The sequence below is a fragment of the Hyla sarda genome (genome assembly GCF_029499605.1).
Source record: "Hyla sarda isolate aHylSar1 chromosome 1 unlocalized genomic scaffold, aHylSar1.hap1 SUPER_1_unloc_21, whole genome shotgun sequence".
Classification (NCBI taxonomy): domain Eukaryota; kingdom Metazoa; phylum Chordata; class Amphibia; order Anura; family Hylidae; genus Hyla; species Hyla sarda.
In genome coordinates, this window is record NW_026607583.1 from 423108 (window position 1) to 477468 (window position 54361).

The window sequence follows — 54361 nt, forward strand, 5'->3', positions numbered from 1 at the left end:
GGTATAATCCATGGGGAGCTGCTGGGACTGGATATTCCCCACCGGCCATGATTGACAGATCGCTCTTTGTTCACATATGTTACATATTATGGGATATTTCTCAATACGTGTTCTCATTATCAAGGTTACAGGTTATCACTGAGATACACTGTACAGTGCTGGATGTATATATATAGAATCTAATGACATAGGACAATACTATTTCAGTACAGTGGGAGGATATACCATATATACACATGAAGTGTCCAATAAGAAAACACCCACCACCTAATGTATACCATGCCGGTGCAGTGCCGTAGATTGTGATTTGCCATAGATTGTGATGGAGTGACTCAGCAGTTTTCCCTGCTCGAGCGCTCCGCCTCCATCACATTCTATAGGCTGACACTCGCACATCCCCCCCCCCCCCAACCATTGGTTACTGCGGGGGCTGGGGGGGGTGTGCGAGTGTCACGTGAAATATTTAATACTCACACATCACAGCTCACGGATCTCTCCCTGTAATAGCCCAAAGCTGCACGGAGCTCTCATGGCCTCTGTGGCCCAATTCCGAGAGCGTTATTGGGCCACAGAAGCTAATACTTTTACTGTTTTATTGTCACCCACCAGCGCGCTTGTTCGCCACCGCTATCGGGATCCCTATGCCCGATAGAGCTGACAACCTCTTGCCTCCCCGCCCACTGCTCTGCTCCCCGTCCCCTGTTAACTCTCAGGGAACAGAAAGTAGAGCAGCGGGCGCCGCTAAAGTAGTACTGCACATGCGCAGCACTACACAAATAGCGTAGGTAGGTAGCGTAGCCGTACATTAGTGTAGGTTGTAATTTAGCATAGTTTAGCATTAATAGTGAAAGGGGGTTAGGCACCACAACTCCCAGCATGCCCAGACAGCTAAAGGCTGCCCAGGCATGCTGGGAGTTGTAGTTTAGCTTAGATTAGACAGCGAAGGGACCACAACTCCCAGCATGCCCAGACAGCTGAAGGCTGCCCGGATATGCTGGGAGTTGTAGTGCAGTAATGGGACCACAAATCCCAGCATGCCCAGACAGCTGAAGGCTGCCCGGGCATGCTGGGAGTTGTAGTGCAGTGATGGGACCACAAATCCCAGCATGCCCAGACAGCTGAAGGCTGCCTAGGCATGCTAGGAGTTGTAGTGCAGTGAAGTCACCACAACTTCCAGCATGCGTAGACAGCTAAAGGCTGCCCAGGCATGCTGGGAGTTGTAGTTTTACACAGGTATAAAGTAGTTAGCATAGCGTTAGCTCAATTTTAGCGTAGCTTTAGTTTAGTGTTAGCGCAGTTTTAGTTTTTAGCGTAGCATAGTGTTAGCGCAGTTGTAGCGTAGCTTAGTGCTAGCGTACTTTTATAGTATTTTGCATAGTGTAGTGTTAGTGCACTTTTAGTGTAGTGTTAGAGCAGTTTTAATGTATTCAGTGTAGTGTAGCATTAGCATAGTTTTAGTATATTTAGTGTAGCGTATTGTTAGCGTAGTCTTAGAGTAGTGAGCGCAGCGTAGTCTTAGATTAGTTAGCGTAGTGCAGTGTTAGTCCAGTTCTAGCATAGTTGGTGTAGTTGTACACGGGTGTAGTGTAGCTAACTTAGTTTTACAGGCAGATGAAGTGTAGTTTAGAGAGTTTAGCATGGGGTGTAGCTTAGCTTAGTCATAAAGTGAAGGGGCTACAACTCCCAGCATGCCCAGAGAGCCAAAGGCCGTCCGGGCAGGATGGAAGTTGTAGTTTTGCAAAAGCAGCAGAGGCAGTTGCGCTCTGCTACGTTAATGCAGTATACAGTCACATGTATAGATGGCTGGATACGGTGATCACAAGGCCACTTACCCACCTCCGTTTCCTGCTCCGTCACTGGACATGTGGCAATGCAGGAAAATGACGGAGCTGGAACGGGGGTGGTAAGTTAGGCTCTCCAGGTAATAACCCATTTTTTTTGTGTTTGTCTTCTCGTTTCAGATACGTGAATGCGGAGGACTACATGGGAATCGGTGGACTACGACGATGACCTGCATTTTTTTCTTTTCTTTTAATAAAATGGTTAACGAGGGCTGTGGGGGAGTGTTTTTCCTAATAAAAATGTTTTAACTTGTGTGTGCTTTTTTTTCTTTGTTATTACTTTACAGGCTTAGTAGTGGAAGCCCTCTTGTAGACGGAGTCCATTACTAAGTCGGGGCTTAGCGTTAGCCCCAAAAACAGCTAGCACTAACCCCCAATTATTACTCCGGTACCCACCGCCACAGGGGTACCGGGAAGAGCCGATACCAACAGGCCTAGAGCGCCAAATATGGCGCTCTTGGGCCTAGGCGGTAACAGGCTGGTGTTATTTAGGCTGGGGAGGGCCAGTAATGATGGTCCTCGCCCACCCTGGTAACATCAGGCTGTTGCTGTTTGGTTGGTATTTGGCTGAAAATGAAGACTGGGAACCACACACGTTTTTTTTTTTTTTATAAACAAAAAAAAAAAAAACGTGTGTGGTTCCCCGTCTTTTCATTTCCAGCCAAATACCAACCAAACAGCAACAGCCTGATGTTACCAGGGTGGGTGAGGACCATCGTTACTGGCCCTCCCCAGCCTAAATAATGCCAGCCTGTTACCGCCCAGGCCGAAGAGCGCCATATTTGGCACTCTGGGCCTGTTGGTATCGGCTCTTCCCTGTACCCCTGTGGCGTTGGATACCGGAGTAATAATTGGGGGTTAGTGCTAGCTGTTTTTGGGGCTATCGCTAAGCCCCGGCTTAGTAATGGACTCCGTCTACAAGAGGGCTTCCACTACTAAGCCTGTAAAGTAATAACAAAGAAAAAAAAGCACACACAAGTTAAAACATTTTTATTAGGAAAAACACTCCCCCACAGCCCTCGTTAACCATTTTATTAAAAGAAAAAAATGCAGGTCATCGTCGTAGTCCACCGATTCCGATGTAGTCCTCCGCATTCACGTATCTGAAACGAGAAGACAAACACAAAAAAAAATGGGTTATTACCTGGAGAGCCTAACTTACCACCCCCGTTCCAGCTCAGTCATCTTCCTGCATTGCTACATGTCCAGTGACGGAGCAGGAAACGTAGGTGGGTAAGTGGCCTTGTGATCACCGTATCCAGCCATCTATACATGTGACTGTATACTGCATTAACGTAGCAGAGCGCAACTGCCTCTGCTACTTTTGCAAAACTACAACTTCCATCCTGCCCGGACGGCCTTTGGCTCTCTGGGCATGCTGGGAGTTGTAGCCCCTTCACTTTATGACTAAGCCAAGCTACACCCCACACTAAACTCTCTAAACTACACTTCATCTGCCTGTAAAACTAAGTTAGCTACACTACGCCCGTGTACAACTACACCAACTATGCTAGAACTGGACTAACACTACACTACGCTAACTACTCTAAGACTACGCTGCGCTCACTACTCTAAGACTACGCTAACAATACACTACGCTAAATATACTAAAAGTATGCTAACACTACACAAAGTGCACTAACACTACACTACGCTAAAAGTACGCTAGCACTAAGCTACGCTACAATTGCGCTAACACTACGCTATGCTAAATAAGCTACAACTGCGCTAACACTAAACTAAAGCTACGCTAAAATTGAGCTAACGCTACGCTAACTACTTTATACCTGTGTAAAACTACAACTCCCAGCATGCCTGGGCAGCCTTTAGCTGTCTACGCATGCTGGGAGTTGTGGTGACTTCACTGCACTACAACTCCTAGCATGCCCGGGCAGCCTTCAGCTGTCTGGGCATGCTGGGAGTTGTGGTTCCTTTGCTGTCTAATCTAAGCTAAACTACAACTCCCAGCATGCCCGGGCAGACTTTAGCTGTCTGGGCATGCTGTGAGTTGTGGTCCCTTCGCTGTCTAATCTAAGCTAAACTACCACTCCCAGCATGCCTGGGCAGCCTTTAGCTGTCTGGGCATGCTGGGAGTTGGGGTGCCTAACCTCCTTTCACTATTAATGCTAAACTATGCTAAATTACAACCTACACTAATGTACGGCTACGCTACCAACCTACGCTATTTGTGTAGTGCTGCGCATGCGCAGTACTACTTTAGCATTTGCGTAGTGCTACTTTAGTGGTGCCCACTGCTCTGCTTTCTGTTCCCTGTTCCCTGAGAGTTAACAGGGGACGGGGAGCAGAGCCGCGGGGGGGAGGCAAGCGGATGTCAGCTCTATCGGGCATAGGGATCCTGATAGCACTGTCGAGCGATCACGCTGGCGGGTGACAAGCTGATAACGCCGCTATCAGGCATAGGGATCCCGATAGCGGTGACGAACCAGTGCGCTGGCGGGTGACAATAAAACAGTAAATGGATTGGCTTCTGTGGCCCAATACCGCTCCCGGAATCGGGCCACAATGGCCATGAGAGCTCCGTACAGCTTCGGGCTATTACAGGGAGATATCCTGTCCCTGTGATAGCCCAAGTGAGACTGCTGTGAGGTTAAATATGTCACGTGACACTCGCACCCCCCCCAGCCCCCGCAGTAACCGATGGTTGGGGGGTGTGCGAGTGTCAGCCTATAGAATGTGATGGAGGCGGAGCGCTCGAGCAGGGAAAACTGCTGAGTCACTCCATCACAATCTATGGCAAATCACAATCTACAGCACTGCACCGGCCCACAAGGGAGGAGGATTAGACTCGTAATGAACCAGATATATATATATTAGGATAAACCCCCCTCATGGGGCAGCACGGGGGCTCAGGTGTTTGCACTGTTACCTTGCAGCACAGAAGACAACATCTGCAAAGAGTTTGTATGTTCTCCAATGTTTGTGAGGGTTTCCTCCGGTTTCCTCTTACACTTCAAAAACATGTGACCCCAATAGGGACAGGGACCAATATGAGTGTACAGCGCTGCGGAATCTGTGGGCGCTATATAAATAAGGAATTATTATAAAGGAGTCACCCTCAATTATAATAGACAACCCCAATTATATTAGACACCCCCCAATTATAATAGACAACCCCAATTATATTAGACACACCCCCAATTATAATAGACACATCCTCAATTATAATAGATACACCCTGAATTATAATAGACGCCCCCTCAATTATAATAGACACATCCCCATTTATAAAGGAGACACCCTAAATTATAATAGACACATCCCCATTTATAATAGACGCCCCCTCAATTATAATAGACACATCCCCATTTATAATAGACGCCCCCTCAATTATAATAGACACATCCCCATTTATAATAGACGCCCCTTCAATTATAATAGACACATCCCCATTTATAATAGACGCCCCCCCAATTATAATAGACACATCCCCATTTATAAAGGAGACACCCTAAATTATAATAGACACATCCCCATTTATAATAGACGCCCCCTCAATTATAATAGACACATCCCCATTTATAATAGACGCCCCCTCAATTATAATAGACACATCCCCATTTATAAAGGAGACACCCTAAATTATAATAGACACATCCCCATTTATAATAGACGCCCCCTCAATTATAATAGACACATCCCCATTTATAAAGGAGACACCCTAAATTATAACAGACACATCCCCATTTATAATAGACACATCCCCATTTATAATAGACGCCCCCTCAATTATAATAGACACATCCCCATTTATAAAGGAGACACCCCCAATTATAATAGACACATCACCATTTATAATAGACGCCCCCTCAATTATAATAGACACATCCCCATTTATAATAGACGCCCCCTCAATTATAATAGACACATCCCCATTTATAACGGAGACACCCTAAATTATAATAGACAGACCCAAAAAATAATACACACCCTCAATTATAATAGACATATCCTCAATTATCATAGACACCCCCCCCCAAATATAATAGACATACCCATGACTATTAGTATGAGTTAAAGGGGTACTCTGCTGGAGAACATTTTTGTGCCAGAAAGTTAAACAAAACAAAAATCTTAATACTTCCAGTACTTATCAGCTGCTGTATGCTCCACAGGAAGTTCTTTTCTTGTTTAATTTCCTTTCTGTCTGACCACAGTGCTCTCTGCTGACACCTCTGTCCATGTCAGGAACTGTCCAGAGCAGGAGCAAATCCCCATAGCAAACCTATCCTGCACTAGACAGTTCCTAAAACGGACAAAGGTGTCAGCAGAGAGCAGTGTGGTCAGACAGAAAAGAACTTCCTGTGGAGCATACAGCAGCTGATAAGTACTGGAAGGATTAAGATTTTCAATTTACAAATCTGTTTAACTTTCTGGCACCAGTTGATTTAAAGAAAAAAAATTGATTGCAGTGTTTAAAATAGGAAAATAGCATTTCCAGCTAGCTGAGGGCGCTGATCAGGACCGTCACAACAAAACTGCGGGGTACCAAGGACACAAGAGGAGGGTCCCTCACCTGCCTCCGGTGCATCCGATCGATGATTGATTGCTCCAAGCCTGAAATCCAGGCTTGAGCAATCGACCACCGATAACACTGATCAATGCAATGCTAAGGCATAGCATTGATCAGTGCTGGCAATCAATGTACTGTATATTATAGTCTCCTAATGGGGGCAATAACATTGCAAAAAAAAAGTGTTAATAAATGTGATTTAACCCCTTCCCTAATAAAAGTTCAAATCACCCCTTTTTCCCATTAAAAAAAATAAAATAAATAAATATAAACATATGTGGTATCGTGCGTAAATGTCTGAACTATAAAAATATATCGTTAATTAAACAGCTCTGTCAGTGGCGTACACGTAAAAAAATTCCAAAGTCCAAAATAGTGTATTTTTGGTCACTTTTTATACCATAAAAAAATTATTAAAAATCGATCAAAAAGTCCGATCAAAACAAAAATGGTACAGAGAAAAACTTCAGATCACGGCGCAAAAAATGAGCCCTCATACCGCCCCGTACGTGGAAAATTACAGTTATAGGGGTCAGAAGATGAGAATTTTAAACATAAATTTTCCTGCTTGTAGTTATGATTTTTTCCAGAAGTGCGACAATATCCATCCTATATAAGTAGGGGATCATTTTAATCGTATGGACCTACAGAATAAAGAGAAGGGGTCATTTTTACCGGAAAATGTACTGTGTAGAAATGGAAGCCCATAAAAGTTTGAAAATTTTATTTTTAATTTTGTCGCACAATGATTATTATTTTTTTTTTTTGTTTCGCTGTAGATTTCTGGGTAAAATGACAGATGTCATTACAAAATAGAATTGGTGGTGCAAAAAAAAAAAAAAAAAAGCCATCATATGGATCTGTAGGTGCAAAATTGAAAGGGTTATGATTTTTAAAAAGTGAGTAGGAAAAACGAAAGTGCAAAAATGGAAAAACCCTAAGTCCTCAAGGAGTTAAAGGAGTATTCCAGTTAAAAACTATTTTTTCACATCAACTGGCTCCAGAAAGTTAAACAGATTTGTAAATTACTTCTATTAAAAAAAAAATCTTAAGCCTTCCAGTACTTATCAGCTGCTGAAGTTGAGTTGTTCTTTTCTGTCTGACCACAGTGCTCTCTGCTGACACCTCTGTCTGTCTCAGGAACTGTCCAGAGTAGGAGCAAATCCCCATAGCAAACCTCTCCTGCTCTGGACAGTTCCTGACATAGACAGAGGTGTCAGCAGAGAGCACTGTGCTCAGACAAAAAGAACAACTCAACTTTAGCAGCTGATATGAAAAAATAGTTTTTAACTGGAATGCCCCTTTAAGCTTGTAATAAGAGATCCTGCTGAAATCCTTCAGTGATAGAAACTTAGGCAATGACTCTTCTTGTCGGGTGAATATTATGTCATCTGCATAGAGGGAGATTGTCTGGTTCCTTCTCCTATTGAGACCCCAGAAATACCAGGATCTTGTGGAACTGCTTGAGCTATAGGTTCTATGCAGAGGATAAAAGGGGACGGGGGGACGGGGGGGGGGGGGGACCTTGTCGGGTCCTGTTACTAATCATAAATTCTTGTGATAATTCTCTGTATGTAAAGACCCCAGCATATGGGGCTTTATATAGAGCTTTTACTGCATCCAAAAAGTCCCCCCCATCCCCCTCTGCTGGATGGTGAGAAGGTAAACCACCGGTTTATACGGTCCAATCCCTTCTCAGCATCCAGCGACCGAAACAGTAGACTCCTCCTCCAGCGCCACATCATGGAATAGGTTCAAGATTCTCCCGGTGTTGTCACATGTTTGGCGACCTTTAATAAACCAACTGAGGCATCCACATGGAAAGACGGCCTGACAGAATTTTAGTGTGTATTTTTAAATCCATATTTAACCCCTTAAGGACCACGGACATAAATGTTTGTCCTGGTGCTGAGGTGTCGATGTTTTCTTCTGGTTAGGCCTTAAATTGTGAGTGACGGCCGCTGTATACTGCTGAGGGCCGACACAAGAAATAAACACCAGACAAAAAGTTGGTATAAATCTCCTTCTCAGCAGAAGCACCGGCTAAGGAGCTGTCCCAAGGAGTTCTGTTTATTATACGGTAGTACATTGTTTTTTACAGTTGACAAAAAGGGGAGGTTAGTTATCACATCAAGTCATCGTGTTATATGTTGATTGGTTATTTGAGTATTGTGTATGTATATATTAACATTTTAAGCATTCATTTGCTTCCTGATAATTGGTCACTTATGTTGCAATTTCTCTATTCTAACAGAAAATTCCAGATGTATCCGTCATTCTGCACAGTCTGTATATTTTCTCAAATGTTTTGTCTCCAACTTCCAGCTTCTTCTTTATCTTGCATCTTTCGGCGTCGTCCCAAGGTCTTCAAGCAAATAGCAAACTGATATGTAGTGTAAGGGTAACAAATATCTTTCTGCAGCATTAGCAATAGCATTTAAGTATTAATATATTGATTAACAATCAGAATCATTATAGAGGTACTTCACACACCAGGACGTACATTTACATCCTGTACATGACCGCGAGGATCGGAGCAATGCTCACATCATGCACTGCAGGACCCGCCTACTATCAGCAGCCAAGGACCCGCCAGTAATGGTGGACATCAGCAATCACACTGATACCGCCATTAACCCCTCAGATGCCTTGATCAATACAGATCACAGCATCTGCAGCAATGCGCATTTTTTTATTGAAGATCGGATTGCCCATGGCGCTTCCGCAGGCATCCGATCATCTAAAATGGCCGACAGAGGTTCACTAAACTTCTGCTCTGGTCTGAGATCAAGCAGACCAGAGTGGAAAATTGCCAATAATACTGATCAGTGCTATGTCCTATGTATAACACTGAACAGTATTAGCAATCTAATTATTGCTATAAATAGTCCCCTATGGGGACATAAAAAGGGTATTAAAAAAAGTTTTTAAAAAAAGTAAAAAAATAACAATTAAATGTGAAAAATCCCCTCCCCCAATAAAATGTAAATACCTTTTTCCCATTTTACCCCCAAAAAGCGTAAAAGGAACGGCGTAAACGTTAAAAGAAAAAAATCAAAAATTGCTGTTTTTTTGTCTCTTTTGTCAAAAGCAGTACAATAATAGAAAAGTATATAACATGGGGATCATTTTTATTGTATTGACCAACAGAATATGGAAAACATGTAATTTTTACTGTAAAGTCTACAGCGTGAAAACAAAACCCTCCAAAATTTACAATATTGTTGTTTTCATTAAAATGTTATCACTAAAAAAAAGTATTTTTTAGGATTGCCGTACATTATATGGTAAAATGAGTGATGTCATTAAAATAAAAGACGGAGAGATCTTATTCTGGTTTCCTGCTCCTAGAACAGGGTTGTACTGTCCACAGCTCCTGCAGATGTAACACAGTCACCTATCTAGCTATGTGCGGCCGTACACAAGCGCGTACAACAAGCGCATACACAAGTCTTTATTCTATTCCAGATGGTAAAACTCCTGATATAGATCCTGGAGATCGGGTGGTGAGAAAGAGACACAAAGAGTCCTGATCTCCATGTGACCGGCCTTTCCAAGTCCTGCTGACAATTACTGGTGTATCCTGAGAACATATGGACACGTGGACAAATTCTGAACGTTTGGCACTTTTGTGTGAAGAATGTGCTGAGTGCGGATGATCCTATATCCACCTGCCTTATAGCTGCGCCCACTGCGGTGCCGACACTGAGAACTATTTTCAGTCTAATACACAAGGACCAGGATGTGGAAAACCACCATGTATCACAACATATTCTCCGTATAGGAATCATTATACCACAAACCCTATAATTCTCCGTATAGGAATCATTATACCACAAACCCTATAATTCTCCGTATAGGAATCATTATACCACAAACCCTATAATTCTCCGTATAGGAATCATTATACCACAAACCCTATAATTCTCCGTATAGGAATCATTATACCACAAACCCTACAAACTGTGTTGACTCCACATCAGGACTCTGGACATGATAAAGAAAGGTGAAATGTCATGTGACCCAGATAATATACCTAGGGGCAAGTAATGGAAAATTATAGAACAAGGTGATAAATTACAAATTAAAAAAAGATAATGAGATGGAGTGTGACGATATTATAGTGCCGCCTAGTCACATGACACGTTAGGCTTCTTTCACACTACCGCCATCTTCCTGCCTTCTGACACTCGTTATTCAGCAAAAACAGATCATTAAAAAATAGATACAATAACTGAACATATCGGGTGATAACTGATGCCCAATGTACATTATTATAACGGCATTCTATCAAAATAACAGACATATTCCATCCGTTACTACCTGTTATTTCATCCGTCATGCACCGTTATAGTCCGTTATTTTATGTCCGTTTTAACCCCTTCTGGTTGTGATGCTGTACGGAGCATGCTCAGTAGCAATAAGGGATCATAACGGAATATAAAAATACTGGGTGCTAACGGATGTCATTTGTGAACATTCATCATCCATAGACTTCAATGTTAAAATTTTAACGTCTGTTAATCCAACGTTATTTTTGACGGGACAAAAATGAGTGCATGCACCGTTATTTGCCCCGTCAAAAATAACGGACGTTAGTCATAAGGGGACATAACTGATCATGAAGGATGGTCAAAGAATGAATAAAGACTTACTTAGGGGTACTCCGCCCCTAGACATCTCATCCCATATCCAAATAAGATGACTGGTCCCCTGTGCCACTTTATTACCCCCTGTGCCCCATCCTTTTCTCTTGATCCCCCTCTGTGCTATTTCATTACCCCTTTATTACCCTTTGTGCATATTCATCACCCCCTCTGCCACTTTATAAAGAGGGGGAGATGAATTTATACAGAAGGTACTAATGGGAGAATGAAATGGCTCAGGGGGATCAAGGGGAAATGATGTGGCACAGGGGGGTAAGGGGGGGGGGAATAAGATGGCACAGGGTAAAAAAAGGGAGGGGGGTGATTAATGATACAGGGGGTGATTAAACGACACTGGGAGATTCTACTGTAATATTGTTTTTCATTGTGTTTTATAGGTAATTAAACTCTGGAGTTAGCACAGGACAGTATTCCGTCATTTAGGAAGAATTTGGAGCCTTTTTCCCAATAGGGGACATCACCCAATAATGGACACTTTTATTCCCTGTGAGTGTCCGCTATTGGGAGATTCTACTGGTACTGTTACGCCTAGCGCTCCGGGTCCCCGCTCCTCCCCGGAGCGCGTACGGCGTCTCTCTCTCCGCAGCGCCCCGGTCGGTCCCGCTGACCGGGAGCGCTGCACTGTCATGGCCGTCGGGGATGCGATTCGCACAGCGGGACGCGCCCGCTCGCGAATCGCATCCCAGGTCACTTACCCGTTCCCGTCCCCTGCTGTCATGTGCTGGCGCGCGCGGCTCCGCTCTCTAGGGCGCGCGCGCGCCAGCTCCCTGAGACTTAAAGGGCCAGTGCACCAATGATTGGTGCCTGGCCCAATTAGCTTAATTGGCTTCCACCTGCTCCCTGGCTATATCTGATCTCCTCCCTTGCACTCCCTGGCCGGATCTTGTTGCCTTGTGCCAGTGAAAGCGTTTTGTGTGTCCAAAGCCTGTGTACCAGAACTTCTGCTATCCACCCTGACTACGAACCTTGCCGCCTGCCCCCGACCTTCTGCTACGTCCGACCTTGCTTCTGTCTTCTCCCTTGTACCGCGCCTATCTTCAGCAGTCAGAGAGGTTGAGCCGTTGCTAGTGGATACGACCTGGTCACTACCGCCGCAGCAAGACCATCCCGCTTTGCGGCGGGCTCTGGTGAAAACCAGTAGTGACTTAGAACCGGTCCACTAGCACGGTCCTCGCCAATCCCTCTCTGGCACAGAGGATCCACCTCCTGCCAGCCGGCATCGTGACAGGTACTTAATGAAAAGGTTCTAAAAGTAATCTAAGGAGAACAAGTCTCCAGGGAATTGCTCAAGAAATTTTGCCATGAAACAGGTTCGTCAAGTTTGAACAACTGGGAACTTTTTTTGCACCGCTGCGAAATGGTTCGAGGAGGTAGAAGATCTGTAGTATATCGGAATAAGACGTCTAGTCACCAATAGTAGGTGTGTGATTCAGCAAGTCGAGATAGGACAGAAATCCGAAGAAGTAACCGCAAGAAGAACAATTTCCAGAGTATAATTAATCTTCTTTGCTGTAACCAACAAAATACCGTATATACTGGAGTATAAGCCGAGGCCCCTAATTTCACAAAAACCTCAGAAAAATCTATTCATTTGAGTATAAGCCTATCATCACCAACTGCAACAAACACCCATCCCCCCATCATCATTCCATCCTCTGTCATCATTCATCCCCCTCCTGTCCTCATCCACTGCCACACACACCCATCCCCGTCATCAACCATCCTCCCTGTCATCATTCACTGACACAAACACCCATTCCCCGTCATCATCCATCCCCGCAACATCATCCATCCTCTCCTTTCATCATCCCCCTCGCTTATCATCTAATCACCTTTTCCTGTTGCCTGGCAGTAGAGAAAGGTACACTCTGTGATATCAGGGGTGTCCTTGCATGGCGGCCTCAATGCGCAGCAGCGACCCTACCCCAGAATCACTATTCCGGGGCCAGCCCAGAGTGGAGAAGGTGGATGGACCAGACCAGCTCACTTTTCCCACTGGTATGCGGACGGTCCCTGCGCAGACAGTCCCTTCAGCGTCCCTACCCTGGATGAGTCCGGGGCCGTCCCGGTAAAGATGGATGGCTCCCCCCCCCCCCCCCCAACCTGAATGCCTGGACTGATGTCACTGCTATTTTTTTTTCACTTGAGTTTAAGCCGAGGGGGACATATTCTGCACAAAAAAAAGGTGCTTATACTCGAGTATATATGGCAATCGAAATAACCTGCCAGAAAGATTGAATTTTCAAGCAGGACCCCTATATATGTAAAAGAGTCCATGACTCAATCACACACCTCCAACATTGAGAAGATTCTGGAATACCATGTGACAAAAGGAGAGGAGGAGTCCCATACCCCCGACAATATAACTTATATGAACTCTCCTGTATACGAATATAAGGGGAGCAGCCACGTGAGCGCTAGAGATAAATCCGCTCTGTTCTTCAGAGAGTTGGATATTCAGCTCCTCTTCTCATATAAGATGCATTTTGGTTACTATTAGGAGCAGAAGAAATCAGATAAGAATAAAGCTTAGATAGTATTATTATTTAGGAAATAAATACAATCTCTCTAACCAATTTCAGGGACGTATGTTAGTATAACGCTTAAAACATTGGAGAGTAAAGATAAATTTACTTATAAAACCCCAGAAAGCCTGAGATTCCTCTATGGCCAAAGTCTTAGTAGAAGAATATAAATATCGTAACGTAAAAGAATGTAAACGTTCCCACAAAGGGGAAGAGGGAAAATGTGTTTAGTAATAACCATAGGGAGTAAAGAAAGTGGGGTTAGGGGAGAAGGGAAATCAGAATCAGTCGTAGAGCAGTCTCGTAATACCGACAAAGTTATATATAAAAGAGGAAAGAACTAGAGAGGCCAAGGAGGAGTGCGGGGGCCACAAAATGGGCCCTATAGAAGGAGGGACTGAGGAGAATTCCATATCCACATGAGGAGGAATATAAAGGGGAGGATGAGAAAAAGAAGAGCGAACGAGCTCTAATAATCCAGACGAAGGAAAAGCTTTATAATAAGTGTGTAAATCCGGAAACACAAAACCGCCGTCTAATGTCTTCAGGGTGAGCGTCTATACGGGACACGTGGTCTCTTCTGAATCATAACAAAATTACTAAATAACCATCGGATAGAAGAGAAATAACAATTCCGTACTATGATAGGGACGGACTGTAAAAATATAAAATATTATTGGTAAATATAAGATTTAAGAACCTTTTTCCTTCCAATCCACGACATATATGGGAATTTACGAGCGTGTAACTGGGTCTTCAATCCGTGTAATAATGGCGCAAAGTGTGAAGTAAAGAGATCTTGTACCAGATGTGATCAGATCTCTAGGGATTTTATACCCCGGGGAGGACACAGAAAAGGAAAAGAATTACACCCATGTTTACTGAACCCGGGGGACGCTGACATATTGACGACTTCTCATATAGAAAAATGGATTTTATGATCTGAGACCGAAAATAGACGTCAAGACGGGAAACGCTGGTCTAGGGTTTGTGATAAATAAAAGTATCTGCAGCGTCTTATGTTCAGAAGAGACGATCTTCAAGGGAGACGCGCGAATCCTGTCTGATGCCTTGAATTAAAGTCTCTATAATCATAATGAGAAGGGGGCGGGGACAACACTGACGTGTTACATTCCCTATATACAACCTCAGGGACAATATTACATTTATTATAAGTCCAGTGTGTGGAGATGAATATAAGAATAATAAATCATATAAGAAAGAAAACTTTTATTAACTCCTTAACGACGCAGGACGTATATTTACGTCCTGCGATATAACGTGGGGTCACGCGGTGACCCAGCGTCATATCGCGTCGGTCCCGGCGGCCATCAGCGGCCGGGACCCGCAGCTAATACAGGACATCACCGATCTCGGTGATGCCTTGTATTAACCCTTCAGACGCGGCGATCAAAGTTGACCGCCGCTTCCCGAACAGCTTACAAAACACCTGGAGGGTCCCTACCTGCCTCCTCTGTGTCCGATTGGCAAATGACTGCTCCATGCCTGAGATCCAGGCAGGAGCAGTCAAGCGCTGATAACGCTGATCAATGGCATGTTAATACACGTCAGTGATCAGCGTAAAAGGTCAGTGCGTGCAGTGTTATAGGTCCCTATGGGAGCTATAACACTGCAAAAAAAAAGTGAAAAAAAAAAAAAGTTAATAAAGGTAATTTAACCCTTTCCCTAATAAAAGTTTGAATCACCCCCCTTTTCCCATTATAAAAAAAAAAAGTGTAAGTAAAAATAAACATATGTGATATCGCCGAGTGCGTAAATGTCCGAACTATAAAAATTTATTGTTAATTAAACTGCACGGTCAATGGCGTATGCGCAAAAAATTCCAAACTCCAAAATAGCGTATTTTTGGTCGCTTTTTATCCCATTAAAAATTGATTAAAAAGCCATAAAAAAAAAAAAAAAGTACCTATAAAAACTTCAGATCACGGCACAAAAAATGAGCCCTCATACCGCCCCATATACAGAAAAATTAAAAAGTTATAGGGGTCAGAAGGGGACATTTTTAAACGTATAAATTTCCGTCCATGATGTTATGATTTTTTCCAGAAGTACAAAATCCAACCTATATAAGTAGGGGATCATTTTATTCGCATGGACCTACAGAATAAAGAGAAGGGGTCATTTTTACCAAAAAGTGCACTGCGTAGAAACGGAAGCCCCCAAAAGTTACAAAATGGTGTTTTTTCTTAAATTTTGGCGCACAATGATTTTTTTTTCCGTTTCGCCGTGGATTTTTGGGTAAAATGACTAATGTCACAGCAAAGTAGAATTGGTGGTTCAAAAAATAATTCATAATATGGAATTTTAGGTGGAAAATTGAAAGGGTTATGATTTTTAAAAGGTAAGGAGGAAAAAACGAAAATGCAAAAACTGAAAAACGCTGAGTCCTTAAAGGGGTTAAAGGGGTACTCCGGTGGAATTATTATTTTTAATCAACTGGTCCCAGAAAGTTAAACAGATTTGTATATTACTTATATTAAAAAATCTTAATTCTTCCAGTACTTATTAGCTGCTGAATACTACAGAGGAAATTATTTTGTTTTTGGAACACAGAGCTCTCTGCTGACATCATGACCACAGTGCTCTCTGCTGACATCTGTCCATTTTAGGAACTGTCCAGAGCAGCATATGTTAGCTATGGGGATTTTCTCCTACTCTGGACAGTTCATAAAATGAACAGAGATGTCAGCAGAGAGAACTGTGGTCGTGATGTCAACAGAGAGCTCTGTGTTCCAAAAAGAAAAGAATTTCCTCTGTAGTATTCAGCAGCTAACAAGTACTGGAAGGATTACAATTTTTATATCAAAATAATTTACAAATCTGTTTAACTTTCTGGCACCAGTTGATTTAAAAAAAAAAGTTTTCCACCGGAGTACCCCTTTAACAATTGGTAACAAGTTTGGAGATGCAGTATATGATATATGTATAAATGTCAGATATCCTATGTACATGGTTAATATATAGATGTGTTATCTGCATCATTTATTGCTCTGAATTGGCTTCTCCCCTGTGTGAGTTCTTTGATGTACAACAAGGTCTGATTTCCGAGTAAAACATTTACCACATTCTAAACATGAAAATGGCTTCTCCCCTGTGTGAGTTCTTTGATGTCTAAGAAGACTTGATTTGTCAGGAAAACACTTTCTACATTCTGAACATGAATATGGTCTCTCCCCTGTGTGAGTTCTTTGATGTCGAGTAACATCTGATTTCCAAGTAAAACATTTCCCACATTCTGAACATAAAAATGGCTTCTCCCCTGTGTGAGTTCTTTGATGTACAACAAGACCTGTTTTATTAGTAAAACTTTTCTCACATTCTGAACATGAAAATAGCTTGTCCGCCCTGTGAGTGCTTTGATGTTGAACAAGATTTTTTTTCCCAGGAAAACATTTTCCACATTCTGAACATGAAAATGGCTTCACCCCTGTGTGAGTTCTTTGATGTACAACAAGACCTGATTCATTAGTAAAACATTTCTCACATTCTGAACATGAAAATGGCTTCACCCCTGTGTGAGTTCTTTGATGTACAACAAGACCTGATTCATTAGTAAAACATTTCTCACATTCTGAACATGAAAATAGTTTCTCCGCTGTGTGAATTCTTTCATGTCGAGTAACACCTGATTTTGAAGTAAAACATTTCCCACATTCTGAACATGAAAATGGCTTTTCCCCTGTGTGAGTTCTTTGATGTTGAACAAGAATTGATTTGTCATTAAAACATTTTCCACATACTGAACATGAAAATGGCTTCTCCCCTGTGTGAGTTCTTTTATGTTGAACAAGATGTGATTTCTTAATAAAACATTTCCCGCATTCTGAGCATGAATATGGATTATCCCCTGTGTGAATTCTTTGATGCTGAAGAAAAGTTGATTTCCGAGTAAAACATTTCCCACATTTTAAACATGAAAATTCCCCTGTGTGAGTTCTTTGATGTCTACGAAGACTTGATTTGTCAGTAAAACACTTTCTACATTCTGAACATGAAAATGGCTTCTCTCCTGTGTGAGTTATTTGATGTCTAAGAAGATGTGATTTGTCAGTAAAACATTTCCCACATACTGAGCATGAATATGGTTTCTTTCCTGTATGATCTCTTTGATGACTTTTAATTTGCTGAACATCCTGTGATGACTGAGAAGACAGGACCTGTATATAAGGATGAGATGACAGATCTTGGCTGTGAAGGGCTGAGGGTGTATCTGGGATAATGGAATGTTCTTCATATGTATCTTGTGTGATATCATCATCTGCTTTATAATCTGAAGATATAAGATTCTCCTCTGATCTCCTGGTACAAGAATCTACAGAGAATAACACAGATTTTATTATCAGTTTTAACCCCTTAACAACCCAGGACATTTAAGCTCTTGTGTTTTCCTTTTTTCCTCCTCTCCTCATAACCATAACTCTTATTTTCCCATCTGCATTGCATTTTAGAGCTTGTTTTTTGTGGGACGGATCTTACATTGTATTAATGAGCATTAATATATAAGTCAGGAGTGGTACTTGGGGAAGGCGGTGGCGGGCACTTTGGGGAGGCTTAGACTGCCAAACTAATGGTGTTGTGGCCTCGGATTGTCTTTGGCTGTGGGGTGACCTTGTGACCTATCTTTGTTTACTTACTGTTTTGCCTGATGTCGATGCCTATAAGCTCGTAAGTGACATGATGTCTACTCTCTTTGGGTGGGTGGGGAGGGTGGGGGTTCAATGGCTAATTTTCTACGTTGATCGTTGCACCATTGTTTATTATTATGGTTTCCATGACCGTTTCATTTATGCATCTCATATTTATTTCATTGTATTCTGTCGAAATTTGTAAAATATTTGAAAAAACAAATAAAGATATACTTAAAAAAAATATATATATATATGTCAGGTCCATACAATCACAGCGATATCTAATTTGCATAGTTTTTGTTACACTTTACTACTTTTTGAAAACAATTACAATAAAAATAGCTTTTACATTTTTACAACAAAAAAGTTCAAATATTATTGGAGGGGTTAATTAAAAAATTTTTAAAACATCTTTTGAATGTTTTTTTTTTTTTTAACACTTTTTGATCCCTCTATATGACTTGTATGAGCAGTCATTGGATTGCTCATACAGATCAGTGCAGTACGTATTTACTCCTCGCCTTCAAAAAATCATAACTCTTTTATATTTTCATCCACAGACTAGTATGAGGGCTTGTTTTTTGCGCGACCAGTTGTCCGTTGTAATGTCATCACTCACTTTACCATAAAATGTATGGCGCAACCAAAAAAATACTATTTGTGCGGGGAAATTAAAAAGAAAACCACAATTTAGCAAATTTTGGAAGGTTTCGTTTTCACACCGTACAATTTATGGTAAAAATGACGTGTTCTTTATTCTTTGGGTCAATACGATTAAAATGATACCCGTGATAACATACTTTTCTATTACTGTTGGGCTTAAAAAAATCGCAAACTTTTTACCCAAATGAGTAAGTTTAAAATCCCCCTAGTTTGAAGACACATAACTTTTTTATTTTACTGTATAAGCGGCGGTATGAGGGCTCATTTTTTGCGCCTTGATCTGTAATTTTTATTGATACCATATTTGCTTATATAAAACTTTTAATACATTTTTTATAAAAAATTTTTAGAATAAAATGTTATAAAAAAGCTGCTATTTTGGACTTTTTTTTTTTTTTACGTTCACCATACGGTATCATTAACATTTTATTTGAATAGTTTGGATATTTATGCACGTGGCGATACCAAATATGTATCCCAAAATTTTTTTTTTTTTACACTTTTTGGGGGTGAAATAGGGAAAATTGGACAATTTACGTTTTTATTGGGGGAGGGGGTTTTTCAAATATTTTTAACTTTTATTTTTACACTTTAATAGTCCCCATAGGGGACTATTTATAGCAATCATTCGATTGCTAATACTGTTCAGTGCTATGTATAGGACATAGCACTGATCAGTGTTATCGGTCATCTTCTGCTCAATCGCAGACCAGAGCAGAAGACGCCAGGAAGGCAGCAGAGGCAGGTGAGGGGACCTCCGTCTGATGTTCTGGATGATTGGATCGCCGCGGCAGTGCTGCAGCCGATCTGATCATCCATTTTCATGTCCGCAATGCTGCAGATGCCGTGATCTGTATTGATCACGGCATCTGAGGTGTTAATGGCGGACATCTGTGTGATCGCGGATGTCCGCAATTACCGGCGGGTCCCTGGCTGTGATCAACAGCCGGGACCTGCCATGCATGATCCGGGCATCGCTGCGATGCCCGCGGTTATGTAAAGGACGTAAATGTACGTCCTGGTGCGTTAAGTTCCAGTTTACCAGGACGTACATTTACGTCCTGCGTCGTTAAGGGGTTAAACTTATTTTACTGAATAGTGAGTAAAGAGCCGTACAGTGTAAGTACAGACCATGGAAGTCTATGACAAAATCCCATTCAGCACAGCATGATGTATACAGAGTGAGGACAGCTGCATAACACAGTCACTGACTACAGACACAATACAACCTAAACCGGGAACCTTAAGGGCACGTTCACACGTACAGGATCCTGCGCAGATTTGATGCGCAGGATTTGTAACTGCAGATTAGAAGTTGTGCTCAGTCATTTAGTTTACATTGAAATCTGCAGCAGAAAATCCTGTGAAGCAAATCTGCGTAAGTAAGAACATACCCTAAAGGGGTACTCCACCCACAGACATCTTATCCCCTATCTAAAGGGGATAAGCACCCAGGCAGCACCCAGCGTTCTGAAAGTTTTTTTAGAATGCTTTGTTTGGGAAGCAGTGGTTGTGACGTCATGTCATGCCCCCTCGTGAGGTCACATCACGTCCTCTCCATTCAGGTCTATGGGAGGGGGCGTCACATCTCCGGCTGCCCAAACCTAGGGTGCTAAACATAATGTTTATAATGCAAAGTGCTGCACGCTGATCGCAGGGGGTCCCAGCAGCAGGACCCCCACAATCAGACATCTTATCCCCTATCCTTTGTGATAAGATGTCTGTGGGTGGAGTAACACTTTAAACTTGAGCAGGTAACACCTCCTGAGCCACCACGGATAACACATCATCAAAATACCCATCAGCACTGGAGACCACGGGGACCTGCGTGACCACAGAGGAAATATACCATGATAGGATAATCCTAATCATAGCTTTGTCTTTGTGGAACTCTGGGGATGAAGAAAGCCCACCCAATATCTGTCTCTAGCAGGACCCCAAGTGTTTCCTCACCAGGTTTGGCATGATCCGAGCAAAGGGCCCAATACAGACCCATCCCCTCCCCCTACTATAATCCTTCTCCTCCACGGAAAGGGGGGTGGTCCTGAGCTGCATTGGTTTCACCCTTTCAGATGATCCAGGAGGCCACAATCTCATCTTGTATAATATTGGAGAGTCCACAAGAGAACGTGTCCACCAGCGCTTCCTTATCCCAGCACACTTCTGCTGCTAGAATACAGAACTCTATTGAATTCTTGGCCACAGTTCTTGTCCCCTGTTACATGGACATGAGCTGCTCTGCCGCAGAGGGAGAACGGACAGGGAGATGAAATGTCTCTGTAGTCGTAGATAATACGTTTATCAGTCTCCAAAGAGGATTCACCCGGGATAGAGCGTTATCAGTAAGGAGGGAGATCAGGAATCCTACTTTCTAGCACCAGTTGATTAAAAAAATAGTTTTCCATCGGAGTACCACTTAAAAAAATTCCATAAAAAATTATTACAGTCGAAGACTGAGCAGAATCTGTGACTGATCTCTGCAATTAGTAGTTACTACTCACCTGGGTGGTTACCTGTAGGAATGTCCTCCATATACTGCTCATCACCGCTCACATCTGTCTCTTCTTCTTCCTTTATGTCTGTAGCATTAATATGGATCAAATCTTTCCCTGTAGGAATGTCCTCCTTATACTGCTCATCACCGCTCACATCTGTCTCTTCTTCTTCCTTCATATCTGTAGCATTAATATTATTCAGATCTTTTCCTGCTGGAATGTCCTCCTTATACTGCTCATCACTGCTCACATCTGTCTCTTCTTCTTCCTTTATGCCTGTAGCATTAATATTGTTCAGATCTTTCCTTGTAGGAATGTCCTCCTTATACTGTTCATCACCGCTCACAACTGTGTCTGGAGCATTAATATTGTTCGGATCTTCACCCTAATTCATAAGATGTGAAATAAATATTGTAAAAGTCATCACACAGAAGAAGTAGTCACGTGGGATGTTATAGATGAGCAGGAGATGAGGAGTCATGGAGGGTGAGGGGACTGACCACAAGAGCTTCACAGCCCTTCTACAGATCATAGGGAATATTTCCATCTACCTGATCATCCTGTGGAAGAAGAGGACGGGGACACCTCTCTGGTGCTGTTCTCTTACTGGATCTGACTGTAGGGAACACATACAGAGACTGAATTCATTCTTTACATACAAATAATGACAGGACGTGTGTATATAGTCATGTCTATTACCTGCTGATGTGAGGGGCTGCTGATCCTCCATCATGACCTGATCCTTGTACTGATCCTTGTGTCCTTCTACATACTCCCACTCCTCCATGGAGAAATAGACCGCCACGTCCTGACACCTTATAGGAACCTGACACACAATGATACAGTCATCACCCCGACCCCTCCAGTGGTGTTACTGTATAATGTCCCAGCATTCCCAGCAGTGTCACCTCTCCAGTCATCACCAGACCCCTTCATTACTGTATAATGTCCCAGCAGTGTCACCTCTCCAGTCATCACCAGACCCCTCCATTACTGTATAATGTCCCAGCATTCCCAGCAGTGTCACCTCTCCAGTCATCACCAGACCCCTCCATTACTGTATAATGTCCCTGCAGTGTCACCTCTCCAGTCATCACCAGACCCCTTCATTACTGTATAATGTCCCAGCAGTGTCACCTCTCCAGTCATCACCAGACCCCTCCATTACTGTATAATGTCCCAGCAGTGTCACCTCTCCAGTCATCACCAGACCCCTCCATTACTGTATAATGTCCCAGCAGTGTCACCTCTCCAGTCATCCCCAGACCCCTCCATTACTATATAATGTCCCAGCAGTGTCACCTCTCCAGTCATCACCAGACCCCTCCATTACTGTATAATGTCCCAGCAGTGTCACCTCTCCAGTCATCACCAGACCCCTCCATTACTGTATAATGTCCCAGCAGTGTCACCACTCCAGTCATCACCAGACCCCTCCATTACTGTATAATGTCCCAGCAGTGTCACCTCTCCAGTCATCACCAGACCCCTCCATTACTGTATAATGTCCCAGCAGTGTCACCTCTCCAGTCATCACCAGATCCCTCCATTACTGTATAATGTCCCAGCATTCCCAGCAGTGTCACCTCTCCAGTCATCACCAGAACCCTCCATTACTGTATAATGTCCCAGCAGTGTCACCTCTCCAGTCATCACCAGACCCCTCCATTACTGTATAATGTCCCAGCAGTGTCACCTCTCCAGTCAGCAGCTCCACCATCTTGTTGATGAGTTCTCGGATCTTCTGTTCATCCATTTCCTCATGTATCAGGGAGTGAGGTGGGGGCCCCGGGATTGGGCTCAGTGTTCTTCCCCATCCTTCACACACAGGGGCCCGACAGCGCTCACTAGAGGACTTCTTCACTACTGTGTAATCCTGTGTATGGAGAGACACATTAATATCACTACATACATTCCCAGAATCCCTCACCTCTCCAGTCATATCCATCTGTTATTACATAGATAAGAATGAGGTCATGTGACATCACTCCCAGAATCCCTCACCTCTCCAATCATATCCATCTGTTATTACATAGATAAGAATGAGGTCATGTGACATCACTCCCAGAATCCCTCACCTCTCCGGTCATATCCATCTGTTATTACATAGATAAGAATGAGGTCATGTGACATCACTCCCAGAATCCCTCACCTCTCCAGTCATATCCATCTGTTATTACATAGATAAGAATGAGGTCATGTGACATCACTCCCAGAATCCCTCACCTCTCCAGTCATATCCATCTGTTATTACATAGATAAGAATGAGGTCATGTGACATCACTCCCAGAATCCCTCACCTCTCCAGTCATATCCATCTGTTATTACATAGATAAGAATGAGGTCATGTGACATCACTCCCAGAATCCCTCACCTCTCCGCTCATATCCATCTGTTATTACATAGATAAGAATGAGGTCATGTGACATCACTCCCAGAATCCCTTACCTCTCCGGTCATATCCATCTGTTATTATATAGATAAGAATGAGGTCATGTGACATCACTCCCAGAAACCCTCACCTCTCCAGTCATATCCATCTGTTATTATATAGATAAGAATGAGGTCATGTGACATCACTCCCAGAATCCCTCACCTCTCCAGTCATATCCATCTGTTATTATATAGATAAGAATGAGGTCATGTGACATCACTCCCAGAATCCCTCACCTCTCCAGTAAGCCGGAAGAGTATCTGTAGGGTGAGGTTTATGATCCTGTCGGCCATCTTGTTCCTGTCTCTCTCCATGGTTGATGGGTCATCCAGGAGAATTCTCTTATATAGAAGATATCAGCAGAGGATCCTGGATTGGAGAAACCTGAAGGGAAGAAGAGGAGACGATGATAAACCGCACCAGATTCTATGGAGAAATAAAATCCATTTCCTGGAGATAATCTGGGGAAACATCTGAGGAGACATTATAGGAGTTTTCAGATTTCTCTATAAAACAAAATCCATTGTCCGAGGGCTGTAAAATAAGAGACTAGAGCGCACTCCCCTCTCCCGTCCAGTGGTGGCGCTCTGGTCCTCCAGGTCTTCTGAGGTCGCTCTCCCTGCTCTGCTGAAGACGTTGTGAATCCATTTCTCCTAATCTCTGAGGCTGCGGTGTATTCAGAACGTCTTCATCAGAGCAGGGAGAAGAATAGAGGGATTCAATATGACATTGTCCAATGAAGAATAGTGAAATGTGTCCACTAGGGGGCACAATATACATCACAATTACATCAGGATTTTATGTGAATTGTGATATGTCCCCCCGGAAGAACCTGCTATTACCTGCAGCAGAGGCCAAGCATCATATACCGTTACACACGCAGGGTCTGGGCCACCACCGGAGTCAGTGTTTCCCAAGCAGGGTGCCTCCAGCTGTTACAGCATTTGGCTGTCAGGGCATGCTGGGAGTTGTAGTTTCACAACAGCTGGAGGCACGCTGGTTTGGAAACACTGTCTTAAGTAATAATAGGGGCGCGGGAGAAACTTAAAAAACCTGATGCTTACATAATCCTGTATGGAAGAAGTGGCTGATATCCGGAGAAAAGAGACTGACCAGGTGACAGGATGGGCGGGTAAGTGACCTGATACCTTCACCATCCAGACATCCCCTGGGGGGCAGTATAGGCAGGAAATCAGGAGAACAACCGCTGGTCGGCACGGCGCTCCCTAGAAAAAAAACGTACAGCGCCATGTCTAAGCCACGCCCACCTACATTATTTTATTACAAAAATGTGATATAAACTTATTAGGGGAGGGGCTTCTATTACAAACCCTGAATAACGCTCTGCCATAGTGATCAGTGTTATCGGTGCTCGGCTTATATAGGCTGTGGAGGTGTCTGTATACTTAGAGCGCCGATCTGAGCACAGAGCACGGTAAGGGGCCCTCCGGCCGTCATCTCAGCTGATCTAGACTCCGCCCCCCAACAACTGCATTTTACTCATTTTAGATCCTGTAATCGACTTTGATCATGGAATCTAAAGGGTTAATGGCGATGAGCGTCATTAGTGGTGAGTCCTGGCTGCTTATAGCTCCTGAGCTCACCTCAAAGTCCCATATGGGGCACAGAATGTAAATATACATCGTGTCCTTAAAGGGGTACTCTGGTGCTTACACATCTTATATAAGATGCATGATCGTGGGAGTCCCGCCGCTGGGGACCCCTGTGATCTTGCACGCGGCACCCCGTTTGTAATCAGTCCCCGGAGCGTGTTCGCTCCAGGTCTGATTACTGGTGACCACAGGGCTAGCTGTCAAGCCCCCTCCCATAGGCTTGAATTGAGGGGCGGAGTGTGACGTCACACGCCATCGGATCTGTGGTCGCCGGTAATCAGATCCGGGGACTGATAACAAACAAGGTGCCGCATGCAAGATCACGGGGGTCCCCAGCGGCCGGACTCCCACGATCAGGCATCTTATCCCCTATCCTTTGGATAGGGGATAAGATGTCTAAGCACCGGAGTACCCCTTTAAGGGTTAATAATAAACATCCCCAATAATCCTGATCTGATGGTGACCGCACACACATACCTGTATCTGTAGAGGAGCCATGTGCTTACAGGACCTGCGATGATGTCACCGTCATGTGATCAGTCACATGGAGGAGGAGGAGGAGTCACATGATCAGGGGCTGCTGCTCTGAGAGATCTCCACACACAACACAACAGCAGTGACTGCCCCACCAGGACCTGCTCTGTATCTGCTACATGCTGGAGGTGTAGGACCTGTGATGATGTCATAATCATGTGACCAGTACAAAGTTTAGCAGTAAAGATGTGACTGTGAAGGACCTGTGGGGAGGACCATGTGACAGGAATGGGCGGAGCTCCGCAGCGCAGGATAGAAGATATTGTGATTGAAGGACCTGTGATAATGATCATGTGACAGCAGAGTCCTGCATACACTGAGCAGATGAGCTCCTGATCATGTGACTGATCACATGATGGTGACATCATGCAGGTCCTGTAAGCACACGGCTCCTGTACAGTCTGCAGGTGGAGGTATGTGTGCGGTCACATCTGGAGTACTATCAGATGTATTTGTACTATTAACCCCTTCAGGATTCGACAGTTTTGCGTTTTAACCCCTTAAGGACACAGTGATTTCTCTTTTTAATGTTTTCCTCCTCGCCTTCTTATAGCCATAATGATTGCGATTTCCTCTTTACAAACCCATATGACGCTTCTTCTTGTTGTTGTTGTTTTTTCACCACAGATTTGCACTCTGTAATGACGTCACTCATTTTACTGCAACAATGGTGAAAAAAAATATGATTTGTGGGGGGAAATTGAAAAAAAAGCAAATTTTAAAATTTGGGGTCTTCTGTTTGGACGCAGTGCACATTACGGTAATAATTCTCTTTATTCTGTAGGTCCAAACGATTACAATGATAAATTATTTATATAGGTTTTTTTAAACACTTTTAAAATCTAATTTTGTACAAAAATTATTATGTATCATATTGTCCTATCTTGACCCCTAATAATATTATTCCGTATACGGGGATGTATGAAAGTCATTTTTTGCGCCGTGATCTGTAATTTTTATCGGAACCACTTTAGTTTTGATGAGACTTTATCGCTTTTTAAGAATTTTTTTCTGGTCCATGAAGTTGTATTTTTTTTTACGTTTACGCCATTTAGATTTATTTTTGTTTACATTATTATTTTTTTTTTTTAAATTGGTAAATGGGGACGATTCAATCGTTTATTAGGGGAGGGGCTTATTCACATTAAGTTAATGTTCTTTTTACCTTATTCCCAGTTTTTTAGTCCCTGTAGTAGACTATTACATGGAATCTATAGATTACATACACTGATCAATGCTGTGATGCTGAGGCTGCCTGCAGGATTGGAGCGTCGTTCAGACAGCGTGGAGCGAGGTTAGGGACCTCCACCCGTTCTCTCAGCTGACCAGGACCCCGCTATTTCTATACTGCATGTTATAGTCTCCTGTGGGGGCTATAATATTGCTAAATAAAATAAAAATAAATAGTTCATGAATGTGATTTAACCCCTTCCCTAATAAAAATTTGAATCACCCCCCTTTTCCCATAAAAAAAAAACCTATGTAAATAAAAATAAATATAAACATATGTGGTATTGCCGCGTGCTTAAATATCCAAACTATAAAAATATATCGTTAATTAAACCTCACGGTCAATGGCGTACGTGCAAAAAAATTCCAAACTCCAAAATAGCGTATTTTTGGTCACTTTTTATACCATAAAAAATGTATAAAAAGCGATCAAAAAGTCAGATCATGGTAGCGATAAAAACTTCAGATCACGGCTCAAAAAATGAGCCCTCATACTGCCCCATATGCTAAAAAATAAAAAGTTATAGTGGTCAGAAGATGACAATTTTAAACAATTTAATTTTCGTGCATGAAGTTATGATTTTTTCCAGAAGTACGACAATATCCAACCTATATAAGTAGGGGATCATTTTAATCGTATGGACCTACAGAATAAAGATAAGTTGTCATGTTTACCGAAAAATGCACTGCGTAGAAACGGAAGCCCCCAAAATTTACAAAATTGCGTGGTTTTTTTTCCGCACAATGATTTTTTTTTTGTTTCGCTGTAGATCTTTGGGTAAAATGGCTGATGTCATTACAAAGTAGAATTGGTGGCGCAAAAAAAGATAAGCCACATATGGGTCTGTAGGTGCAAAATTTAAAGGGTTATGATTTTTAAAAGGTGAGTAGGAAAATACCTCCTCACCTAGATTTAAAAAAGTTCAAAAACGGAAAAACCCTGGGTCCTTAAAGGGTTAATGACAGGAGTCCCTGCTCTGAAAGGGTTTTCTTGCACAAGAGCAGAAGATATGTCAGATTTGATGCGTCTCCTGCTCCGGAGCTGGGCCCATGGCTATACATTATATACCTCCTGCCCAGTCAGCCATGAAGGAGTTAAATGGTGGTGATGCATTGCCACTTAACTTTTTTGGGGCCACACACTATACAGATAACTGCTTATTGTCCCTTCTAGTCGCTGGGATAAGATCAACCAGTCTAGCTAGGGTTAAGTGGCGCACAGCACTGCCAATTCTATCCTTAGGGGCCAGACAGTAAGCAGCTATCTATATAGTCCCGGGGGAGGGGAGCAGTGATAATATGAAATATCACTTAACTCCTTACACTCCATGGGACGGGCGCTTTGGGTATAATGAGCTGAACTGACAGCTGGATCATCAGACTTGCGGTCAGTTCGGGACATGTGACAATAATATAGAGGATCTGCCCCGACAAGTATTCACCTCATCATCCGAGAGCAAGAAGATAAATCATGTGCAGGAATATCCCCTCAAATGTCTCCATATAACATCCTGGAATTGTATAGAATTAAATGTTTATTCACAATACAGGTTCCTATAAGGTGTCAGGACGTGGCGGTCTATTTCTCCATGGAGGAGTGGGAGTATGTAGAAGGACACAAGGATCAGTACAAGGATCAGGTCATGATGGAGGATCAGCAGCCCCTCACATCACCAGGTAATAGACATGACTATATACACACGTCCTCTCATTATTTGTATGTAAAGAATGAATTCAGTCTCTGTATGTGTTCCCTACAGTCAGATCCATTAAGAGAACAGCACCAGAGAGGTGTCCCCGTCCTCTAAATGAGCAGAATATGGAGGACATTACTACAGGGAAAGATCTCATCTATATTAATGCTACAGACATAAAGGAAGAAGAAGAGACTGATGTGAGCGGTTATGAGCAGTATAAGGAGGACATTCCTGCAGGAAAAGATCTGATCAATATTAATGCTACAGACATAAAGGAAGAAGAGACAGATGTGAGCATCGATGAGCAGTATAAGGAGAGCATTAATCCGGGTAAAGATCTGATCTATATTAATGCTACAGACATAAAGGAAGAACAAGAGACAGATGTGAGCAGTGATGAGCAGTATAAGGAGGACATTCATACAGGGAAAGATCTGATCTATATTAATACTACAGACATAAAGGAAGAAGAAGAAGAGACAGATATGAGCGGTGATGAGCAGTATAAGGAAGACATTCATACAGGGGAAGATCTGATCTATATTAATACTACAGACATAAAGAAAGAAGAAGAGACAGATGTGAGCGGTAATGAGCAGTATAAGGAGGACATTCCTACAGGGAAAGATCTGATCTATATTAATGCTCCGGACATAATAGTAAAAGCAGAAGAGACAGATGTGAGCGGTGATGAGCAGTTTAAGGACATTTCTACAGGTAACCACCCAGGTAAGTAGTAACCACTAAATACAGAGAAGGGTCACAGATTCTATTCAGTCACCGGCTGGAATAATATTTTGGGGGAAGTAGTGGTGTAACTAGAATCTCTGGGACTACAGGGAAAATTTTGGAATACCTCCCCTCTCCCCCAAAACATATCTCAGACTGGGGGCCTCCCAGCTCTCTCTAGGCACAAGTGACCTCTGCTCCGTGCAGGGATTACTGTCAACCACTGCACGAAGAGGTGCCCGACATGTCTCTCTATAAATCTCTATGGGAGAGCCGGAGATATACAAACGGGATGCCAGGCAGGAGATCGCGGGGGTCTCAGTGGTCGGACCCCTCACGATCAGACATTTATCCCCACAGGATTCTGTGGCTAGAGGATAAGTACTCATGTACTAGAGGGGGATACATGTCCAGGGGGATGCACGTTCCCGCATCTGGACGAGAATACACGTCCATGGTTCTCGTGGGTACTGCCCAGTGTAATACCGCACTGCCGGGACCAATGTAAACTTTAGCTGTTTAACCCTTACAGACCGCGGGCTGTAAGTTTTGTAACGGAGGGAGCTCCCTCTGTCTTCCCTGCAGCACCCGCAGCGCGATCGCTGGTTGCTGTGTGTAATCCCCAGCAGGCAGGCAGTAAACTTCGGTCCCGGCAGTTTAACCCTTACACCGGCGGCCGGAAGCAACCGCAAGCTGTAAGGAGTTTGACAGAAGGAGGGGGCTCCCTCTGTCTCTCTCCTGCAGCACCCCACAACGATCGCAGGGTGCTGCTAGTTACCTGGGCAGCCGGGGGTCTTACAGTCGCTGTGTACTACAGCCAATATTGCACTTTCTCAATCTCACTCCCTTCCCTATCAGTGCTTCTAGCTAGAATGTTCTCCTGTGCAGCACACTGCTCTCTGATCCTCTCTATAATAGAACGCTGTAGACAATGACTGGGAGGTGAATCGCTGTTCTTCTGTGCAGCACACTGCTCTCTGATCCTCTCTATAATAGAACGCTGTAGACAGTGACTGGGAGGTGAATCACTGCTGTTCTTCTGTGCAGCACACTGCTCTCTGATCCTCTCTATAATAGAACGCTGTAGACAGTGACTGGGAGGTGAATCGCTGCTGTTCTTCTGTGCAGCACACTGCTCTCTGATCCTCTCTATAATAGAACGCTGTAGACAGTGACTGGGAGGTGAATCGCTGCTGTTCTTCTGTGCAGCACACTGCTCTCTGATCTTCTCTATAATAGAACGCTGTAGACAGTGACTGGGAGGTGAATCGCTGCTGTTCTTCTGTGCAGCACACTGCTCTCTGATCTTCTCTATAATAGAACGCTGTAGACAGTGACTGGGAGGTGAATCACTGCTGTTCTTCTGTGCAGCACACTGCTCTCTGATCTTCTCTATAATAGAACGCTGTAGACAGTGACTGGGAGGTGAATCGCTGCTGTTCTTCTGTGCAGCACACTGCTCTCTGATCTTCTCTATAATAGAACGCTGTAGACAGTGACTGGGAGGTGAATCGCTGCTGTTCTTCTGTGCAGCACACTGCTCTCTGATCTTCTCTATAATAGAACGCTGTAGACAGTGACTGGGAGGTGAATCGCTGCTGTTCTTCTGTGCAGCACACTGCTCTCTGATCTTCTCTATAATAGAACGCTGTAGACAGTGACTGGGAGGTGAATCGCTGCTGTTCTTCTGTGCAGCACACTGCTCTCTGATCCTCTCTATAATAGAACGCTGTAGACAGTGACTGGGAGGTGAATCGCTGCTGTTCTTCTGTGCAGCACGCTGCTCTCTGATCCTCTCTATAATAGAACACTGTAGACAGTGACTGGGAGGTGAATCGCTGCTGTTCTTCTGTGCAGTACACTGCTCTCTGATCTTCTCTATAATAGAACGCTGTAGACAGTGACTGGGAGGTGAATCGCTGCTGTTCTGTGCAGCACACTGCTCTCTGATCTTCTCTATAATAGAACGCTGTAGGCAGTGACTGGGAGGTGAATCGCTGCTGTTCTGTGCAGCACACTGCTCTCTGATCCTCTCTATAATAGAACGCTGTAGACAGTGACTGGGAGGTGAATCGCTGCTGTTCTTCTGTGCAGCACACTGCTCTCTGATCTTCTCTATAATAGAACGCTGTAGACAGTGACTGGGAGGTGAATCACTGCTGTTCTTCTGTGCAGCACACTGCTCTCTGATCCTCTCTATAATAGAACGCTGTAGACAGTGACTGGGAGGTGAATCGCTGCTGTTCTTCTGTGCAGCACACTGCTCTCTGATCTTCTCTATAATAGAACGCTGTAGAGGGTGACTGGGAGGTGAATCGCTGCTGTTCTTCTGTGCAGCACACTGCTCTCTGATCTTCTCTATAATAGAACGCTGTAGACAGTGACTGGGAGGTGAATCGCTGCTGTTCTTCTGTGCAGCACACTGCTCTCTGATCCTCTCTATAATAGAACGCTGTAGACAGTGACTGGGAGGTGAATCGCTGCTTTTCTTCTGTGCAGCACACTGCTCTCTGATCCTCTCTATAATAGAACGCTGTAGACAGTGACTGGGAGGTGAATCGCTGCTGTTCTTCTGTGCAGCACACTGCTCTCTGATCTTCTCTATAATAGAACGCTGTAGACAGTGACTGGGAGGTGAATCGCTGCTTTTCTTCTGTGCAGCACAGTGCTCTCTGATCCTCTCTATAATAGAACGCTGTAGACAGTGACTGGGAGGTGAATCGCTGCTGTTCTTCTGTGCAGCACACTGCTCTCTGATCCTCTCTATAATAGAACGCTGTAGACAGTGACTGGGAGGTGAATCGCTGCTGTTCTTCTGTGCAGCACACTGCTCTCTGATCTTCTCTATAATAGAATGTTGTAGACAGTGACTGGGAGGTGAATCGCTGCTGTTCTGTGCAGCACACTGCTCTCTGATCCTCTCTATAATAGAACGCTGTAGACAGTGACTGGGAGGTGAATCGCTGCTGTTCTTCTGTGCAGCACACTGCTCTCTGATCCTCTCTATAATAGAACGCTGTAGACAGTGACTGGGAGGTGAATCGCTGCTGTTCTTCTGTGCAGCACACTGCTCTCTGATCCTCTCTATAATAGAACGCTGTAGACAGTGACTGGGAGGTGAATCACTGCTGTTCTTCTGTGCAGCACACTGCTCTCTGATCTTCTCTATAATAGAACGCTGTAGACAATGACTGGGAGGTGAATCGCTGCTGTTCTTCTGTGCAGCACACTGCTCTCTGATCCTCTCTATAATAGAATGCTATAGACAGTGACTGGGAGGTGAATCACTGCTGTTCTTCTGTGCAGTACACTGCTCTCTGATCTTCTCTATAATAGAACGCTGTAGACAGTGACTGGGAGGTGAATCGCTGCTGTTCTTCTGTGCAGCACACTGCTCTCTGATCCTCTCTATAACAGAACGCTGTAGACAGTGACTGGGAGGTGAATCGCTGCTGTTCTTCTGTGCAGCACACTGCTCTCTGATCCTCTCTATAATAGAACGCTGTAGACAGTGACTGGGAGGTGAATCGCTGCTGTTCTTCTGTGCAGCACACTGCTCTCTGATCCTCTCTATAACAGAACGCTGTAGACAGTGACTGGGAGGTGAATCGCTGCTGTTCTTCTGTGCAGCACACTGCTCTCTGATCCTCTCTATAATAGAACGCTGTAGACAGTGACTGGGAGGTGAATCGCTGCTGTTCTTCTGTGCAGCACACTGCTCTCTGATCTTCTCTATAATAGAACGCTGTAGACAGTGACTGGGAGGTGAATCGCTGCTGTTCTTCTGTGCAGCACACTGCTCTCTGATCCTCTATAATAGAACGCTGTAGACAGTGACTGGGAGGTGAATCACTGCTGTTCTTCTGTGCAGCACACTGCTCTCTGATCTTCTCTATAATAGAACGCTGTAGACAGTGACTGGGAGGTGAATCGCTGCTGTTCTGTGCAGCACACTGCTCTCTGATCTTCTCTATAATAGAACGCTGTAGACAGTGACTGGGAGGTGAATCGCTGCTGTTCTTCTGTGCAGCACACTGCTCTCTGATCTTCTCTATAATAGAACGCTGTAGACAGTGACTGGAAGGTGAATCGCTGCTGTTCTGTGCAGCACACTGCTCTCTGATCTTCTCTATAATAGAACGCTGTAGACGGTGACTGGGAGGTGAATCGCTGCTGTTCTTCTGTGCAGCACACTGCTCTCTGATCTTCTCTATAATAGAACGCTGTAGTCAGTGACTGGGAGGTGAATCGCTGCTGTTCTTCTGTGCAGTACACTGCTCTCTGATCCTCTCTATAATAGAACGCTGTAGACAGTGACTGGGAGGTGAATCGCTGCTGTTCTGTGCAGCACACTGCTCTCTGATCTTCTCTATAATAGAACGCTGTAGACAGTGACTGGGAGGTGAATCGCTGCTGTTCTGTGCAGCACACTGCTCTCTGATCCTCTCTATAATAGAATGCTGTAGACAGTGACTGGGAGGTGAATCGCTGCTGTTCTTCTGTGCAGCACACTGCTCTCTGATCTTCTCTATAATAGAACGCTGTAGACAGTGACTGGGAGGTGAATCGCTGCTGCTCTTCTGTGCAGCACACTGCTCTCTGATCTTCTCTATAATAGAACGCTGTAGACAGTGACTGGGAGGTGAATCGCTGCTGTTCTGTGCAGCACACTGCTCTATGATCCTCTCTATAATAGAACGCTGTAGACAGTGACTGGGAGGTGAATCACTGCTGTTCTTCTGTGCAGCACACTGCTCTCTGATCCTCTCTATAATAGAACGCTGTAGACAGTGACTGGGAGGTGAATCGCTGCTGTTCTTCTGTGCAGCACACTGCTCTCTGATCCTCTCTATAATAGAACGCTGTAGACAGTGACTGGGAGGTGAATCGCTGCTGTTCTGTGCAGTACACTGCTCTCTGATCCTCTCTATAATAGAACGCTGTAGACAGTGACTGGGAGGTGAATCGCTGCTGTTCTTCTGTGCAGCACACTGCTCTCTGACCTTCTCTATAATAGAACGCTGTAGACGGTGACTGGGAGGTGAATCGCTGCTGTTCTTCTGTGCAGCACACTGCTCTCTGATCCTCTCTATAATAGAACGCTGTAGACAGTGACTGGGAGGTGAATCGCTGCTGTTCTTCTGTGCAGCACACTGCTCTCTGATCCTCTCTATAATAGAACGCTGTAGACAGTGACTGGAAGGTGAATCGCTGTTGTTCTGTGCAGCACACTGCTCTCTGATCTTCTCTATAATAGAACGCTGTAGACAGTGACTGGGAGGTGAATCGCTGCTGTTCTTCTGTGCAGCACACTGCTCTCTGATCCTCTCTATAATAGAACGCTGTAGACAGTGACTGGGAGGTGAATCGCTGCTGTTCTTCTGTGCAGCACACTGCTCTCTGATCCTCTCTATAATAGAACGCTGTAGACAGTGACTGGGAGGTGAATCACTGCTGTTCTTCTGTGCAGCACACTGCTCTCTGATCCTCTCTATAATAGAACACTGTAGACAGTGACTGGGAGGTGAATCGCTGCTGTTCTTCTGTGCAGCACACTGCTCTCTGATCCTCTCTATAATAGAACGCTGTAGACAGTGACTGGGAGGTGAATCGCTGCTGTTCTTCTGTGCAGCACACTGCTCTCTGATCTTCTCTATAATAGAACGCTGTAGACATTGACTGGAAGGTGAATCGCTGCTGTTCTGTGCAGCACACTGCTCTCTGATCTTCTCTATAATAGAACGCTGTAGACAGTGACTGGGAGGTGAATCGCTGCTGTTCTTCTGTGCAGCACACTGCTCTCTGATCTTCTCTATAATAGAACGCTGTAGACAATGACTGGGAGGTGAATCGCTGTTCTTCTGTGCAGCACACTGCTCTCTGATCCTCTATAATAGAACGCTGTAGACAGTGACTGGGAGGTGAATCGCTGCTGTTCTTCTGTGCAGCACACTGCTCTCTGATCCTCTCTATAATAGAACGCTGTAGACAGTGACTGGGAGGTGAATCGCTGCTGTTCTTCTGTGCAGCACACTGCTCTCTGATCCTCTATAATAGAACGCTGTAGACAGTGACTGGGAGGTGAATCGCTGCTGTTCTTCTGTGCAGCACACTGCTCTCTGATCCTCTATAATAGAACGCTGTAGACAGTGACTGGGAGGTGAATCGCTGCTGTTCTTCTGTGCAGTACACTGCTCTCTGATCTTCTCTATAATAGAACGCTGTAGACAGTGACTGGGAGGTGAATCGCTGCTGTTCTGTGCAGCACACTGCTCTCTGATCCTCTCTATAATAGAACGCTGTAGACAGTGACTGGGAGGTGAATCGCTGTTGTTCTGTGCAGCACACTGCTCTCTGATCTTCTCTATAATAGAACGCTGTAGACAGTGACTGGGAGGTGAATCGCTGTTGTTCTGTGCAGCACACTGCTCTCTGATCTTCTCTATAATAGAACGCTGTAGACAGTGACTGGGAGGTGAATCGCTGCTGTTCTTCTGTGCAGCACACTGCTCTCTGATCTTCTCTATAATAGAACGCTGTAGACAGTGACTGGGAGGTGAATCGCTGCTGTTCTTCTGTGCAGCACACTGCTCTCTGATCTTCCCTATAATAGAACGCTGTAGACAGTGACTGGGAGGTGAATCGCTGCTGTTCTGTGCAGCACACTGCTCTCTGATCTTCTCTATAATAGAACGCTGTAGACAGTGACTGGGAGGTGAATCGCTGCTGTTCTGTGCAGCACACTGCTCTCTGATCTTCTCTATAATAGAACGCTGTAGACAGTGACTGGGAGGTGAATCGCTGCTGTTCTGTGCAGCACACTGCTCTCTGATCTTCTCTATAATAGAACGCTGTAGACAGTGACTGGGAGGTGAATCGCTGCTGTTCTTCTGTGCAGCACACTGCTCTCTGATCTTCTCTATAATAGAACGCTGTAGACAGTGACTGGGAGGTGAATCGCTGCTGTTCTGTGCAGCACACTGCTCTCTGATCCTCTCTATAATAGAACGCTGTAGACAGTGACTGGGAGGTGAATCGCTGCTGTTCTTCTGTGCAGCACACTGCTCTCTGATCCTCTCTATAATAGAACGCTGTAGACAGTGACTGGGAGGTGAATCGCTGCTGTTCTGTGCAGCACACTGCTCTCTGATCTTCTCTATAATAGAACGCTGTAGACAGTGACTGGGAGGTGAATCGCTGCTGTTCTTCTGTGCAGCACACTGCTCTCTGATCCTCTCTATAATAGAACGCTGTAGACAGTGACTGGGAGGTGAATCGCTGCTGCTCTTCTGTGCAGCACACTGCTCTCTGATCTTCTCTATAATAGAACGCTGTAGACAGTGACTGGGAGGTGAATCGCTGCTGTTCTGTGCAGCACACTGCTCTCTGATCTTCTCTATAATAGAACGCTGTAGACAGTGACTGGGAGGTGAATCGCTGCTGTTCTGTGCAGCACACTGCTCTCTGATCTTCTCTATAATAGAACGCTGTAGACAGTGACTGGGAGGTGAATCGCTGTTCTTCTGTGCAGCACACTGCTCTCTGATCCTCTCTATAATAGAACGCTGTAGACAGTGACTGGGAGGTGAATCGCTGCTGTTCTTCTGTGCAGCACACTGCTCTCTGATCTTCTCTATAATAGAACGCTGTAGACAGTGACTGGGAGGTGAATCGCTGCTGTTCTTCTGTGCAGCACACTGCTCTCTGATCCTCTCTATAATAGAACGCTGTAGACAGTGACTGGGAGGTGAATCACTGCTGTTCTTCTGTGCAGCACACTGCTCTCTGATCTTCTCTATAATAGAACGCTGTAGACAGTGACTGGGAGGTGAATCGCTGCTGTTCTTCTGTGCAGCACACTGCTCTCTGATCCTCTCTATAATAGAACGCTGTAGACAGTGACTGGGAGGTGAATCGCTGCTGTTTTTCTGTGCAGCACACTGCTCTCTGATCTTCTCTATAATAGAACACTGTAGACAGTGACTGGGAGGTGAATCGCTGATGTTCTGTGCAGCACACTGCTCTCTGATCTTCTCTATAATAGAACGCTGTAGACAGTGACTGGGAGGTGAATCGCTGCTGTTCTTCTGTGCAGCACACTGCTCTCTGATCTTCTCTATAATAGAACGCTGTAGACAGTGACTGGGAGGTGAATCGCTGCTGTTCTTCTGTGCAGCACACTGCTCTCTGATCCTCTCTATAATAGAACGCTGTAGACAGTGACTGGGAGGTGAATCGCTGCTGTTCTGTGCAGCACACTGCTCTCTGATCTTCTCTATAATAGAACGCTGTAGACGGTGACTGGGAGGGGAATCGCTGCTGTTCTGTGCAGCACACTGCTCTCTGATCTTCTCTATAATAGAACGCTGTAGACAGTGACTGGGAGGTGAATCGCTGCTGTTCTTCTGTGCAGCACACTGCTCTCTGATCCTCTCTATAATAGAACGCTGTAGACAGTGACTGGGAGGTGAATCGCTGCTGTTCTTCTGTGCAGCACACTGCTCTCTGATCTTCTCTATAATAGAACGATGTAGACAGTGACTGGGAGGTGAATCGCTGCTTTTCTTCTGTGCAGCACACTGCTCTCTGATCTTCTCTATAATAGAACGCTGTAGACTGACTGGGAGGTGAATCGCTGCTGTTCTTCTGTGCAGCACACTGCTCTCTGATCTTCTCTATAATAGAACGCTGTAGACAGTGACTGGGAGGTGAATCGCTGCTGTTCTGTGCAGCACACTGCTCTCTGATCCTCTCTATAATAGAACGCTGTAGACAGTGACTGGGAGGTGAATCGCTGCTGTTCTTCTGTGCAGCACACTGCTCTCTGATCTTCTCTATAATAGAACGCTGTAGACAGTGACTGGGAGGTGAATCGCTGCTGTTCTTCTGTGCAGCACACTGCTCTCTGATCCTCTCTATAATAGAACGCTGTAGACAGTGACTGGGAGGTGAATCGCTGCTGTTCTGTGCAGTACACTGCTCTCTGATCTTCTCTATAATAGAACGCTGTAGACAGTGACTGGGAGGTGAATCGCTGCTGTTCTTCTGTGCAGTACACTGCTCTCTGATCCTCTCTATAATAGAACGCTGTAGACAGTGACTGGGAGGTGAATCGCTGCTGTTCTTATGTGCAGCACACTACTCTCTGATCCTCTCTATAATAGAACACTGTAGACAGTGACTGGGAGGTGAATCGCTGCTGTTCTTCTGTGCAGCACACTACTCTCTGATCCTCTCTATAATAGAACGCTGTAGACAGTGACTGGGAGGTGAATCGCTGCTGTTCTGTGCAGCACACTGCTCTCTGCTCTTCTCTATAATAGAACGCTGTAGACAGTGACTGGGAGGTGAATCGCTGCTGTTCTTCTGTGCAGCACACTGCTCTCTGATCTTCTCTATAATAGAACGATGTAGACAGTGACTGGGAGGTGAATCGCTGCTGTTCTTCTGTGCAGTACACTGCACTCTGATCTTCTCTATAATAGAACGCTGTAGACAATGACTGGGAGGTGAATCGCTGCTTTTCTTCTGTGCAGCACACTGCTCTCTGATCCTCTCTATAATAGAACGCTGTAGACAGTGACTGGGAGGTGAATCGCTGCTTTTCTTCTGTGCAGCACACTGCTCTCTGATCCTCTCTATAATAGAACGCTGTAGACAGTGACTGGGAGGTGAATCGCTGCTTTTCTTCTGTGCAGCACACTGCTCTCTGATCCTCTCTATAATAGAACGCTGTAGACAGTGACTGGGAGGTGAATCGCTGCTGTTCTTCTGTGCAGCACACTGCTCTCTGATCCTCTCTATAATAGAACGCTGTAGACAGTGACTGGGAGGTGAATCGCTGCTGTTCTTCTGTGCAGCACACTGCTCTCTGATCTTCTCTATAATAGAACGCTGTAGACTGACTGGGAGGTGAATCGCTGCTGTTCTTCTGTGCAGCACACTGCTCTCTGATCTTCTCTATAATAGAACGCTGTAGACAGTGACTGGGAGGTGAATCGCTGCTGTTCTGTGCAGCACACTGCTCTCTGATCCTCTCTATAATAGAACGCTGTAGACAGTGACTGGGAGGTGAATCGCTGCTGTTCTTCTGTGCAGCACACTGCTCTCTGATCTTCTCTATAATAGAACGCTGTAGACAGTGACTGGGAGGTGAATCGCTGCTGTTCTTCTGTGCAGCACACTGCTCTCTGATCCTCTCTATAATAGAACGCTGTAGACAGTGACTGGGAGGTGAATCGCTGCTGTTCTGTGCAGTACACTGCTCTCTGATCTTCTCTATAATAGAACGCTGTAGACAGTGACTGGGAGGTGAATCGCTGCTGTTCTTCTGTGCAGTACACTGCTCTCTGATCCTCTCTATAATAGAACGCTGTAGACAGTGACTGGGAGGTGAATCGCTGCTGTTCTTCTGTGCAGCACACTACTCTCTGATCCTCTCTATAATAGAACGCTGTAGACAGTGACTGGGAGGTGAATCGCTGCTGTTCTTCTGTGCAGCACACTACTCTCTGATCTTCTCTATAATAGAACGCTGTAGACTGACTGGGAGGTGAATCGCTGCTGTTCTTCTGTGCAGCACACTGCTCTCTGATCCTCTCTATAATAGAACGCTGTAGACAGTGACTGGGAGGTGAATCGCTGCTGTTCTTCTGTGCAGCACACTGCTCTCTGATCCTCTCTATAATAGAACGCTGTAGACAGTGACTGGGAGGTGAATCGCTGCTGTTCTGTGCAGCACACTGCTCTCTGATCCTCTCTATAATAGAACACTGGAGACAGTGACTGGGAGGTGAATCACTGCTGTTCTTCTGTGCAGCACACTGCTCTCTGATCTTCTCTATAATAGAACGCTGTAGACAGTGACTGGGAGGTGAATCGCTGCTGTTCTTCTGTGCAGCACACTGCTCTCTGATCCTCTCTATAATAGAACGCTGTAGACAGTGACAGGGAGGTGAATCGCTGCTGTTCTTCTGTGCAGCACACTGCTCTCTGATCCTCTCTATAATAGAACGCTGTAGACAGTGACTGGGAGGTGAATCGCTGCTGTTCTTCTGTGCAGCACACTGCTCTCTGATCCTCTCTATAATAGAACGCTGTAGACAGTGACTGGGAGGTGAATCGCTGCTGTTCTTCTGTGCAGCACACTGCTCTCTGATCCTCTCTATAATAGAACGCTGTAGACAGTGACTGGGAGGTGAATCACTGCTGTTCTTCTGTGCAGCACACTGCTCTCTGATCTTCTCTATAATAGAACGCTGTAGACAGTGACTGGGAGGTGAATCGCTGCTGTTCTTCTGTGCAGCACACTGCTCTCTGATCTTCTCTATAAGAGAACGCTGTAGACAGTGACTGGGAGGTGAATCGCTGCTGTTCTGTGCAGCACACTGCTCTCTGATCTTCTCTATAATAGAACTCTGTAGACAGTGACTGGGAGGTGAATCGCTGCTGTTCTTCTGTGCAGCACACTGCTCTCTGATCCTCTCTATAATAGAACGCTGTAGACAGTGACTGGGAGGTGAATCGCTGCTGTTCTTCTGTGCAGCACACTGCTCTCTGATCCTCTCTATAATAGAACGCTGTAGACAGTGACTGGGAGGTGAATCACTGCTGTTCTTCTGTGCAGCACACTGCTCTCTGATCTTCTCTATAATAGAACGCTGTAGACAGTGACTGGGAGGTGAATCGCTGCTGTTCTTCTGTGCAGCACACTGCTCTCTGATCCTCTCTATAATAGAACGCTGTAGACAGTGACTGGGAGGTGAATCGCTGCTGCTCTTCTGTGCAGCACAGTGCTCTCTGATCCTCTCTATAATAGAACACTGTAGACAGTGACTGGGAGGTGAATCGCTGCTGTTCTTCTGTGCAGCACACTGCTCTCTGATCTTCTCTATAATAGAACGCTGTAGACAGTGACTGGGAGGTGAATCACTGCTGTTCTTCTGTGCAGAACACTGCTCTCTGATCTTCTCTATAATAGAACGCTGTAGACAGTGACTGGGAGGTGAATCGCTGCTGTTCTGTGCAGCACACTGCTCTCTGATCCTCTCTATAATAGAACGCTGTAGACAGTGACTGGGAGGTGAATCGCTGCTGTTCTGTGCAGCACACTGCTCTCTGATCCTCTCTATAATAGAACGCTGTAGACAGTGACTGGGAGGTGAATCGCTGCTGTTCTTCTGTGCAGCACACTGCTCTCTGATCTTCTCTATAATAGAACGCTGTAGACAGTGACTGGGAGGTGAATCCCTGCTGTTCTTCTGTGCAGCACACTGCTCTCTGATCCTCTCTATAATAGAACGCTGTAGACGGTGACTGGGAGGTGAATCGCTGCTGTTCTTCTGTGCAGCACACTGCTCTCTGATCTTCTCTATAATAGAACGCTGTAGACAGTGACTGGGAGGTGAATCGCTGCTGTTCTTCTGTGCAGCACACTGCTCTCTGATCTTCTCTATAATAGAATGCTGTAGACAGTGACTGGGAGGTGAATCGCTGCTGTTCTTCTGTGCAGCACACTGCTCTCTGATCCTCTCTATAATAGAACGCTGTAGACAGTGACTGGGAGGTGAATCGCTGCTGTTCTTCTGTGCAGCACACTGCTCTCTGATCCTCTCTATAATAGAACGCTGTAGACAGTGACTGGGAGGTGAATCGCTGCTGTTCTTCTGTGCAGCACGCTGCTCTCTGATCCTCTCTATAATAGAACACTGTAGACAGTGACTGGGAGGTGAATCGCTGCTGTTCTTCTGTGCAGTACACTGCTCTCTGATCTTCTCTATAATAGAACGCTGTAGACAGTGACTGGGAGGTGAATCGCTGCTGTTCTGTGCAGCACACTGCTCTCTGATCTTCTCTATAATAGAACGCTGTAGGCAGTGACTGGGAGGTGAATCGCTGCTGTTCTGTGCAGCACACTGCTCTCTGATCCTCTCTATAATAGAACGCTGTAGACAGTGACTGGGAGGTGAATCGCTGCTGTTCTTCTGTGCAGCACACTGCTCTCTGATCTTCTCTATAATAGAACGCTGTAGACAGTGACTGGGAGGTGAATCACTGCTGTTCTTCTGTGCAGCACACTGCTCTCTGATCCTCTCTATAATAGAACGCTGTAGACAGTGACTGGGAGGTGAATCGCTGCTGTTCTTCTGTGCAGCACACTGCTCTCTGATCTTCTCTATAATAGAACGCTGTAGAGGGTGACTGGGAGGTGAATCGCTGCTGTTCTTCTGTGCAGCACACTGCTCTCTGATCTTCTCTATAATAGAACGCTGTAGACAGTGACTGGGAGGTGAATCGCTGCTGTTCTTCTGTGCAGCACACTGCTCTCTGATCCTCTCTATAATAGAACGCTGTAGACAGTGACTGGGAGGTGAATCGCTGCTTTTCTTCTGTGCAGCACACTGCTCTCTGATCCTCTCTATAATAGAACGCTGTAGACAGTGACTGGGAGGTGAATCGCTGCTGTTCTTCTGTGCAGCACACTGCTCTCTGATCTTCTCTATAATAGAATGTTGTAGACAGTGACTGGGAGGTGAATCGCTGCTGTTCTGTGCAGCACACTGCTCTCTGATCCTCTCTATAATAGAACGCTGTAGACAGTGACTGGGAGGTGAATCGCTGCTGTTCTTCTGTGCAGCACACTGCTCTCTGATCCTCTCTATAATAGAACGCTGTAGACAGTGACTGGGAGGTGAATCACTGCTGTTCTTCTGTGCAGCACACTGCTCTCTGATCTTCTCTATAATAGAACGCTGTAGACAGTGACTGGGAGGTGAATCGCTGCTGTTCTTCTGTGCAGCACACTGCTCTCTGATCCTCTCTATAATAGAACGCTGTAGACAGTGACTGGGAGGTGAATCGCTGCTGTTCTTCTGTGCAGCACACTGCTCTCTGATCCTCTCTATAATAGAACGCTGTAGACAGTGACTGGGAGGTGAATCACTGCTGTTCTGTGCAGCACACTGCTCTCTGATCCTCTCTATAATAGAACGCTGTAGACAGTGACTGGGAGGTGAATCGCTGCTGTTCTTCTGTGCAGCACACTGCTCTCTGATCCTCTCTATAATAGAATGCTATAGACAGTGACTGGGAGGTGAATCACTGCTGTTCTTCTGTGCAGTACACTGCTCTCTGATCTTCTCTATAATAGAACGCTGTAGACAGTGACTGGGAGGTGAATCGCTGCTGTTCTTCTGTGCAGCACACTGCTCTCTGATCCTCTCTATAACAGAACGCTGTAGACAGTGACTGGGAGGTGAATCGCTGCTGTTCTTCTGTGCAGCACACTGCTCTCTGATCCTCTCTATAATAGAACGCTGTAGACAGTGACTGGGAGGTGAATCGCTGCTGTTCTTCTGTGCAGCACACTGCTCTCTGATCCTCTCTATAACAGAACGCTGTAGACAGTGACTGGGAGGTGAATCGCTGCTGTTCTTCTGTGCAGCACACTGCTCTCTGATCCTCTCTATAATAGAACGCTGTAGACAGTGACTGGGAGGTGAATCGCTGCTGTTCTTCTGTGCAGCACACTGCTCTCTGATCTTCTCTATAATAGAACGCTGTAGACAGTGACTGGGAGGTGAATCGCTGCTGTTCTTCTGTGCAGCACACTGCTCTCTGATCCTCTCTATAATAGAACGCTGTAGACAGTGACTGGGAGGTGAATCGCTGCTGTTCTTCTGTGCAGCACACTGCTCTCTGATCTTCTCTATAATAGAACGCTGTAGACAGTGACTGGGAGGTGAATCGCTGCTGTTCTGTGCAGCACACTGCTCTCTGATCCTCTATAATAGAACGCTGTAGACAGTGACTGGGAGGTGAATCACTGCTGTTCTTCTGTGCAGCACACTGCTCTCTGATCTTCTCTATAATAGAACGCTGTAGACAGTGACTGGGAGGTGAATCGCTGCTGTTCTGTGCAGCACACTGCTCTCTGATCTTCTCTATAATAGAACGCTGTAGACGGTGACTGGGAGGTGAATCGCTGCTGTTCTTCTGTGCAGCACACTGCTCTCTGATCTTCTCTATAATAGAACGCTGTAGTCAGTGACTGGGAGGTGAATCGCTGCTGTTCTTCTGTGCAGTACACTGCTCTCTGATCCTCTCTATAATAGAACGCTGTAGACAGTGACTGGGAGGTGAATCGCTGCTGTTCTGTGCAGCACACTGCTCTCTGATCTTCTCTATAATAGAACGCTGTAGACAGTGACTGGGAGGTGAATCGCTGCTGTTCTGTGCAGCACACTGCTCTCTGATCCTCTCTATAATAGAATGCTGTAGACAGTGACTGGGAGGTGAATCGCTGCTGTTCTTCTGTGCAGCACACTGCTCTCTGATCTTCTCTATAATAGAACGCTGTAGACAGTGACTGGGAGGTGAATCGCTGCTGCTCTTCTGTGCAGCACACTGCTCTCTGATCTTCTCTATAATAGAACGCTGTAGACAGTGACTGGGAGGTGAATCGCTGCTGTTCTGTGCAGCACACTGCTCTATGATCCTCTCTATAATAGAACGCTGTAGACAGTGACTGGGAGGTGAATCACTGCTGTTCTTCTGTGCAGCACACTGCTCTCTGATCCTCTCTATAATAGAACGCTGTAGACAGTGACTGGGAGGTGAATCGCTGCTGTTCTTCTGTGCAGCACACTGCTCTCTGATCCTCTCTATAATAGAACGCTGTAGACAGTGACTGGGAGGTGAATCGCTGCTGTTCTGTGCAGTACACTGCTCTCTGATCCTCTCTATAATAGAACGCTGTAGACAGTGACTGGGAGGTGAATCGCTGCTGTTCTTCTGTGCAGCACACTGCTCTCTGACCTTCTCTATAATAGAACGCTGTAGACGGTGACTGGGAGGTGAATCGCTGCTGTTCTTCTGTGCAGCACACTGCTCTCTGATCCTCTCTATAATAGAACGCTGTAGACAGTGACTGGGAGGTGAATCGCTGCTGTTCTTCTGTGCAGCACACTGCTCTCTGATCCTCTCTATAATAGAACGCTGTAGACAGTGACTGGAAGGTGAATCGCTGTTGTTCTGTGCAGCACACTGCTCTCTGATCTTCTCTATAATAGAACGCTGTAGACAGTGACTGGGAGGTGAATCGCTGCTGTTCTTCTGTGCAGCACACTGCTCTCTGATCTTCTCTATAATAGAACGCTGTAGACAGTGACTGGGAGGTGAATCGCTGCTGTTCTGTGCAGCACACTGCTCTCTGATCCTCTCTATAATAGAACGCTGTAGACAGTGACTGGGAGGTGAATCGCTGCTGCTCTTCTGTGCAGCACACTGCTCTCTGATCTTCTCTATAATAGAACGCTGTAGACAGTGACTGGGAGGTGAATCGCTGCTGTTCTTCTGTGCAGCACACTGCTCTCTGATCCTCTCTATAATAGAACGCTGTAGACAGTGACTGGGAGGTGAATCGCTGCTGTTCTTCTGTGCAGCACACTGCTCTCTGATCCTCTCTATAATAGAACGCTGTAGACAGTGACTGGGAGGTGAATCGCTGCTGTTCTTCTGTGCAGCACACTGCTCTCTGATCTTCTCTATAATAGAACGCTGTAGACAGTGACTGGGAGGTGAATCGCTGCTGTTCTTCTGTGCAGCACACTGCTCTCTGATCCTCTCTATAATAGAACACTGTAGACAGTGACTGGGAGGTGAATCGCTGCTGTTCTTCTGTGCAGCACACTGCTCTCTGATCCTCTCTATAATAGAACGCTGTAGACAGTGACTGGGAGGTGAATCGCTGCTGTTCTTCTGTGCAGCACACTGCTCTCTGATCTTCTCTATAATAGAACGCTGTAGACATTGACTGGAAGGTGAATCGCTGCTGTTCTGTGCAGCACACTGCTCTCTGATCTTCTCTATAATAGAACGCTGTAGACAGTGACTGGGAGGTGAATCGCTGCTGTTCTTCTGTGCAGCACACTGCTCTCTGATCTTCTCTATAATAGAACGCTGTAGACAATGACTGGGAGGTGAATCGCTGTTCTTCTGTGCAGCACACTGCTCTCTGATCCTCTATAATAGAACGCTGTAGACAGTGACTGGGAGGTGAATCGCTGCTGTTCTTCTGTGCAGCACACTGCTCTCTGATCCTCTCTATAATAGAACGCTGTAGACAGTGACTGGGAGGTGAATCGCTGCTGTTCTTCTGTGCAGCACACTGCTCTCTGATCCTCTATAATAGAACGCTGTAGACAGTGACTGGGAGGTGAATCACTGCTGTTCTTCTGTGCAGCACACTGCTCTCTGATCTTCTCTATAATAGAACGCTGTAGACAGTGACTGGGAGGTGAATCGCTGCTGTTCTGTGCAGCACACTGCTCTCTGATCTTCTCTATAATAGAACGCTGTAGACAGTGACTGGGAGGTGAATCGCTGTTGTTCTGTGCAGCACACTGCTCTCTGATCTTCTCTATAATAGAACGCTGTAGACAGTGACTGGGAGGTGAATCGCTGCTGTTCTTCTGTGCAGCACACTGCTCTCTGATCTTCTCTATAATAGAACGCTGTAGACAGTGACTGGGAGGTGAATCGCTGCTGTTCTTCTGTGCAGCACACTGCTCTCTGATCTTCCCTATAATAGAACGCTGTAGACAGTGACTGGGAGGTGAATCGCTGCTGTTCTGTGCAGCACACTGCTCTCTGATCTTCTCTATAATAGAACGCTGTAGACAGTGACTGGGAGGTGAATCGCTGCTGTTCTGTGCAGCACACTGCTCTCTGATCTTCTCTATAATAGAACGCTGTAGACAGTGACTGGGAGGTGAATCGCTGCTGTTCTGTGCAGCACACTGCTCTCTGATCTTCTCTATAATAGAACGCTGTAGACAGTGACTGGGAGGTGAATCGCTGCTGTTCTTCTGTGCAGCACACTGCTCTCTGATCTTCTCTATAATAGAATGCTGTAGACAGTGACTGGGAGGTGAATCACTGCTGTTCTGTGCAGCACACTGCTCTCTGATCCTCTCTATAATAGAACGCTGTAGACAGTGACTGGGAGGTGAATCGCTGCTGTTCTTCTGTGCAGCACACTGCTCTCTGATCCTCTCTATAATAGAACGCTGTAGACAGTGACTGGGAGGTGAATCGCTGCTGTTCTGTGCAGCACACTGCTCTCTGATCTTCTCTATAATAGAACGCTGTAGACAGTGACTGGGAGGTGAATCGCTGCTGTTCTTCTGTGCAGCACACTGCTCTCTGATCCTCTCTATAATAGAACGCTGTAGACAGTGACTGGGAGGTGAATCGCTGCTGCTCTTCTGTGCAGCACACTGCTCTCTGATCTTCTCTATAATAGAACGCTGTAGACAGTGACTGGGAGGTGAATCGCTGCTGTTCTGTGCAGTACACTGCTCTCTGATCTTCTCTATAATAGAACGCTGTAGACAGTGACTGGGAGGTGAATCGCTGCTGTTCTGTGCAGCACACTGCTCTCTGATCTTCTCTATAATAGAACGCTGTAGACAGTGACTGGGAGGTGAATCGCTGTTCTTCTGTGCAGCACACTGCTCTCTGATCCTCTCTATAATAGAACGCTGTAGACAGTGACTGGGAGGTGAATCGCTGCTGTTCTTCTGTGCAGCACACTGCTCTCTGATCTTCTCTATAATAGAACGCTGTAGACAGTGACTGGGAGGTGAATCGCTGCTGTTCTTCTGTGCAGCACACTGCTCTCTGATCCTCTCTATAATAGAACGCTGTAGACAGTGACTGGGAGGTGAATCACTGCTGTTCTTCTGTGCAGCACACTGCTCTCTGATCTTCTCTATAATAGAACGCTGTAGACAGTGACTGGGAGGTGAATCGCTGCTGTTCTTCTGTGCAGCACACTGCTCTCTGATCCTCTCTATAATAGAACGCTGTAGACAGTGACTGGGAGGTGAATCGCTGCTGTTTTTCTGTGCAGCACACTGCTCTCTGATCTTCTCTATAATAGAATGCTGTAGACAGTGACTGGGAGGTGAATCGCTGATGTTCTGTGCAGCACACTGCTCTCTGATCTTCTCTATAATAGAACGCTGTAGACAGTGACTGGGAGGTGAATCGCTGCTGTTCTTCTGTGCAGCACACTGCTCTCTGATCTTCTCTATAATAGAACGCTGTAGACAGTGACTGGGAGGTGAATCGCTGCTGTTCTTCTGTGCAGCACACTGCTCTCTGATCCTCTCTATAATAGAACGCTGTAGACAGTGACTGGGAGGTGAATCGCTGCTGTTCTTCTGTGCAGTACACTGCTCTCTGATCCTCTCTATAATAGAACGCTGTAGACAGTGACTGGGAGGTGAATCGCTGCTGTTCTGTGCAGCACACTGCTCTCTGATCTTCTCTATAATAGAACGCTGTAGACAGTGACTGGGAGGTGAATCGCTGCTGTTCTGTGCAGCACACTGCTCTCTGATCCTCTCTATAATAGAACGCTGTAGACAGTGACTGGGAGGTGAATCGCTGCTGTTCTGTGCAGCACACTGCTCTCTGATCTTCTCTATAATAGAACGCTGTAGACAGTGACTGGGAGGTGAATCGCTGCTCTTCTGTGCAGCACACTGCTCTCTGATCTTCTCTATAATAGAACGCTGTAGACAGTGACTGGGAGGGGAATCGCTGCTGTTCTGTGCAGCACACTGCTCTCTGATCCTCTCTATAATAGAATGCTGTAGACAGTGACTGGGAGGTGAATCGCTGCTGTTCTTCTGTGCAGTACACTGCTCTCTGATCTTCTCTATAATAGAACGCTGTAGACAGTGACTGGGAGGTGAATCGCTGCTGTTCTGTGCAGCACACTGCTCTCTGATCTTCTCTATAATAGAACGCTGTAGACGGTGACTGGGAGGGGAATCGCTGCTGTTCTGTGCAGCACACTGCTCTCTGATCTTCTCTATAATAGAACGCTGTAGACAGTGACTGGGAGGTGAATCGCTGCTGTTCTTCTGTGCAGCACACTGCTCTCTGATCCTCTCTATAATAGAACGCTGTAGACAGTGACTGGGAGGTGAATCGCTGCTGTTCTTCTGTGCAGCACACTGCTCTCTGATCTTCTCTATAATAGAACGATGTAGACAGTGACTGGGAGGTGAATCGCTGCTTTTCTTCTGTGCAGCACACTGCTCTCTGATCTTCTCTATAATAGAACGCTGTAGACTGACTGGGAGGTGAATCGCTGCTGTTCTTCTGTGCAGCACACTGCTCTCTGATCTTCTCTATAATAGAACGCTGTAGACAGTGACTGGGAGGTGAATCGCTGCTGTTCTGTGCAGCACACTGCTCTCTGATCCTCTCTATAATAGAACGCTGTAGACAGTGACTGGGAGGTGAATCGCTGCTGTTCTTCTGTGCAGCACACTGCTCTCTGATCTTCTCTATAATAGAACGCTGTAGACAGTGACTGGGAGGTGAATCGCTGCTGTTCTTCTGTGCAGCACACTGCTCTCTGATCCTCTCTATAATAGAACGCTGTAGACAGTGACTGGGAGGTGAATCGCTGCTGTTCTGTGCAGCACACTGCTCTCTGATCCTCTCTATAATAGAACGCTGTAGACAGTGACTGGGAGGTGAATCGCTGCTGTTCTTATGTGCAGCACACTACTCTCTGATCCTCTCTATAATAGAACACTGTAGACAGTGACTGGGAGGTGAATCGCTGCTGTTCTTCTGTGCAGCACACTGCTCTCTGATCTTCTCTATAATAGAACGCTGTAGACAGTGACTGGGAGGTGAATCGCTGCTGTTCTGTGCAGCACACTGCTCTCTGCTCTTCTCTATAATAGAACGCTGTAGACAGTGACTGGGAGGTGAATCGCTGCTGTTCTTCTGTGCAGCACACTGCTCTCTGATCTTCTCTATAATAGAACGATGTAGACAGTGACTGGGAGGTGAATCGCTGCTTTTCTTCTGTGCAGCACACTGCTCTCTGATCCTCTCTATAATAGAACGCTGTAGACAGTGACTGGGAGGTGAATCGCTGCTTTTCTTCTGTGCAGCACACTGCTCTCTGATCCTCTCTATAATAGAACACTGGAGACAGTGACTGGGAGGTGAATCGCTGCTGTTCTTCTGTGCAGCACACTGCTCTCTGATCTTCTCTATAATAGAACGCTGTAGACTGACTGGGAGGTGAATCGCTGCTGTTCTTCTGTGCAGCACACTGCTCTCTGATCTTCTCTATAATAGAACGCTGTAGACAGTGACTGGGAGGTGAATCGCTGCTGTTCTGTGCAGCACACTGCTCTCTGATCCTCTCTATAATAGAACGCTGTAGACAGTGACTGGGAGGTGAATCGCTGCTGTTCTTCTGTGCAGCACACTGCTCTCTGATCTTCTCTATAATAGAACGCTGTAGACAGTGACTGGGAGGTGAATCGCTGCTGTTCTTCTGTGCAGCACACTGCTCTCTGATCCTCTCTATAATAGAACGCTGTAGACAGTGACTGGGAGGTGAATCGCTGCTGTTCTGTGCAGTACACTGCTCTCTGATCTTCTCTATAATAGAACGCTGTAGACGGTGACTGGGAGGTGAATCGCTGCTGTTCTGTGCAGCACACTGCTCTCTGATCCTCTCTATAATAGAATGCTGTAGACGGTGACTGGGAGGTGAATCGCTGCTGTTCTTCTGTGCAGCACACTGCTCTCTGATCTTCTCTATAATAGAACGCTGTAGACAGTGACTGGGAGGTGAATCGCTGCTGTTCTTCTGTGCAGTACACTGCTCTCTGATCCTCTCTATAATAGAACGCTGTAGACAGTGACTGGGAGGTGAATCGCTGCTGTTCTTCTGTGCAGCACACTACTCTCTGATCCTCTCTATAATAGAACGCTGTAGACAGTGACTGGGAGGTGAATCGCTGCTTTTCTTCTGTGCAGCACACTGCTCTCTGATCTTCTCTATAATAGAACGCTGTAGACTGACTGGGAGGTGAATCGCTGCTGTTCTTCTGTGCAGCACACTGCTCTCTGATCTTCTCTACAATAGAACGCTGTAGACAGTGACTGGGAGGTGAATCGCTGCTGTTCTTCTGTGCAGCACACTGCTCTCTGATCCTCTCTATAATAGAACGCTGTAGACAGTGACTGGGAGGTGAATCGCTGCTGTTCTGTGCAGCACACTGCTCTCTGATCCTCTCTATAATAGAACACTGGAGACAGTGACTGGGAGGTGAATCACTGCTGTTCTTCTGTGCAGCACACTGCTCTCTGATCTTCTCTATAATAGAACGCTGTAGACAGTGACTGGGAGGTGAATCGCTGCTGTTCTTCTGTGCAGCACACTGCTCTCTGATCCTCTCTATAATAGAACGCTGTAGACAGTGACAGGGAGGTGAATCGCTGCTGTTCTTCTGTGCAGCACACTGCTCTCTGATCCTCTCTATAATAGAACGCTGTAGACAGTGACTGGGAGGTGAATCGCTGCTGTTCTTCTGTGCAGCACACTGCTCTCTGATCCTCTCTATAATAGAACGCTGTAGACAGTGACTGGGAGGTGAATCGCTGCTGTTCTTCTGTGCAGCACACTGCTCTCTGATCCTCTCTATAATAGAACGCTGTAGACAGTGACTGGGAGGTGAATCACTGCTGTTCTTCTGTGCAGCACACTGCTCTCTGATCTTCTCTATAATAGAACGCTGTAGACAGTGACTGGGAGGTGAATCGCTGCTGTTCTTCTGTGCAGCACACTGCTCTCTGATCTTCTCTATAATAGAACGCTGTAGACAGTGACTGGGAGGTGAATCGCTGCTGTTCTTCTGTGCAGCACACTGCTCTCTGATCTTCTCTATAATAGAACGCTGTAGACAGTGACTGGGAGGTGAATCGCTGCTGTTCTGTGCAGCACACTGCTCTCTGATCCTCTCTATAATAGAACGCTGTAGACAGTGACTGGGAGGTGAATCGCTGCTGCTCTTCTGTGCAGCACACTGCTCTCTGATCCTCTCTATAATAGAACGCTGTAGACAGTGACTGGGAGGTGAATCGCTGCTGTTCTTCTGTGCAGCACACTGCTCTCTGATCTTCTCTATAATAGAACGCTGTAGACAGTGACTGGGAGGTGAATCACTGCTGTTCTTCTGTGCAGAACACTGCTCTCTGATCTTCTCTATAATAGAACGCTGTAGACAGTGACTGGGAGGTGAATCGCTGCTGTTCTGTGCAGCACACTGCTCTCTGATCCTCTCTATAATAGAACGCTGTAGACAGTGACTGGGAGGTGAATCGCTGCTGTTCTGTGCAGCACACTGCTCTCTGATCCTCTCTATAATAGAACGCTGTAGACAGTGACTGGGAGGTGAATCGCTGCTGTTCTTCTGTGCAGCACACTGCTCTCTGATCTTCTCTATAATAGAACGCTGTAGACAGTGACTGGGAGGTGAATCCCTGCTGTTCTTCTGTGCAGCACACTGCTCTCTGATCCTCTCTATAATAGAACGCTGTAGACAGTGACTGGGAGGTGAATCGCTGCTGTTCTTCTGTGCAGCACACTGCTCTCTGATCTTCTCTATAATAGAACGCTGTAGACAGTGACTGGGAGGTGAATCGCTGCTGCTCTTCTGTGCAGCACACTGCTCTCTGATCCTCTCTATAATAGAACGCTGTAGACAGTGACTGGGAGGTGAATCGCTGCTGTTCTTCTGTGCAGCACACTGCTCTCTGATCCTCTCTATAATAGAACGCTGTAGACAGTGACTGGGAGGTGAATCGCTGCTGTTCTGGGCAGCACACTGCTCTCTGATCTTCTCTATAATAGAACGCTGTAGACAGTGACTGGGAGGTGAATCGCTGCTGTTCTTCTGTGCAGCACACTGCTCTCTGATCCTCTCTATAATAGAACGCTGTAGACAGTGACTGGGAGGTGAATCGCTGCTGTTCTTCTGTGCAGCACACTGCTCTCTGATCTTCTCTATAATAGAACGCTGTAGACGGTGACTGGGAGGTGAATCGCTGCTGTTCTTCTGTGCAGCACACTGCTCTCTGATCTTCTCTATAATAGAACGCTGTAGACAGTGACTGGGAGGTGAATCACTGCTGTTCTTCTGTACAGCACACTGCTCTCTGATCTTCTCTATAATAGAACGCTGTAGACAGTGACTGGGAGGGGAATCGCTGCTGTTCTGTGCAGCACACTGCTCTCTGATCTTCTCTATAATAGAACGCTGTAGACAGTGACTGGGAGGTGAATCGCTGCTGTTCTTCTGTGCAGCACACTGCTCTCTGATCTTCTCTATAATAGAACGCTGTAGACAGTGACTGGGAGGTGAATCGCTGCTGTTCTGTGCAGCACACTGCTCTCTGATCCTCTCTATAATAGAACGCTGTAGACAGTGACTGGGAGGTGAATCACTGTTGTTCTTCTGTGCAGCACACTGCTCTCTGATCTTCTCTATAATAGAACGCTGTAGACAGTGACTGGGAGGTGAATCGCTGCTGTTCTTCTGTGCAGCACAGTGCTCTCTGATCCTCTCTATAATAGAACGCTGTAGACAGTGACTGGGAGGTGAATCGCTGTTGTTCTGTGCAGCACACTGCTCTCTGATCTTCTCTATAATAGAACGCTGTAGACAGTGACTGGGAGGTGAATCGCTGCTGTTCTGTGCAGCACACTGCTCTCTGATCTTCTCTATAATAGAACGCTGTAGACAGTGACTGGGAGGTGAATCGCTGCTGTTCTTCTGTGCAGCACACTGCTCTCTGATCTTCTCTATAATAGAACGATGTAGACAGTGACTGGGAGGTGAATCGCTGCTTTTCTTCTGTGCAGCA

The 54361-nt window shown here is 45.5% G+C and overlaps 1 protein-coding gene and 1 long non-coding RNA gene across 3 annotated transcripts; both read right to left on the reverse strand.

Annotated features, from left to right (window-relative positions):
* Positions 1 to 16500: 16500 nt before the first annotated feature.
* LOC130298105 (oocyte zinc finger protein XlCOF22-like) lies at positions 16501 to 22170 on the reverse strand. The gene is made up of 4 exons (XM_056550995.1): positions 22071 to 22170; positions 21923 to 21987; positions 21378 to 21756; positions 16501 to 17897 (listed from the first exon to the last, which is right to left on the reverse strand). Exons 1-4 carry the CDS (start codon positions 22156 to 22158, stop codon positions 16564 to 16566), a joined length of 1866 nt encoding a protein of 621 aa, XP_056406970.1. The 5' UTR covers positions 22159 to 22170; the 3' UTR covers positions 16501 to 16563.
* Positions 22171 to 23149: 979 nt separating this feature from the next.
* LOC130298113 (uncharacterized) lies at positions 23150 to 26256 on the reverse strand. 2 transcript variants are annotated; one of them, XR_008849741.1, is made up of 3 exons: positions 25896 to 26256; positions 24042 to 24189; positions 23150 to 23247 (listed from the first exon to the last, which is right to left on the reverse strand). It is a non-coding gene; the product is annotated as an uncharacterized LOC130298113 (long non-coding RNA). The 2 variants fall into 2 exon arrangements; XR_008849740.1 differs by lacking the exon at positions 25896 to 26256 and adding an exon at positions 24870 to 25024.
* Between the last annotated feature and the right edge of the window lie 28105 nt (positions 26257 to 54361).

Bases quoted from the DNA above. Each gene is read 5' to 3' on its own strand.
- LOC130298105 (XM_056550995.1), bottom strand. From the start codon at position 22,158: ATGGAGGAGTGGGAGTATGTAGAAGGACACAAGGATCAGTACAAGGAT. The intron at 21,757-21,922 runs GTAGATGGAAAT...CTTATGAATTAG, and splicing joins TTCTTCCACAGGATGATCAG to GGTGAAGATCCGAACAATAT. The intron at 17,898-21,377 runs GTGAGTAGTAAC...TATTCTCTGTAG, and splicing joins TCCTACAGGTAACCACCCAG to ATTCTTGTACCAGGAGATCA.